Source organism: Bombina bombina, chromosome 3, assembly GCF_027579735.1.
Source record: "Bombina bombina isolate aBomBom1 chromosome 3, aBomBom1.pri, whole genome shotgun sequence".
Classification (NCBI taxonomy): domain Eukaryota; kingdom Metazoa; phylum Chordata; class Amphibia; order Anura; family Bombinatoridae; genus Bombina; species Bombina bombina.
In genome coordinates, this window is record NC_069501.1 from 782,136,426 (window position 1) to 782,208,514 (window position 72,089).

General features: G+C 37.7%; 1 protein-coding gene across 1 annotated transcript; it reads left to right on the forward strand.

Annotated features, from left to right (window-relative positions):
• Positions 1-4,826: 4,826 nt before the first annotated feature.
• On the forward strand, positions 4,827-58,742 carry GPR45 (G protein-coupled receptor 45). Its single transcript, XM_053704891.1, has 2 exons — positions 4,827-4,865; positions 57,476-58,742. Exon 2 carries the CDS (start codon positions 57,586-57,588, stop codon positions 58,705-58,707), a length of 1,122 nt encoding a protein of 373 aa, XP_053560866.1. The 5' UTR covers positions 4,827-4,865; positions 57,476-57,585; the 3' UTR covers positions 58,708-58,742.
• The last annotated feature ends 13,347 nt before the right edge of the window (positions 58,743-72,089 follow it).

The following is a 72,089-nucleotide window of genomic DNA, read 5'->3' on the forward strand; positions in this document are numbered from 1 at the left end:
TAAAATTGAAAAGATTTTATTTTACAAAAAACAATATATTGTATGCATGTGTATACAATTTAAAAACTGTATTCCTATTTAGCTACAGTATTAAGTAATATACTGTTGCTGGGTGCTCTGATGAAGTATTGGGGGCCATAAAACAATTATTTTATCTGCATGTGCTTTGGGTTTAGTTGCCCTTTTATTACAATGGAGTTCTCAAACAAGCAGATTAAGAATGTTTTAACATGACTTATTATGGCCTAGACACTTCCTGCTTTATATCACATATTTATCATAAGTGTATGAAACTGTTTGATTTAGACCACTGGTTATCAAACCTGTCCTCAGGCCTACCTAACAGGCCACATTTAAAGGATATAGGAACTAGAGCACAGGTTATTATTATTATTATCAGGTATTTGTAGAGCGCCAACAGGTTCTGCAGCGCTATGAACATAGGTGGTATGTAGAAAACAATTACAGGGATCAAATGGGTAGAGGGTCCTGCTGAGAGTTGCAATGTTGCAGTCAGCTCCCATGAAGGTGGACTACAAACAGCTGGACTCATAAGTTTACATGCTATGGTGTCCAAGGGGATAGCAGTAGAGATAGAAAGGTTAGTGTAGGTTGTATGCATCCCTGAATAGTAGAGTCTTCAGGGAGCACTTGAAGCTTTTAAAAATAGGGGAGAGTCTTGTGGAGCGAGGCAGAGAGTTCCATAAGATGGGGAGCCATTCTGGAGAAACCTTGTAAATGGGAATGTGAGAAGGTAACAAGAGAGGAGGAGAATAGGAGATCATGAGCGGAGCGAAGGGGTCGGGAGGGCGAGTATCTTGAGACAAGGTCTGAGATGTAGACCATTGAGGGATTTGTGTGTCAGAGTGAGAATTTTGTGTTTAATCCTGGAGGCAAGAGGAAGCCAGTGAAGGGATTGGCAGACAGGTGCGGCAGATGAAGAGCGACGTGTAAGGATGATGAGCCTGGCAGAGGCATTCATTATGGATTGTAAAGGAGCTAGGCGGCAGCTAGGGAGACCAAAGAGGATGGAGTTGCAGTAGTCGAGGCGGGAAAGGAGGAAACAGTGGATTAAAATTTTAGTTGTGTCTTGTGTTTTTAGGTGGAAGTGGCAGGCTTTAACTAAGGACTGAATGTGAGGAGTGAAAGAAAGATCTGAGTCAAGTGTGACCCCAAGACATCGGGCATGTGAGGTTGGGGTAATGATGGAGTTATCAACAGTTATAGAGAAATGGGAGGTGGAGATTATGGAAGAAGGGTGGAAAATAAGGAGCTCAGTTTTGTATGGATTTAGCTTGAGGTAGTGAGAGGACACCCAAGATGAGATATGAGAGAGACAGTGACACGGGTTAGCAAGGAAGGAGATAGTTCTGGTGCAGAGAGGTAGATTTGGGTATCGTCAGCATACAAATGATAGTGAAACCCGTGGGACTTTATTAAGGAACCTAATGAGGAACATGTAGATTGAGAGGAGAAGGGGACCGAGGACAGAGCCTTGCGGTACCCCAACAGATAGAGGTAACTGGGCAGAGAATGCCCCAGAGAAGGCTACACTAAATGTACGTTTAGACAGATAGGAAGAGAACCAAGAGAGAGCTGTGTCACAGATGCCGAAGGATTGGAGGGTATGGAGCAAAAGAGGGTGGTCGACAGTATCAAAGGCTGCAGACAGATCAAGGAGGATAAGTAAAGAGAAGTGGCCTTTGGATTTTGCTGTAAGTAGGTTGTAGATTGGATCAGCCAATAGGATTGAACTTCAATCCTATTGGTTGATTGCATCAGCCAATAGGATTTTTTCTACCTTAATTCTGATTGGCTGATTCTATCAGCCAATCGGAATTGAAGGGACGCCATCTTGGATGATGTCACTTAAAGGTACTGTCATTTAGTGTTAGTCATCGGATGGAAGAGGATGCTCTGCGTCGGATGGCTTGAAGATGGACCTGCTCCGGATGGATGAAGATAGAAAGATGCCGCTTGGGTGAAGACTTCTGGCTGTCTGGAGGTCCTCTTCTGCCCGGATTGGATGAAGACTTCTGGCCGTCTGGAGGATTGGGGGGATTGGGTGGGTTTTAGAGTAGGGTTGGGTGTGTGGGTGGTGGGTTTTAATGTTGGGGGGGTATGTTACAGGTAAAAGAGCTGATTACTTTGGGGCAATGCCCCACAAAAGGCCCTTTTAAGGGCTATTTGTAATCTAGTATAGGGTAGGGATTTTTTTTTATTTTGGGGGGCTTTTTTATTTTATTAGGGGGATTAGATTAGGTGTAATTAGTTTTAAAAAATTGTAATTATTTTATTATTATAATTAATTGAGGTTTTTTTTCGTACTTTAGTTTATTTAATTTAATTGTAATTAATTGTAGTTAGTTTAGGTAATTTATTTAATGATAGTGTAGTGTTAGGTGTAATTGTAACTTAGGTTAGGGTTTATTTTACAGGTAAAGTTGTACTTATTTTAACTAGGAAGTTATTAAATAGTTAATAACTATTTAATAACTATTGTACCTAGTTAAAATAAATACAAACTTACCTGTAAAATAAAAATAAATCCTAAAATGGCTACAATGTAACTATTAGTTATATTGTAGCTACTTTAGGGTTTATTTTATAGGTAAGTATTTAGTTTTAAATAGGTATTATTTAGTTAATAATAGTAATTTTATTAGATGTATTTAAATTATATTTAAGTTAGGGGGGTGTTAGGGTTAGACTTAGATTTTGGGGTTAATAAATTTAATATAGTTGCGGTGACGTTGGGGCGGCAGATTAGGGGTTAATAAATGTAGGTAGGTGTCGGCAATGTTAGGGATGGCAGATTAGGGGTTAATAAAATTTAACTAATGTTTGCGAGGCGGGAGTGCGGCGGTTTAGGGGTTAATATATGTATTGAAGTGGAGGCAATGTCCGGTCGGCATATGAGGGGTTAAAAAATGTATTTAAGTGTTTGCGATGTGGGGGGGCCTCGGTTTAGGGGTTAATAGGTAGTTTATGGGTGTTAGTGTACTTTTTAGCACTTTAGTTAAGAGTTTTAAGTTACGGCGTTAGCCCATAAAACTCTTAACTACTGACTTTTAAATGCGGTAGGAGTCTTGACAGGAGAGGGTCTACCGCTACCTTTTTCCAAGATTCCAAGACTCGTAATACCGGCGTTAGGCAAATCTCAATAGAAAGATAGGATACGCAATTGACATAATACCAGCAGGCGTTAAAAAGCAGCGTTGGGATCTCTCAATGCTGCTTTTTAAGGCTAACGCAAGACTCGTAATCTAGGTGATAGTTATTATACCTGCTTTTACCCAAAGTAATCCTGAAAACCTGACCTGTTGGGGAGGCTTGAGGATACGTTTGAAAACCAGTGATTTAGATTAACACTTCAAACATGGTACTGGTATGAGGGACATTATTTTATACTATTTATTCCTGATTTTCTTATATATATTTTCCTTCTTCCAGCATAGGCAGAGCCAAGAAGCCAAGAACAAGAAAGTGATTGACTTGCAAATTATTTGTCACTTTTAAAACTTGTGGGAGAGGGTTGGAATCCTCCCCATTAGTCTAAGTATCCTTAGGTTTATTAACATTATGGGACAAGGGGGTTAAGAGGTTACTGAGCTTAGAGGTTAATTAGAGAGGACAGAGTTTACTGTGGCTGGGGGTTGTGCTGCGGTTTCTTGTTGGATAAATAGTGAATTTAAGGTAACTTAGCTCTATGAGTGGATGTCCGTTAGGCTTCTGTTCTTGCTGGATATTAGTAGTACCTATGTTATACAGGTATCAGTATTTACTCAATGCAGTAGTAGCATTGTATCTGTTCAGGCTGCAGCTGGTGTTACTGCTGTGCAGAGGGTCAAGGCAAATCTACAAGTGTGTGTATTTCTTTTAGCTCACAAATGCTTTGCAACTGGATTGTGATTCAGGGCATTGAATGTTATTTTGGCACAAAAAAAATATCTGTTTGTTAGTGTTAAAAAGACGTAAAAAATTTCTCTTTAATATGTTCTTAAATGTAATTTTTACCTGCAGGGTGTAATAAATTATTTGGAAACTTTGCTATTTGAACTAGCTGATATTGCATGTTTAAACCACCACCTGTACTGAGATACCATGAGCATGTGGGGATGAGCAGGTCTGCTCTTCTTGCAGGCTTGGGCCAATTAAATGGGCATGTCCTTGAGAACAATAAACAATAGTTTTAATGAGCTAAACCAACCATCTCAAATACAAGACTAAACATTAAGGAATCATTTCCATACAATTAATATTCTGCAGAAGATATAACCAATTATTAGAAACATATTAAGAGGAAGCAAATTTTATAGTACAGCTTTACTTTAATACCAGAAGGGATGACCATATCTAGCAAATTAGTTACAGATTTATTTATTGTTTTAATTCAGTTTGCAAATTAAATATTGTTTGTTGATGAGCTAGTAAACTCACATCTGAATTAGAAAAAAACGTTACTTAAATAACTGCAAAAGAATATTTTTTAACAATGAATTATTATTTAAAACGTTTTATACTGGATACAGGTCAGGGTTACCTTGGGTGAGAGCAGGTAAAATAACGGTTTACTAATCAGCCGATTATTTCACCTGTGCTCCAGTTCAGATATCCTCAAAATCTGGTCTATTAGGAAAGCCTAAGGACAGGTTTGCAAACCAGTGCTTTAGAGAATAGATTTAGTTTCAGTTTGTTCATTGTGAGCAGCAACTGTGCTGTTCCACCTTAAATAAACAAAGGGGAGACAGTCTGTGAGAGAGGCAGGGGAGGAGACAACAGATGTATGCTGGTAAATGGTAGAGAGGATCTGATGGGGAAACACAATTTGTTACTACACCAAGGCAGTGAGGTTGAACCCTGGGGTGAGTATGCAGCAGGTTACGTTTACCAGTGCCCCCTATATATATACTGATCCTGGAGATAGAAGGATCAGGGTCTGCTGCATCCAAGCAGAAAGATGCTGCAGTGACATTTCCTATATAGACATGGAGGAGATGGAGCTTAGCTAACCCAGGGCTCTGGGGATGCACAGCCAGAATTACTAGGTGCATTAGCCAGTAATAACACGTGTTTGTGCATATCCTGCTGGTGGTGGGAAGAATGTATATACACAGAGAGATGTGCATATTTAATATATATATATATATATATATATATATATATATATATATATACTCCAAAGAAATAACTTGCACCCGGGTGCAAGTTTTTTCTTTGGAGTGTGTTTGGAGACTCTGCACCAGCCATTGTTACCTTACGGGGAGTGCTAAGGTTGTGTAAAATATATATATATAAAATATGCCTAGGCACATGTATATGTCAAATACAGCTTTAATAGACAGATTTGATTCTGACTCTCTACTTCGTCTGTTTATTTTTTTTCAAATGCTTGTATTGAAATCAGATCCATATTTTGTATTGTTTGTATTTTGTATTTTGTGTTGTTTTTCAAATATAATCATTTTGGCTTTTTGAGAAATTTTAGTCATGCCAATGGCTTAAAACACTGAACAGATGTACTTTGAATTTAAATATATTATATGGGTAGTATATTTTCTAATATAGTATTACAATTGTTGTATTTACTATTTTGTAATATTGATGTTTGATATTGTACTTACTGGCAAAGTCATAGTTGTTTTATTAATTATGGTATAATTTTATCCATGTGCTCTTTTTTACATATTAAAAGGACATGGAACCCAAAAGAAATATTTTATGGTTCGGATAGAGCATACAATTTTAAACAACTTTCCAATTTTACTTCTAATATCTAATGTGCTTTGTTCCCTTTCTATACTTTGTTGAAAGGTATACCTAGGTAGGGGCAGGAGCTGTGAGCTAGCTGCTGATTGGTGGCTGCACATATATACCTCTTATCTTTGGCTTACCAATGTGTTTAGTTAGCTCCCAGTAGTGCAATGCTGCTCCTTCAATAAAGAATACCAAGAAGAGAATGAAGCAAAATTCATAATAGAAGCCCCTGTGAGTGACAGAAAGTGAACGTGAGGGGGCTTTGACCTAGGGGAGGAAGAGGCCCCTTCTGGTTTGTGTGGTTGGTAAAGGAAGGGGTGGGTGTAAGATGAGCGGGAAGATGCAGGAAGTCACTTGTGGAAAACATTGTGGTGACAGCAGCTCCCACCTACCCTTTTGTTTATGGTTTTTTCTCCTTTTATTTTGTGGTATGTCGCAGCATGCGGGGGTGCTAGTTCTCGGGTAGTGAGGAAGGAATATGGCCAAGTGAATTTGGGGGATTTGAACAGTTGCCTCTCCATGGGGTGAGTGCGCAATTGTGTTCCTATAGGGGCAAGGGGTTCCCTATTGGGTGGAGTGAGTTTTATAACGGGCTCATCAAGTATTTAGTTGAGTCCTGATGGTGTAACGGCCATGATGCTAATTAACAAGGGAACTAGCACCGCTTGGGGGTGGTGCAATCTGGTGATAATGTTAATATTGTTAAGGAAAGTTATTTAAGAATTTTGGGTTTTATGTTTATGTTGAATGGTATTTATTAAAGCTTAAAAGACTTTGTGTTATTTAATAAAGGAGCTGCGGCCAATTTTATACCAAGATCATGTATCCTGTGTTTTATTTAGGGATGGAAAGGTGGTTGTGGGTTGGTATAGGTTGGGGGGGGCAGAACTTGACAACTTAAAAGGTAAAGAAGTAAATTGAAAAGTTGTTTAAAATTGTATTTTCACGAAAGAAAAAGTTTGGGTTTTATGTCCCTTTAATTTTGATACATTTACGTGTGTTAATGGGTATTCAAATGTAATTGATTGAGAGATGTAGTAAATGTTTCTAGTATTTGTGATATAAAGTTTGAAATTTGTCAGTTTTGTCCTGTGCTGCTAAAATATGTTTAAGTCAAAATCTAAGTGCAGTAGATTTAGTTTTTCCCCCATGATAAACTGGTAAGTTATGATTACTGATTAGTATTTTTAATATGATATTAATTGTAGGTAATAAGTTTTATAGATTAAAACTGGTTACAGTTTCTTTATAATTGTATTTTTTTTATACAGCAGTGAGTTGGAATAATAACAACAAATAGTTCATCATATGTGTGTATACTTATGTTCACATTGGGGAAAAAAGATTTTTGTGTTTGGTATTCTTGAAAAGTTCTCTGTATTTTTTAAATAAAAAAAGGGAAGAAAATATACAGAAAGTATATTGTGGAGTATGTCTTTTAAAGCAATGATAGGCAAAAAATAAAAACTCTTTATCCAAAATGCTCACCTTCTTTTACCTCATCGATATGAGATATATGTAGAGCCCAGGGGAGGATGTACAAAATCCCTAATGAATCATAGGGCATGTCACTCACTGTCACTACCAGTCCCAGACCAGAATACAGGTCAGAGGTAAATACTGCGGCAGTGCTGGACTTTATAATAGTGAGAGAAAGATAGGGAGTGAAGGATGGGGAGTCAGGCAGGGAGGGATAAGTCCCCTAGTGTCAGAGCTCCTTACCTGCAGTGCAGAGCAGACTTGGTGAAGGCTGAACTTGCCCCTGGGGCTTGAGAGACCAGAAGTAGGCAGTACTGGGGCTGGGAGTGGCAGGCTGGATCAGCTAGTAGCTCCTGCAATGTTCCCTTGCGAGTCTGCCGCCCAGAGTTCCCTCTTCTAAGTAGTTCCCGCCCACAGATTGTCAGAGAGAGTGCTTCTCTTACACTAAAACTTTCTCAAGACATGCCCCTCCCATGAGGCAGATATGATAGCTGTCTCATCTGGGGGCTTTTTCATAATTTTGTCATGTCTCATTAAATCTCCCTCCTCCCATTATTAGATACACCCTATTTAAAGCCAATAGAACCACTACCAAGTGGTTCAGCTTAAGCCTTACTTTTGTTTGGTAGAGAGTTATTATTATTCTCTCTTTGTGCTTAATAACTTTGTACATTGTATTGCTTATTACGGAATTGCTCCTTACCGGATCAACCACACCTGTGTGCTCAGCTACTTTACTTTGCCTGACCTATGAACCATTGTTCATAGCGTATCAGTTATCTGTTATTTCTGCAGCAACATGGATGATTCAGCTGTTCAGACCTGCATGCTGCTACCATTACAGTGTACTATGGATTGTTGTCTTTCTGCTTTGCCCCAGGAACTTACCGTAACATCATAGTTTGGAACTCTATAACCGCAAGTATCTTATGCTTCTGTATATGCCTTTGAACATTACTTACCTATATACCTAGCTCTGTGTGACTTTGCTACAGTAGTTACTAATATTGTTTCATCTTACACTTTACATTTACATAACAAAGTTTACTAACGGTTCTCCTGCATAATCATTGTGACTGCTACAACTTGCTTACGTAGTTTAACCATATGCTCTCTGCTGTTCATCTAAGAAGTATTAGGTTAACTTATAACTTATCTTGAACCTCAGTCTAAATTGTTACGCTCCATCCAGCACCATCTAAGCAGTTGAAGAGAAACTGAGTTCATATTATTTGAATAGGAAAATTACAAAAATAAAAAACTCACAAAAACAGAAGTGTCCTTTCAGTGGCTGATACTAACAATGTATATTACTTGTTAAAAAATGGGCCAGTTTCTTCATAATATTATTGTTAATTTAGATACATCCTACTCTTAGCTTCCAGTTAAATTTTTGTGTTTTAGAAAAGTGTTTGCTAGGCAAAACCTGGGAAGACTACACTGACAACTGTTTACCATATTTGTGTTTTGCTTCATTACCTTCTACCTTACCCACAAACCTCTTTTGTACACAACGGGTACTTGTATGATGATGTTGGCGCTCAGCTCCACACTTAAAGTGAAAGTAAATCCTAGCGTGTTACAAATGCTAGGATTGACTTTTGAAACAAATAAAGGGGACTTTCATTCATGAAGTATAAGATATTTCATGTAGAAAGCACCTTTTATTTGTTTTAACTGATCGCTGTTCTTAGCTGCTACAGCAGCCCACGACTAAAAAATTTTTTTGCTAAGAGGTGACGTTTTCACCTCTTAGCCAATAGCCATGCAGTAAATCCGGCTCCCATGGGTGCCAAGCTGAATTTACAGCAAGGCTATTGGCTAAGAGGTGAAAACGTCACCTCTTAGCAAAAAAATTTTTTAGCCGTGGGCTGCTATAGCAGCTAAAACCGGCGATCGGTTAAAACAAAGGAGCTTTCTACATGCAGTATCTTATACTTAGTTTATTGTGTGGGACGGTGTCAAATGCTTTGCTGAAATCATATGTAGATTTCAGCAAAGCATTTGACACCGTCCCACACAATAAACTAATTCACAAACTGTATCTCCTTGGTCTAGACTCAAAAATTGTGAACTGGGTGGAATGCTGGCTTAAGGACAGAAAAAAAGTGTCTTAGTAAGTTAATTCAGCAGAGGGGGCTGTTACTAGTGGTGTTCCTCAGGGGTCAGTTCTGGGGCCTGTTTTGTTTAACATGTTATCTGTGACATCAGCTAAGGGCTACAGGGGAAAGTATGTCTGTTTGCAGATGATACAAAAATTTGTAACAGAGTGGATGGTCCGGGGGGGGTAGACAAAATGAGAAGTGATATACAACAATTGGAGGATTGGACAAATGACTGGGATCTAAAGTTTAACACGGCAAAGTGTAAAATAATGCATTTAGGGAAGAAAAATCCAAATGTTAATTACAGACTCAATGACACTTTACTGACTGTTACAGATGAGGAACAGGACTTGGGAATTATTATTTCAGATGATTTAAAACTTAGTAAACAATGTAGTAATGCAGCGAGTAAGGCTAGCAGAATGCTTGGATGTATTGGTAGAGGTATTTGCAGCAGAAATAGTAAGGTTCTTATGCCACTTTATAGATCATTAGTTAGGGTGTGCAGTTCTGGAGGCCATATCTTCAGAAGGATATTAACAAACTTGAATCTGTGCAAAGGAGGGCTATAAAAATGGTACATGGTCTAAAAAATAAAACTTACCGGGATAGGCTCAATGACCTAAATATGTATAGCTTAGAGGAGAGAAGGGAAAGAGGTGATATGATAGCAACTTTCAAGTACGTTAAAGGACTTAGTAAAACTGAGGCTGTGGGTATTATACATAAAATGGAAAATTCAAGAACAAGGGGTCATGATTTCAAGCTGAAGGGTAGTAGATTCAGGAGTAATTTGAGGAAGCACTTCTTTACATAAAGAGTGATTGATTTATGGAATAAACTTCCTCAAGAGGAAGTAATGACAAACACTGTGGGGGACTTTAAAAATGCCTGGGACAAGCATAAGGCTATCCTATGAACTAGATAAGTTTATACTGTTAGGTAATATCGGGCAGACTTGCTGGGCCTATGGCTCTTATCTGCCGTCAATATCTATGTTTCTACTTCATGAATGAAAGTCCCCTTTATTTGTTTCAATAGTCAATCCTAGCGTTTGTAAAACGCTAGGATTTACTTTCACTTTAAATAGGCTTCCCATCTGCAATAGAAACTAAAACGGGCAGATAAATACAACTTTCTAAAAATTTACAATTGAAGGGACATTATAAAAAATTTCTATGAAGAAGCAGCATTTACACATTTTGGCAATAATTTCTGCCTGAAAAATGTGAAGTAAGCAGTTACAATTTAAATTTAAGAGATGACTGCAGTATTGGTTTTGTACTTTCTACTACACTGGCGGTTAAACACAACTGCCTCTGCTTTACTGGAAGTGAGGGACACACCTCTGTGTCATGAAATCCCTGATTTATCCAGTATATAATTAAGGGCTCAACAAAGTCAAAATGAAACCTTCAGGATTCCGAAAGAACATGCAACTTAACACCTTTCCAATTCACTTCCATTATCAAATTGCGTGCAGTCTTTTTTCTTTTTTTTTTTATATTCACACCTTCTGAAGCACACGCTACCGAGCATGTGCAAGAGTTACCACTGCAGTGTATACATGTTTGCATTTTGTGATTGGCTGATGACTGTCACATGACAGAGGGGAGGAAATGTAAACACATTTTTGCATGTTTGAAAAGAGCATATGCTTTGTTTTGCTAAGTGGCCTCAATAAATACTATTAAATACAGTAGATACCGTAGAATTGCATAATAATAAAGACAATGCATTAGTAATTACTTCAATTTCAGTTGAATAGTATATACCATTTTGTTTCATCCTGTATCATGTAACAGCTATCAGCTAATCACAAAGCATATATGTGCATATAAAAAGATTGTGCACACAATGGAAGCAATTGCTAATGTTTTCTTTAAAATCCTATACTCTATCTAAAACCTGATTAGTTTAATTTTGATTTTAATATCCATTTAATGGGTAAACAGATTTATATATAAATATCTATAATTTTTCTTCAGGCTACAGAATGACAGCAAATTTGAATAAAAAGCAATCTTCTTAAATCCTTGGATGAGAGCTGATTAGATGTTATTGTTATCACTGTATTTCTGAGGGAAAAAAACAAACATAAAAAAACAGGGTAATGTGTGTGGGAATGTGTTTGTTTTCATTATCCAAATAGATGCATAGGTGGGTGGTCCTTTTTAATTTTTGGACACAGTCTAATGCCATTTGATTACTTTGGGAACTATTAAGTCATAAACATCCATTCAAGTAATTTAATTGGCCCTTAAATCAGTGAAGGCTGACTTCCTAACACAGGGAGGCTGCTGCACATCAATATTTTAGAAGCCTTAAAGGGACACTCAGGTTTTATTAAATTTTCATGATTCAGATACAGAATGTAATTTTAAACAACTTTCCAATTTACTTCCATTAAAAAAAGTGTGCACAGTCTTTTATATTTACACTTTTTTGAGTCACCAGCTCTTACTGAGCATGTGCAAGAACTCTATACGTATATGCATTTGTGATTGGCTGATTGCTATCACATGGTACAGGGGGAGTGGAAATATACATAACTTTGAAATGTGTTAAAAAAGAATCTACTACTCATTTGAAATTCAGAGTAAAAGCTAATGCATTGTCTTGTTATCTTGCATTTGTTGATTATGCAAATCTGCTGTGTTTACTGGTCCTTTAAAAGGACAGTCTACACTAAAATTGTTATTTAGAAAAAAAAAAAAGCTAGATAACCCCTTTACTACTCATTCCCCAGCTTTGCACAACCAACATTGTTATATTAATATACTTTATAACTTAAACCTCTAAATTTCTGCCAATTTCTAAGCCACTACCGACAGCCTCTTGTCACATGCTTTTTTATTAGCTTTTCACAACTAGACACTGCTAATTCAAGCATACCATATAGATAACAACATTGTGCTCACTCTCATGGAGTTGTGCAGGTCATAGCACTAATTAGCCCTGAGATAAGGGGGCTGTCTGCAGAGGCTTAGATACAAAGTAATCACAGAGGTAGAATTATATTATTATAACCATGCTGGCTGTGCACAACTGGGGAATGGGTAATAAAGGGATAATCAATCTTTTTAAACAATAATATATTGGAGTAGACTGTCCCTTTTAAAGGACATAAAAGTGCAAAAAGAAAATGCTGTAATGTGTTGGCACATTTTTATTATTTCAACATTGCTTGCATATAATTGTGTTTATCCCCTGCAAAGAGATTTTGTGCCTGAGACTGCTTAAGCATGCTTTTCAACAAAGAATACCAAGATAATGAAGTACATTTGATACTATAAGTAAATTAAAAGTCTCTTAAAATTTCATTCTCCATCTGAACTATGAAATTTAAATTTTGACTTTCATGTCCCTTTAAGGGCCATGTATAAATGTTTGACTATTAAACACACAAATAATATGTTTAATAAAACGTCCAGTAACATAGGACCAGACAACTTTTCTTCCCTCCAGAGGGCTTTTTTTGAGTTGTGGCCACCCCAAAGCACACATTGTTAGCTCTGTATTTTCCTGGGGCCATAAAAATGTCACACATTTTGTGTTCTGCTTTTTTTTTCTTCTGTGGGCCACAATAACTTGTGAAGAGGGCCACATGTGTCCTACGGCTGACAAGTTGACCATCCCAGCCTCACATTATAAAATCCAAATATGTTTTTGTCCGTGACAATTGAAGTATAAATATTCAACACTGCCAACGCTAGTCCTCAAGGCCGATGAACAGGCTAGGATTTAAAGGGGCATTCAATTTGTTGCTGTTTTGTTTTTAACACATGCATAGTATAAATATCAGCAATTAAGTATTGCATTGAATGAGTCCTTCATACAAAACAAATGTTTTAAAATGATTTAAAACTGGGTAATTGTGGTAGCAAATTCAGACCAGTCAAAAGATTATCCCCTTAAAAAAACTCTTAAAGTTCCATTAAACATTTTGAGTTATGTGCAGATTATAAAAGGGTCAACTGAGGTGTGTAAAAAAAAAAAAAAAAGCTTATTCTCTAAAATCTGCAAAATTACTTACACTTTAGTGTTGCCAAGTGTAGCCTGCTCCACCCCCTTCTCAGTGTCCTAGTCCAAACCTTGTGCTATCATATAACATAGTGTGCATGTGAGGATAATTACTTATGCAAGCAAGGCGGGGTTGATGAGGGACAGCAGATACTGCTATTTTTTTGTTGCCAAGAGGCTTGCTCATTTCCATGGGGATAATGTCCCATGTTTTGTGAAAGCTTCAGCATTATACTGTGCACTGCTTTAGTCAGGTGCCATGTGACTCTGCCCCCTACCAGGCACGTGCATTCTGCAGAAGCTATGGCCTTGATAGCACCTTCCATATATGGAAATGCCCAGGGTGGAGCTTGCTGCAAATAAAACTATGCTTGAATTAAAGGGGTTAATGGGGGTTAAAAAAAACATTTTGCAGGTAAACTTTGGCTGCATTATATATTTTGAAACTTATGTTAGTTCATACTGTTTTATGACCCTTTAAATATGTGTACCCAGTCATGGTCACGGGTAGGGTTAATATCAAGGTGGGCTGGTTATCAGTTAAGAATGGTTTCATATTTAAGCTCAAGTCAGCCAAGGTTAGTGTTAGAGGACATGGAAGTCAAAATTAAATATTTATAATATAGCATGCAATTAAAAAACAACTTTCAATGTTCCTAGATTATTGAAATAACTTCTTAGGTTATGCTTTGTTGAAACATGCCCCAGTTCCATGAGGGTATATTGAAGTAAGCTCTGAAATATGCATTTGAGTTAACGGGACATTATACCCTAGATTTTTCTTTGCATACATGTTTTGTAGATGATCCATTTATATAGCCCAATAAGTTTTTTTTGTTTTTTTTAATGTATAGTTTTGCTTATTTTTAAATAACGTGCTGATTTTCAGACTCCTAAGCCCTGACGTTTTAGAAATAGACTGTTTTCTACCTTCTCCAAGTAAGTTTATAAAAAGGATTTATACTGGATTTTCAGATCAATATCTGTAGATATTATTCTTTATAGTAGTTTCTATTACATGCATTATATAAAAATTGGTGTATACTACGTGGCAGCAGTGTGTGTAACAACCTGTAGAGGGAGCTTTATATTGAAGTAATATCAGCCACTCTATTGTAAAACTCCATGGTAAAAATAAGCTTGTGTTGTATAGCTAAAAGCACAGTTTAATAAAGAATACTGAACACAAACTGAGAGTGCATCCCTCTTTGGCTAGGAGACATCCAAATAGTAAGTGAAAACCTAGCTGTGGGAGTTCCCTTGCGCAGCAAACCCTGCAGGTTAATTGTATAAATTTGCTACACAAACTGACACATGATCTCTCCTGAACCTATTTGGGTATGCCCTTAATCAGGAAGACCATGCAGAAAAAATAAATTGTATTTATTTTTTTAATTGGTCTCTCTAACAAAATCATGAACACTTAATTTTCCATGTCCCATTCAAAGTAGTTTAACTGAGTTACAGGTTAGAAAGCATTTTTTTTTTTTGGGGGGGGGGGGTTCAAGTCTGCCATGTTTAAAGTTAATTGTAGTATGGCTATGTAACAGTGCAAAAGCTCATTTATTTAGTATTTTTCATATTGAGCTTCAGACTGCCTTAATGGAGGAGTAAGGCAGCAATAGTGGAAAAGGGTATAGCAACCATCTGCATATAGTAGCAATAGGTCTAGCATACTGTCCTTACTACAGTAATGCAGCTCCCATGGAAAATAATATATGTCCTTATATCTTGGTAACATTAACTACAAGATCAGCATATTGTGACAATATATATCATCCCTGCTGCTGCATACGGCTTAACATACATCTATCACAAAGTTAATAAATGTGTATGTTAAAAGTGTATTAGCAAACCTTGGAGATAACTGCTCTGCAAGTTTTGTTTCCATAAATTATTATGAAGTGTTTGTCCTTAGCAACCTCATCCATTCATAGTCTTGTGTAATAATTCTCTAATTAAATCCTTAAGACAAGAGTGAAATCGGTATTCAAGACTCTATGCAGAAATAAATATATGAATATAGATTAATTATACGTATCAACCCAAAAAAAAGTTAAAATGCGTTATGCTCGGTTCTGTAAAATGTACTTCCTGTTAACATGCGGATTGATCTATTATAATGTTTGTTTTGTTTATTTGCTGGCCTTCAACTTATTCCATTACCTGTTATAATTATTTTATATTTATAGAGAAGTTAGTGGCGTTAAACCAGTGGAAGGAGGAGAAGAAAAAAAATAATTGACTTTTCAGCTTTGTAAAATAACAGTAATAATTATTAGTAATCAAAAGAGAGGCTGATTCTACATGTTCCTAAATAACAAGGATAAAATAATTAAAGAACCATTAAATACAACAGAATTGCATCATCATCAAAAAAGTACATAATTAAAAGACTTTTAAATAAGCAACAGGCTTTTTTCTAACAATTTCAAAATGTCCATTAATTGCGTAGCACTATATCATGTAACGGCCATCAACCAATCACAGACTCATCTACATATACACTGAGAACCCTTGCACATGCTTAGTAGGAGCTGGCACCTCAAAAAGTGTGCATATAAAAAAAATGCAAAATTTGATAATGGAGGTAAATTAGAAAGTCTTTTAAAACTACATGCTCTATCTGAAATTGAATCATGAACGTTTAATTTTGACAAATTTTTAACAAAACATGCAATTTCTCAGTTATAATATATTTAGCCATGTAGGAATGATGTGTATTTTTTATCATGTATGCCTGTGAGATTGCTGTCCTTACAGAAGCAGTTTTGTTCCTGCATCATCACAGACTTGTACCTCAGTGGAAACCCTTTTTTTGAATACATAACAGCTTGAAAGGAAATTTAACAAATGTATCTAGCAATGCCATAGACTGGTTGCATTTTTTTATTGTCTTAGAAATAACACCTGGCCTACATTCACTCAAGTTTAAACAGACATTGAATTTAAAATTGAACAATTTTTTTATTCAGATAGAGCATACAATTTAAAGGGATAATTTAGTCAAAATTAAACTTTCATGATTCAGATAGAGCATGCAATTTTAAACAACTTTCTAATTTACTCCTATTATCAAATTGTCTTCGTTCTCTTGGAATCTTTATTTGAAAAAGCAAGAATGTAAGCTTAGGAGCCGGACCATTAATGGTTCAGCTCCCTCGGTAGGAAGTCTTGTCAGTATAGTGAGGCCATTAGAAACACAAATTTTATCTTGAGAAATGTTTTTGTTGCTTGTAGAGTTTTTTTTTTTTAATGTGAAACAGAGACTCCTACATTACAATACAAGGTAAAAAAAAAATTCTAAAGATATGTGTAATGGATATCGGCCCGTTGTGTGATTTCTCTCCATGCCGGCGAGGTTATGAATATAAGGCCCTTTGTGTGATTTCTCTCCATGCCGGCAAGGTTATGAATATCAGGCCCTTTGTGTGATTTCTCTCCATGCCGGCGAGGTTATGAATATAAGGTCCTTTGTGTGATTTCTCTCCATGCCGGCGAGGTTATGAATATCAGGCCCTTTGTGTGATTTCTCTCCATGCCGGCGAGGTTATGAATATCAGGTCCTTTGTGTGATTTCTCTCCATGCCGGCGAGGTTATGAATATCAGGCCCTTTGTGTGATTTCTCTCCATGCCGGCGAGGTTATGAATATCAGGCCCTTTGTGTGATTTCTCTCCATGCCGGCGAGGTTATGAATATCAGGCACTTTGTGTGATTTCTCTCCATGTCCGCGAGGTAATGAATATCAGGCACTTTGTGTGATTTCTCTCCATGCTGGCGAGGTTATGAATATCAGGCACTTTGTGTGATTTCTCTCCATGCCGGCGAGGTAATGAATATCAGGCCCAGATTGAGAAAGAGATACATTTAATTATAGAAGTAAATTAGGTAGTTCTTTTTGTGCTCCATCTAAATTTTGAAAGTTTAATGTTGACTTTCGTGTCTCTTTAAATAAATTTCCAGTGAGAAGACTTTTTACAATTCCTATGTTATCCTAAAGTGTTTTACAGTTCTCCAGCTTTATTAACTAGATTAACATAGAAATCAAACTTATGAGAGAGTTCTAGGTCACTAAATCCTCTTAAATATTTTCCTAATTAGTATGAATGTTACTTTTTTTTTTTTTAAGATCTAGATAGCTCTGGGTTTAATGTAGGGAGATATAACTTTTTCTTTTTAGAGATATCCTTGTATTTGTTAAACACCATTAGTTGGAAGCTAACTCAATGCTGTTTAATTGATTATATCAGTGTATGTCCTATAAAGTTCTAATAATCTAATTTAATAAAAATATATTTTTGTATTGGCTACCAGCTTTAAAGGGACATGAAACAGTGTTTATTTGATAGTTCAGATAAACCTTTAAAAAATAAACTTTCCGATTTACTTCAGTTATCAATTTGTCTTCATTCTATTGGTATCCTTTGTGAAAGATCAGCAATGCACTACTAGGAGCTAGCAGAGCACATTCAGTGAGCTAGTGACAAGAATGCATATATGTGCAACTACCAATCAACAGCTAGTTTCTAGCAGCGCATTGCAGCTCATGAGCCTAAGTACCTAGATAAGCAAATTAGATAACAGAACTAAACTGGAAAGTTGTTTAAAATGGCGAAGCTTTATTTTCACGTTTGTCTCAAAATGTTCTTTTCACTTGATTTTCCCTTTAGGATGTTATTACATAATAAAATATGTGTGTGTATATATATATATAAAATTATCCCACAAAAGTAAGTACGCTGAAGAAATGACACTTTGCTACAATGTAAAGTAGTGAGTGTACAGCCTGTATAACAGTGTAAATTTGCTGTCATTAATGTCTAAACCGTTGGCAACAAAAGCGAGTACATCCCTAAGTGGAAATGTCAAAATTGGGTCCAATTAGCCATTTTCCCTCCCCGGTGTCATGTGACTCGTTAGTGTTACAAGGTCTCAGGTGTGAATGGGGATCAGGTGTGTTAAATGTGGTGTTATCGCTCTCATACTGATCACTGGAAGTTCAACATGGCACCTCATGGCAAATAACTCTGAGGATCTGAAAAAAAAATGTTGCTCTACATAAAGATGGCCTAGGCTATAAGAAGATTGCCAAGACCCTGAAACTGAGCTGCAGCACAGTGGGCAAGACCATACAGTTGTTCCACAGGACAGGTTCCACTCAGAACAGGCCTCGCCATGGTTGACCAAAGAAGTTGAGTGCACATGCTCAACATCATATCCAGAGGTTGTCTTTGGGAAATAGATGTATGAGTGCTGCCAGCATTGCTGCAGAGGTTGAAGGGGTGGGGGGTCAGCCTGTCAGTGCTCAGACCATACGCTGCACACTGCATCAAATTGGTCTCCATGGCTGTCATCCCAGAAGGTAGCCTCTTCTAAAGATGATGCACAAGAAAGTCTGCAAACAGTTTGCTGAAGACAAGCAGACTAAGGATATGGATTACTGGAACCATGTCCTGTGGTTCGATGAGACCAAGATAAATTTATTTGGTTCAGATGGTGTCAAGCATGTGTGGCGGTAACCGGGTGAGGAGTACAAAGACAAGTGTGTCTTGCCTACAGTCAAGCATGGTGGTGGGAGTGTCATGGTCTAGGCAAGCATTAGTGCTACCAGCATTGGGGAGCTACAGTTCATTGAGGGAACCATGAATGCCAACATGTACTGTGACATACTGAAGCAGAGTATTATCCCCTCCCTTCGGAGACTGGGCCACAGGGCAATATTCCAACATGATAACAACCCCAAACACACCTCCAAGATGACCACTGCCTTGCTAAAGAAGCTGAGGGTAAAGGTGATGGACTGGCCAAGCATGTCTCCAGACCTAAACCCTATTGAGCATCTGTAGGGCATCCTCAAACGGAACATAGGAGAGTGCAAGGTCTTTAACGTCATCCACTAGCTCCGTGATGTCATCATGGAGGAGTGGAATAGGACTCCAGTGGCAACCTGTGAAGCTCTGGTGAACTCCATCCCCAAGAGGGTTAAGGCAGTTCTGGAAAATAATGGTGGCCACACAAAATATTGACACTTTGGGCTGAATTTGGACATTTCCACTTAGGGGTGTACTTACTTTTTTTGCCAACGGTTTAGACATTAATGGCTGTGTGTTAAGTTATTTTAAGGGGACAGCAAATTTGCACTGTTACACAGGCTGTACACTCAATACTTTACATTGCAGCAAAGTGTAATTTCTTCAGTGTTGTCACATGAAAAAATATAATAATTGTGAGAGTATGTATGTATGTATCCATTACAAAATGGTTAATGATATGTTGACAAAGAAAGATTTAATATCTTGTTCTTTAATTTGTAAATGGTTAAAAAATAGGTTGCTTAAAGCAGGTAAACAAATAGGTGCATCTATTTTCTACTATGATTAGGGCTAATGCAGGCAAAACATTGTATTCATGTAAAGCATAATTTTTTTTTGTTGTTTTTTGCTTTCTTTTTGTTAAAATGATTTCCTGTATATCACCTGTATAAACTGAAAACTATAATGATTCAACTTACAAAAAAAAATTGTTATAACTGATTTTATATTTTTAAGATATTATTCTCACAGTCATAGATTACAAGTTTTGCGTTCATGTTTTAATACTGAAAAAATGGCAATTTCAGCATTTAAAACAGCAACACAGCAATTACGAGTCTTGTCAGTATAGCTGTACCCAGGGCCGCCATCAGGGGGTGACCGGGGTGACTCCTGTCAGGGGCCCAATGGGCCAGGAGGGCCCTATGAGGCAAGAACTAAAAAAAAAAAAAAAAAAATTTTGGCAGCCACCAGTGGGTACTACAGCAGAGTGCTAATTGAGCATGGGAAATGTTATTACAAGGAGTAAAGCATTAGCATTTGAGAGGATTTCTGAGTGTGCACTAAACCACTATGCACAGTGTGAGACAGACTTGGCACTTTGTTTGTACAGTGTGTGCCTGAGTCAGACAGCTGATCACTTTCATTTGCAGAGGAGGTAGGACTTACTTTTTTTTTATTTCTTTGTGCAATTTCGGATTGTAACTTCAGTGTGGTAGTAGTTGTATGGTGGGGCCAGGGGTCCATAAAAACACATTATTTTTTTTAGCAGCAGTGTATTTATGATTATTTGACAATGCTGTAGAAATTATAAATTTAAAACCATGCAGAAATGTTTCCTCCTCAATACACAAATGGTAGGTGCCCTTTTGGCAGATATGTATGTATCTATCTATCTATCTATCTATCTATCTATCTATATATATATATATATATATATATATATATATATAGTTTTATTTATATATATATTAATTTATTACATTCCAGTTTACTGCCCCTTTATGCAAGGACTTTCCAGATGCAAGGAGGCATTTTATCTAAGATTTTTACATCTGCATAAAATGTTATACTCTCAAACTAAGATTGCTCAGTGTCTGAAATGAGACAGGTTAAATTAAAACTGTTCAGTTTACACTACAGCTGACTTAATTTTGAAATAAATACCAACAACACTATATTAAACCTATTAATCCCTAATCTGCTGCTCCCGACATCGCCGCCACTAATAAAATTTATTAACCCCTATTCCACCGCTGCCTGACATTGTCGCCACTATACTGAGGTTATTAATCTGCCGCTCCGGACACCGCCGCAACCTACATTATAGCTATGAACCCCTAATCTGCTGCCCCTAACATTGCCGACACCTATATAATATTCATTAACCCCTAATCTGTCCCCCCCCCCAACGTCGCCGCCACCTACCTACACTTATTAACCCCTAATCTGCCGATAGGACCTCGCTGCCACTATAATAAATGTATTAACCCCTAAACCGCCGCACTCCCGCCTCGCAAACACTATAATAAATTGTATTAACCCCTAGTCTGCCCTCCCTAACATCGCCGCCACCTACCTACAATTATTAACCCCTAATCTCCCGCCCTCAACGTCTCCGCTACTATAATAAAGTTATTAACCCCTAAACCTAAGTCTAACCCTAACACCCCCCTAACAAATATAATTTAAATTAATCTAAATAAATTTACTATAATTAAATAAATTATTCCTATTTAAAACTAAATACTTACCTATAAAATAAACCCTAATATAGCTACAATATAACTAATAGTTACATTGTAGCTATTTTAGGATTTATATTTATTTTACAGGCAACTTTGTATTTATTTTAACTAGGTACAATAGCTATTAAATAGTTAATAACTATTTAATAGTTACCTGGTTAAAATAAGTAAAAATTACCTGTAAAATAAATCCTAACCTAAGTTACAAATACACCTAACACTACACTATCATTAAACTAATTAAATAAATTACCTACAATTAGCTAAACTAAAATACAATTAAATAAACTAATCTATAATACAAAAACAAACACTAAATTACAGAAAATAAAAAAATACAAGAAGTTTAAACTAATTACACCTAATCTAAGCCCCCTAATAAAATAGCCCCCCAAAATAATAAAATGCCCTACCCTATTCTAAATTATAAAGTAATTGGCTCTTTGCCAGCCCTTAAAAGGGCTTTTTGCGGGGCATTGCCCCAAAGTAATCAGCTCTTTTACCTGTAAAAAAAATACAACCCCCCCAACATTAAAACCCACCACCCACATACCCCTACTCTAACCCACCCAAAGCCCCCTTAAATAAACCTAACACTAACCCCCTGAAGATCTCCCTACCTTGAGTCGTCTTCACCCGAGCCGAATTCATCCAAGTGGAGCAAGAAGAGGTCCTCCATCCGGTAGAAATCTTCATCCAAGCGGGGCAAGAAGAGGTCCTCCATCCGGTAGAAGTCCATCTTCATCCAGACGGCTCCATATTCATCCATTGAGGGACCGGCATCTTCTTTATCCAGGCGGAGGTCCAACAATCCGACGTGAAGGTCCTCGTCATGCGATCATCCACCGCATACTGAGGATTCAAATGCAAGGTACCCCTTTTATACTGGGGGGTACCATTGCATTCCTATTGGCTGAAAAATTTAAATCAGCCAATATGAATTAGAGCTGCTAAAATCCTATTGGCTAATTTGAACAGCCAATAAGATTTTAGCAGCTCTTATTCCTATTGGCTGATTTGACCTCTGCCTCCACGCATTGACCGCTCCACCTGCACAGGGATAAAGAAGATGCCGGTCCCTCGATGGATGAAGATGGAGCCGCTGGGATGAAGATCGTTCAAGCCGGACTTCAGCAACTGTGAGTACCTAAAGAGGGGTTAGTGGGTTTTTTTTTTTAGATTTGGGCTATTGGGGCAATTTTAAAAGAGCTGAATGCCCTTTTAAGGGCAATGCCCATACTAATGCCCTTTTCAGGGCAATGGGTAGATTAGATTTTTTTTTTTTGTGGGTTTGAGAGAGGTAGGGGTTTGTTTTTTGTAGAAAAAAAAAGCTGATTTCTTTAAGGCAATGCCCTACAAAAGGCCCTTTTAAGGGCTATTGGTGGTTTATTATAGATTAGGGTTTTTTTTTAAATAGGTTATTAAAATAGGAATAATTTTTTTTATTTTGGATAATTAGTTTGTTATTTTGTGTAATATGGTTTTTTTTTCCTTTTTGGGGTGTTTTTTTTTTTTTTTTTTTTAGAATAGTAATTTTTTTTATTTTTAATGGGCAGCAAAAGAGCTGAATGGGCACTTGCCATACAAATGCCCTTTTCAGGGCAATGGGTAGATTAGGTTTAACTTTATTTTTATATTGTGGGTTTGGACGCTTGAGGTTTGTATACTGTTAGGGGGTGTTTGTTTTTCTTTTTTAGAAAAAGAGCTGATTTCTTTAGGGAAATGCCCTACAAAAGGTCCTTTTAAGGGCCCTTGGTAGTTTATTATAGATTAGGTTTTATTTTTATTTTTTAAACAGGATATTAGATTAGGAATAATTGATTGTTTTGGTTAATTTCATTTGTTATTTTGTGTAATGGTAGGTTGTTTTTTGTTTGTTTTGTTTTTTGTAATTTTAGTGTTTTTTAAATTTTTTTTTTTTTTTTTTTTTGTAATGTTAGGTGTAAGGCAGCTTAGGTTTTACTTCTATTTTAGCTTTTTACTTCTATCTCACAGGTAAGTTTGTATATAGTTTTAAATAGGTATTATTTAGTTAATAATTGTAACTTTAATTTAGGTCTCTTTTAATTATGTTAAAGTTAGGGGGTGTTAGGTTTAGGGTTACGGTTAGAGTTAGGTTTAGGGTTAGGTTTAGGGGTTAATAGGGTTTAATTTAGGTTGTTGTGATGTGGGAGCTGGCGGTTTAGGGTTTAATAGGTTTATTTAGTGGAAGTGATGTGGGAGGCCAGAGGTTTAGGGGTTAATAGCTTTATTTAGTGGTGGCGATGTCAGTGAGCGGTGGAATAGAGGTTAATATCTTTATTATAATATGGGCGATGTTGGGGTGCAGGGGAATAGGGGCTTATAACTTTAGTATAGTGGCAGCGATATCAGGAGTGACAGATTAGGGGTTAATAGATTTATTTTGGTGACAGCGATGTCGGGGCAGAAGATTAGGGCTTAATAGATTTATTTAGGTGTCGGCGATGTCGGGGGCAGAAGATTAGGGGTGTTTAGACTTTGGGTTTATGTCAAGGTGTTAGGTTTAAACATAACTTTTTTTTTCCCCCATAGACATCAATGGGGTTCGCGTTATGGAGCTTTTAATTCTGCGATCGCAGGTGTTAGAAAAAAAACCTATAGAAGGGAACATATAAGATTGCTTAAAAAGCTCCTCTATTAAACTCAGCAGAACCTATATATGTGTTAACACATTAGAGCCAGTACGCCTCCAACCTGTTAAAATTCCAGCACAGAGGGATAAAACCTAAACTGCTTATAGTATTTTAAGCCTTAGGTAAAAGGGTCCCTTACACCCTCAGCTTCCCAGGAGACAGATAATAATAAGGGCTCAGAATGACCTCAAAGAGAGCAGCTAAACAGGATAAAAATGGGAAATCCAAGTCAACTCATGTTTCAAAGGTTGATTCCTTTTTTAAAGCCACCGAATCTTCCTCACTGAACCAATCAATAGAACGGGCCTCACCTAATACTTCTATAAGTTCTCCCGAATTAATTATACCCCCTTTAACGAAAGCTGATCTGCAAAGTCTACCTACAAAAGCAGATATTCAAACTCTGCTGGAGGAACTCAATCAAATGAAATTATGCATTAAAAATGAATTCAGTGCAATCAAAAAAGACATAGGGGAGATAGGGAGCAGAGTAGCCCAACTGGAGGAAGACAAAGAAGTATGGGTTAACCATATAGATACCATGTCTCTTCAGATCCATCAGCAAGGTGAAGCTATAACATCCCTACAAAATCAGCTAGAGGATATGGAGAATAGGCAGAGGAGGTCTAACCTAAGGATCAGGGGAATACCAGAAGACATACCCCCAGTAAACCTTGAAAAATTCCTGCTAAAATTCTTCACTACCCTAACAGGGATGGAAAATTACTCAGATAAGACTTTAGAAAGGTGCCATAGAGCTTTAAAGCCCAGATATAATAAGGGTGAACCTCCCAGAGACGTAATAATTAAATTTGCACATTTTAAAGACAAAGAGGCCATTTTACAAGCGACAAGACAACATCAAAATATTACGCTCGAAGGCCATCACATTCAAATTTTCACTGATATCAGCCCAAGGACTTTACAAAAAAGAAAAGAGCTCAGATTTCTCACCTTGCACCTTAAAGATCTAAAAATTCCCTATAGATGGGGATTCCCCTTTGGCCTAAGAGCCACAGTGGATGGGAAGTCTGCGACCCTAAAATCGCTACAAGACCTCAAAACTTTCTGTGACACTTTAGGAATCAGTATTCCTGTATCAGACAGTTCCAACAACCAAGAGAGAGGGGAGATTATCAATCCATCCAATATAAGTGTAACACAGAGACTAAGGGGCCCACAATGGATAAAAGTCCCAGTTAGGAGAAAGCAGCTGGAAAAGCCTAATACTCAGGAAGGGTTAATTCTTAATAACTGTATAGGGACATCTCCAAACTCTAACATGTGATGACAGAAAGAGACAAGCTTGCTACCAATTGTTTTGAATAACCATACTATGTATCCCCCCCCCTGGGTTCTAACTTAGGGGGGGGGTTGGGGTTTTTTTTTTTTTTTTTTCTCTTTCTTTTCACCTAGGTTTCACTGGAACTGAGTGTATAAATATACTATAGAATGCACCTAATTAAGTGTCTGAAAGTGCCCCTCCACCCCCTTCTCCCTGCGAGGGGGGAGGTAGGAGGGGCACTAGGGCACTTGCACAAAAAAAAAGGAAAAAACTTATTTTTTTTCTTTTTTTTTTTTTTTTTTTCATAAAAATGTCACGTTAGTAAATCACAATTACATCAGGGGGGAGTTTTGTCAGGAGAAGGGATAAATGCGGTGTTCAATGTTTTTTTTTCTATATATGTTTTTTTGTAGGTTCCCCCCCCTCTCCTCGCCCCTCGGAGGCGGGGATAGGGAGGAGCATCAGAGTATGAACACAAAATTTTGTTTTATAGAAATTTTCTCTCTTGTTTATTAGAAATAGGTTTATTGGGGGTATGTTTAAAATGGTTACATATGGATAGCACAATAATGCAAAGTAACTTTATTTCCCCCCCCCCTTTTTTTTTTTTTTTTTTTTTTTTCACGTTAATTATAAACGATTAATATATTGCACACAATTTCGTATTTAAAGATGCCCCCCCTCCACCTTTTCCCCTAGAGGTGGGGTGGGGAGGGGCATTATGGTATTTGCACAAAGGGAGAAGGAAAAGAAAAGAGAAAATTTTTTTTTTTTTTTTTCTTTTCACATTATATCTTTAAGAAACACGGTTTTAAGGGGTATTTTTATAGGCTGATATTTAGTTCACAATTTTAAAACTTGGGTGCTTTGTTAGGTGATGTATAAAAGCGAGATAGATTGTAAATTTTTTTTTTTTTTTTTTTTTTTAGGTCCTCTTCCCCCCCTTGGTTTCTTGGAGGTGGGGAGGGGTACTAAGGCACCGACACAAAAAACCCTGTCTAAAAGAAATCACTTACACGGGTTAAGGGACTTGTATCTTTGCCCAGATGTAGATATGTTAGTGGTATGTTTAAAATGGTCACTCACGGGTAGCACAACGTTATTAAGCAATTTTTATATTATCTCCCCCCCCTTTTCCCTTTTTTTTTTTTTTTTTTTTTTTTTTTTTTTCTTCTCCTTTCACTTAGGTTTCACGTTAATTTTATGAGTTATATATTGCACATAGTTTTGTATTTAAAGATGGCCTTCCTCCACCTTTTTCCTCGTAGGGGGGGTGGGGAGGGGCACTATGGTATTTGCACAAAGTTGGGTGGTTTAAAAAAACTATTTTCTGTACTTTGCACTTTTTTTTTTTTTTTTTTTTTTTTTAAGGAACACGGTTTTAAGGAGCATTTTTATGGGGCGGAATTTAGTTCATAATTTTATAATCTGGGTGCTACATTGCTATAAAAGTGAAGTGGAATTTTTTTTTTTTTTTTTTTTTTTTTTTTGACTAACATAGTATATTGGTTGAGTTGAGATAGTGGTATATCTGGTTATTCAAGAAAATTATATTTACCCGGATTAGTTATAATAAGAAATTTGGTAGGGAGTCGCCAGGCTGGCCCTCTTGTATGAAAGGGCAGGGATCAGTAGGCTCTAATTAATAGGGGGTATCATAGGGACATAGAACATTTTTAATTAGGAATATTTTTTGCATATTTGCCAAAAGGGGAAAACCCATCTGTCGGTTTAATTTTCCCCAACATCTTGTTTTGGATAGGTTATGATTGGATCATGTATGGATGTGTGTGTTCCCCCTTCCCCCCCCCCCCCCCCCTTTTTTTTTTTTTTTTTTTTTCCTTCTCTTCCTGCCCTGCCCCTGCCTCCCCGGCACCCCTCTTTTTCAGCTTTTTTTATACGCATTCCTTTTTTGGACTTGTGCATTGGTTTAAAGAATGAAGTTAGATAAAAGAAAGATTCGCCTATTATCTCAAAATGCTAAGGGACTGAATAGCCCGCAGAAACGTAATAAAGCCCTTCACAGCTTTCTTAAAGAAAAGGGAGACATCATTTTTGTACAAGAATCCCATTTTAATAGAAATAAAGTACCCAATTTTTCAAATAACTATTATCCCACTATATATCAGAGCTCCAACAACTTAAAGAAAAATGGAGTCTGTATATTATTTCATAGAGACTCCCCATTTCAACTTACCCAGATGGATAAGGATGAAGAAGGGAGATTTATTTGTTTGGTGGGTTTACTGTACAATAGACCAGTTACATTAGTAAACATTTATGCCCCAAATAGAGGGCAGAAACTATTCTTTAAGAAGATACACAATCGGATATTAGATGTACAAAAAGGCACCTTAATTATGGGGGGTGATTTTAATATTCCAATGGAGCCCAGGGAGGATTGCTCTAAATTTAAAAGTAATATTTCTAAACATATTATTAACTCAGTTAAGTCAAATCTTTTTTCTCTGTCATTAATAGATGTATGGAGGACACTTCATCCATCTATCAGAGACTATACTTATTACTCCCCACCCCAAAAATCTTATACACGCATAGACTACTTTTGGATTGACCAAAACAGTTATATATTAGTCCAAGAGGCCAAAATACATAATATCACCTGGTCAGACCATTCTCTCGTATCTATGCAGCTATGTTGGCCCCAAAAACCAATAGTTCCTTACCAATGGCGTTTAGATGATAACCTTTTAAAAGACCTTCAAATAAGACAGTCCATTTTAAAATCCATAGAATCCTATTTCGAAAATAATACCATAGAAGATACCTCTCCTAGTACGTGGTGGGTCGCTCATAAAGCGGTATTAAGGGGTGAATTCATAAAATACAAATCTAGATTAAATAGACAAAACAGAGAACAATACGCACGCCTATTAGAGTCACTCTCCAGGGCGGAATATAAACATAAGAGGGAACCAAATAATAAACAATTAACAGACTCTCTTAAAAAAGAACGGGAAAATCTGAATGGCTTCCTGGAGAAGGGAGTGCAACATAGAGCGTTACAGCTTAAAAAGGTATTTTTTAACGGTGGTAATAAAGCCGGTAGACTATTAGCTCGAGCGTTAAAAAAAAGAACACTACAAACATATGTGTCTAAAATAATAGACAGGACGGGGACCCTTAAGGTAGGGAGCCAGGACATCGCTAATGTGTTTCAGAGCTATTATCAACAACTATATAATCTGAATACACAAAAAGAAGATACAAATTTTTTATCAGATAAAGCTAAATATATTAATGAAACAAAGATTCCTACTATAACGGACTCTCAAAAAAAAATGTTGGATGAACCCTTCTCCCTACAGGAGATTATACAGACCATCAAAACATTCGCTTTAGGGAAAAGTCCAGGAATAGATGGATTTACCTCTATTTATTATAAAACATTTAGTGAGATTCTGGCCCCAAAACTTTTACTATACTTTAATTCAACGAGTGCAGAACCTCTCTTAGCAAAAGAAATGCTTGAAGCAAAGATTATAGTCTTACATAAACCAGGTAAAGATCCCAAAATACCAGCAAGTTACAGACCTATTTCTTTATTGAATAATGACGTTAAAATTTATGCCAAACTCATAGCGAACAGAATTAATAAAATATTACCGGAAATTATAAATATAGATCAAGTAGGTTTCGTACCACGCAGAGAAGCAAGAGACAATACCATCAAGGCTCTATATTTAATAAAGTATGTTAAAATACATAAGATCCCGGCGGTCATGCTTTCACTAGACGCAGAAAAGGCTTTTGACCGGCTAGACTGGTCTTTTTTACGTTTAACACTTAGTAAATTTGGTTTTGGGGAAAAAATTATACAACGTATATTCCATCTTTATGCATTACCATCGGCTAAAATAAAAATTAATGGAGTACTTTCAGAGTCCTTTAAGATTACAAATGGAACGAGACAGGGCTGTCCCCTGTCCCCGTTATTATTCGTCCTTTCTATGGAGATTTTAGCTGCAAAAATCCGCTCAGATGTAAATATTACTGGCATAAAAATAGGGGTTCAAGAATTTAAGATATCATTATACGCGGATGACGTGTTACTCACAATATCAGACCCTGTCAGGTCTATTAAAAAATTAGACCAGACACTGCAGGAATTTGGAAGCTATTCAAATTTTCTTATTAATAAGAATAAATCGGAAGCACTTAAACTTGTAATTTCACCAAGAGATTACCACGATTGTAAGGCAGGCAGTACATATGCCTGGAAAGATTCTTCCTTAAAATATCTAGGGGTTCAACTGTCAGCTGACGACACACGCCTTTTTGCGGAAAACTACTCAATGTTAGCTGCTAAAATCCAATCAGATCTCAGCGCATGGAGATCCAAAATGATATCATGGCTAGGTCGTATACACACTGTTAAAATGAATATCCTCCCACGTATTTTATATTTGTTCCAGACTATTCCCATTAATATCCCCTATACTTATTGTCTCAATCTCCAGAAAACTATAAATTCTTTTATTTGGAACCAAACTAAACCAAGAATTAGAGCTTCTATACTTTACAAGTCAAGATCAGAAGGGGGGCTAGGGGTACCAAATATTAGAAACTATCATAGAGCAATTACTCTACAAAGGATTTTAGATTGGCATATAAATTACAAGAATAAAGCGTGGGTACAGTTAGAAAATAACATTATATCATTTCAACCAATGAATAAATTAATATGGTCATCAATTAAAGGTAGACCTTTAAAAATTATGCAGTTTCCGATGATTAAGCATATTTTCTTAACTTGGGGGAAAATTATAACAGAGCATCCTTATATTTCATCTACTCCTTCACCTCTCCTCCCGATTACTAATAACGTGGAGTTTCAGGGTGGGCATATAGCTAGTCATTCTAGCCCACTGAACTTAATTCAATCTACACCGATATGCCAATTTATAGATAATGGGAAACTCAAACCCCAACAGGAGCTGCTGAACTTAGCCAATGGCACTTTCGGCAATTGGTTAAAGTATTTACAACTACAAAACTTCGTAGCACTTCATTCAGAGAAAGAAAAATTGGTCAGACAACTGACCAATTTTGAAAAAATATGCTATAAGGAAACTCCAATTAGGAGAACTGTTTCATACAGTTATAAACTTCTTAATAATTCAACAGATTTTATAAAACTTAGTTATATGCAAAAATGGGAATTAGAGACAGGACGACAAATAGAAGATTCAGATTGGCGGTCTATATGCATTAATGTAGCTAGATCCTCCTCATCCTCTAATATCCAGGAATTAAATTACAAGATACTCACCAGATGGTACCTAACGCCAGCCAGACTACATAGCATATATCCTAATGCTTCCAACCATTGCTGGAGAGGATGTGGTGGAGTGGGTAGTATGCAACATATATGGTGGGATTGTCCCAGGGTAAAAAGCATGTGGGAATTAATTACAGGATATATTCAGAAGTTGAGTGGGAAGGAAGACTTAGAGTTGGATATATACACAGCTCTATTAAACAAACCCATCAAAGGCTTATGCAAAACAAGAGCCAAATTAATAATGTATGTACTAAATGGATTTAAATCTTTACTGGCCAGAAATTGGAAAAAAACAAATGTCCCGGATGAGGAAATGCTAAACACTAGAATTAACGAGGTATTGTTGTTGGAAGAATACACATATCTTAGATCGAATAGAGAAGAGGTCTTTCAGGTGATACGTTCCCATTGGGAAGAATTCAAACATATAAATCAAATCTAAGGGGTTAGGACAGTAGGGTGTGGTGTATGGGGGGACAGGGCAGGGGGGATAGGAGGTTTTTAGGTAACCTCCCCCTTTTTTTTTTTTTTTTTTTTTTTTCCTCTCTTTTTTTCCCCTCCATATTGTCAATGTCGGGTGACTGTGTACTGGATGGTGGTAGTAAGTGCTCTTTTGTCAGGAAATTTGTGTAAATTTTTTACAGAGACGATAGGCTTTCAAAAGGGAACGTATACTGGAGTAATTCCAGTCTCCTTAAGCTTCTCTATAGATCTTTTGTATTAACATTAAGCGATTGTTTTTTTGTTTTTTTGTTGTTGTTACTTATGTTTCTTTATCTATTGTATTTTGTCTGAACATAAAATAAAATTTAATAAAAAAAAAAAAAAAAAAAAGAAAAAAAACCTAACACTTTCTCCCCATTGATGTCTATGGGGAAAGTGTGCACGAGCATTTCAAAGCAGCGCTTGTATTTTTTGTGGTATGGAGCTCAATGCAACCATATCGCACGCACAAGGCGGCTTTTTCAAAACTCGTAATAGCATCGCTACGGGGGGGTGAAAATAACGCAACTTTTGTTGCGTTCGTTTCGCACCCTCTATAGCGCAAAACTCGTAATCTAGGTGAGTGTGAAATGATGAACCAGGAGGTCTGGACCTGTTCATGCCACTTTAAGGAAGTACTAGGGGATAGTTACAGCTTTACAGAACATTCATAAAAACCCTACGGTGTCCCAGATTACTCTTACTGTGACTAAACCAACATGTGATTATGGTTTTCCAGCAGCTATAGATGTTTGATTAAAGCATCTTAAAGTAATCAAGAGCTCAGCAAAGCCTTCAAGCAAATGATTGCTTCATCAAATAAATATGAGAATTTTTTTAAATAAAAAAAAAGTATGAAAACTGTGTTGAATTATATTAGATATAGATGGCAGGTACATGATTGTCAGATGATGAAAAAAGGTTCACGTGCCTTGATGTTAAAGTGCACGGTTTATTTTAATGTAACAGTGCACAGTTTATTTTAGTATATAGTTTATTTAAATGTTGCTGTGTATGGTTTATTTAAATGTTGCAGTGTATAGTTTATTTTGATGTTGCAGTGTATAGTTTATTTTAATGTTGCAGTGTATAGTTTATTTTAATGTTACAGTGCACAGTTTATTTTAGTATATAGTTTATTTAAATGCTGCTGTGCATGGTTTATTTAAATGTTGCAGTGTATGGTTTATTTTAGTGTATAGTTTATTTTAATGTTATAGTGTATAGTTTTATTTGAGAGTATAGTTTATTTAAATGTTGCAGTGTATGGTTTATTTTAGTGTATAGTTTATTTTAATGTTACTGTGTATAGTTTTATTTTAGAGTATAGTTTATTTAAATGTTGTAGTGTATGGTTTATTTAAATGTTGTAGTGTATGGTTTATTTAAAAGTTGCTGTGCATGGTTTATTTAAATGTTGCAGTGTATAGTTTATTTAAATGTTGCCGTGTATAGTTTATTTTAATGTTACAGTGCACAGTTTATTTTAGTATATAGCTTATTTAAATGTTGCCGTGTATAGTTTATTTTAATGTTGCAGTGTATAGTTTATTTTAATGTTACAGTGTATAGTTTTATTTTAGTGTATAGTTTATTTAAATGTTGTAGTGTATGGTTTATTTAAATGTTTCAGTGTATGGTTTATTTTAGTGTATAGTTTATTTTAATGTTACAGTGTATAGTTTTATTTTAGTGTATAGTTTATTTAAATGTTGTAGGTTATGGTTTATTTAAATCAGGCATGTCCAAAGTCAGGTCCGCGGGCCAATTGTGGCACACGTGCCGGACTGATAAGGCCCCACAGATAAGTTGCCCAAATATAGATCTTACGGCCCCCCCAGTGAGTCCCCGAACACTGTTCAGGACTCCTGGGATCTCTCGCCGCGGGACTTGATGTCATCAGCCGGCACAGGGAGAAGGAAAGCACAAATCTCGCGAGATCTCGGACGTTGCGAGATTTGGGCTTTCCTTCTCCCTGCACCTTCACACACAGCCACAAGGGCGACCATTAAGGGCTATTGAAGAAGAAGAAAAAACTTCTGCCTACCAAACACCTTGACAAGGAGTAGTAACTGCACAGACAACACACTGACAGGCAGGCAGGGATAACTGGATAAGAGCCGGTTTCAAGAGATTTGAACATTGGCTAAAAAAATGCTGAGCTTGTTTGGCTCAACATATTTGTGTGAGAAGACATTCTCTGTTATGAACTTTAACAAGAACCGCGTGAGGACAAGACTAAGTGACTCTCACCTGTGTGACATTTTGCGCATCAAGTTTTTTTTTTCATTTGAGATAAATACATTGTAAAATCTCAGTTAATGTCAGTCTAAATCAGTTATAAATATATTTGAACACATGTGAACTTGGTGTTATGTTCCTGTTCTTAAAAGCTTAAAACTTAAAAGTTGACAGACAACCTTTATTACTTTGTGTAATGTACTTCCAATGTTCCTGACATATTTCAGCTTCCTGTTTTTTTATATTAAAGGCAGAGTGATTTAACACCTTTTTAGATTTGTCATCCAAGTCACAAAATGAAAAGTATTCCGTTTTCAATAAACTTTGCATAAAATAGTTATTTGCATTTAATTTAAATGGTTTAAAAAATGTCAGGCAAAATGGTCGGCCCTCGCACATGTTCACTTCATCAAATCTGGCACTCTTCGAAAAAAGTTTGGACACCCCTGATTTAAATGCTGTAGTGTATGGTTTATTTAAATGTTGCTGTGTATGGTTTATTTAAATGTTGTAGTGTATGGTTTATTTAAATGTTGTAGTGTATGGTTTGTTTAAATGTTGCAGTGTATTGTTTATTTTAGTGTATAGTTTGTTTTAATGTTACAGTGTATAGTTTTATTTTTGTGTATAGTTTATTTAAATGTAGGTTATGGTTTATTTAAATGTTGTAGTGTATGGTTTATTTAAATGTTGCTGTGTATGGTTAATTTAAATGTTGTAGTGTATGGTTTATTTAAATGTTGCTGTGTATGGTTTATTTAAATGCTGTAGTGTATGGTTTATTTAAATGTTGCAGTGTATGGTTAATTTAAATGTTGTAGTGTATGGTTTATTTAAATGTTGCTGTGTATGGTTTATTTAAATGTTGTAGTGTATGGTTTATTTAAATGTAGTGTATGGTTTGTTTAAATGTTGCAGTGTATTGTTTATTTTAGTGTATAGTTTGTTTTAATGTTACAGTGTATAGTTTTATTTTAGTGTATAGTTTATTTAAATGTAGGTTATGGTTTATTTAAATGTTGCTGTGTATGGTTAATTTAAATGTTGCAGTGTATGGTTTATTTTAATGTTACAGTGCACAATTTATTTTAATGTTACAGTGCACAGTTTATTTAAAGGGACAGTCTAGTCAAAATTAAACTTTCATGATTCAGATAGGGCATGCAATTTTAAACAACTTTCCAATTTACTTCTATTATCTAATTTGCTCAATTCTTTAGATATCCTTTGTTGAAGAAATAGCAATGCACATGTGTGAGCCAATCACACAAGGCCTCTAGGTGCAGCAACCAATCAGCAGCTACTGATCATATCTAGATATGCTTTTCAGCAAGTGATATCAAGAGAATGAAGCAAATTAGATAATAGAAGTAAATTAGAAAGTTGTTTAAAATGACATGCTCTTTCTAAATCACAAAAGAAAAAAAAAATGGCTTTCATGTCCCTTTAAATGTTGCTGTGTATGGTTTATTTTAGTGTATAGTTTATTTTAATGTTACAGTGTATAGTTTTATTTCAGTGTATAGTTTAGTTTATTTAAATGTTGCTGTGTATGGTTTATTTAAATGTTGCTGCGTATGGTTTATTTAAATGTTGCTGAATATGGTTTATTTAAATGTTGCTGTGTATGGTTTATTATAAAACAATTTAAGATTAAAAAAAAAAAAAAAAAATTCTCAATAAAACCAAAATCTATTTAACAAACATGGGGGGAAAACAAATGAAAGGATTGTGGAGCTGGTTTACACATCTGATAATCAAGCTGCGCATTTCCACAGTGAATTGTAGTTTGTTTTTTTCTGAAATACACCAGAAGTGGCTTGAAATTTCCACCAGTCTTCTAGGCTTGTAATTTTGAGTCCCTGACTAGTATATGATAGTGATATTCATCCATACCTGAATGTATGTACACAAATATATCGACTAACAAAGGCCCATCTTTCTCAATTCCTTTTTGCGTCACATGGCTTTTTGCAGGGTTTTCAGATTCAAAGTCATTCTAGTCCATTCTGCTTATATTTGTATCTTGATATTGCAAAGTGCAAATGTGGCCAGATGTGATTTGTTTCCTGGAGTTTCTGCAGGTAGGTGACCACGAGAAGCAATTAGTAGTTTATTAAGAGCTGATACCACAAGAGCACCAGAAAATAGAATACATAAGACACTGTCCACAAACTCTCAATTTGCTGTAGCACAGCTTATATAGATCCCCAATACTCGCCCATAGACCGTTATATAAAATAATTACCAAGTGAAAAGTGCACCATGTAATTTGAAATACCAATATCCTTTTAATGTTCACAACTAAAATACATTTTTAATGTGATAATATCACAGTGCGTCTACTATATGTATTTTATTGTATACACATTTTGAAGTGTTACACTTTGACATTACAACATGGGTAGATCATCTCACAACTTATTTATGTCTTTGGGGCCTAATAATCATAGTGCGAGTGGACATGATCCGATATTGCGGATCATGGCTGCTGCACATCGATAAATGCCGACAGCATGTGCTGTTGGCATTTATCATTGCGCCAGCTGTTCTGGTGAACTGCTGGTGTAATGCCGCCCCCTGCAGATTTGCCGCTAGCAGGGGGTGTCAATCAACCCGATCTTATTCGATTAGGTTGATTTCTGTCCGCTGCCTCAGAGCAGGCGGACAGGTTATGGAGTGCCACGCCAGAAACACGGGGCATCAAGCACCATACGGAGCTTGATAAATATGCCCCTTTATGTCATTAAGGAGCCACACAATATTCATCTCATTCCTTTCATCATCCCAAAGATGCAAATTCTTTACTGGTTTACCAATCATCCTCACCCATCAATTTTACACTAATAGGCTAATCCAACTCTTAAGAACCAACTCAAAGCCCCCAATATTAAACTGTTTAATTGTATGATAGAAATGAGAGCAGGGCAAGACACTCCTTGTAACAGCTGAAAGTGAAGCGCCATTTAAGCCCAGATCCAACCAACCATAACATTCCACCCCAAACCAATATAAGCCTCTGGCTGTGCACAACAAGTATACATATATACCTTTTTAATGTTGTAATATTTTTGCAAGGGATTTCATGACCTTTTTATTATAAACTGTTTATATTGAGTGGGCACTTTTGAGAAAGTTATAAACAATATTTGGTATCTTATTAACTTTTAACCAGGCCATTATGTTACATAAATTTCCTGAAATGATCTGTAAAAATGTTTTGCAATTCATGTACCAAGGCAATGGATCATTTAGGATTGTGTTATGTGTTTTGCCCAAGATTCCAAAGTGTGAATTTGAGAACTATCAACCTAACTTCACTGTATGTTAACTTACAGGACGACTACTTCTTGAGGTTGGTCTATCTTAGATTATGTTGAATTATACCTTCCAGTTCAGAGCACCATTCCCTCTAAGGTTTGTGTGTGTGAGAGAGAACACATATTATACACATCTAAATATTTTGTGCGCACCACCCGGCAGGCTGCAGGAGGTTTGTATATATTTTTATTTGTTTTAAATTCATTTTTAAAAATGCACTGTATGAATTTTAACAGTCCAATGGTTTCTGTAGAGGGAAAGAATAGGTGGGCGGAGGTGCTCGCCATACGCTGTCACCACTAAAGATGCTAGTACCTGGTTGTAGGGAAGTGCCTAGGAGGATTTTTTATATATTTAGTTGAACAGAATGTTCTGAAGAAACTTTTGAAAGCACACAAGTTACATTACTATATATATAGAAAAATTATTCTTCCATTATTTTCTTCTTTTTTTTCACAGCTAGCGTTGCCACCTGTCCAGGACTGACCAGGACATTTAGGGTTTCAAACTGTGTGTTAGGGTTTCCTGCTTATTCAGACCCAGACATGCAAATATCTGGGTTCAGATGGTACTCACATTTTACTGCTTACTTCAGTGTGTAAAACTATCAGCTAATGCCCAACCAGTGAAAAGACCCGCTATTATAGGTAATTTATCTGGATGGGAAATAGCTTATACTGTGTAATCCATTATCCGATTGGTTGTGCATCTGGTGACCTCACAGAGACACGGACCAATGAGATCATGCATTAACGGCCGAAGGCAGGTACGCTCCAGAGAGTTCTGTTCTAATCATGGCCTTGGGTGCCGCAACCACCACTGGGAACCTAACCATGGGTCCCACCCCCCCACAACGTGCTTTTAAAGGTTCTCAGACAGAATGTGTGTGCGACGGATAATAATCTGACAGATAAATGTCCATCGGATAACAGTCCGTTCTATCCGAGAACCTTTAAAAGCACGTTGTTGGGGGTGGGACCCATGGTTAGGTTCCCAAAGGTGGTTGCGGCACCCGCGGCTATGATTAGAACAGAACTCTCTGGAGCGTATCTGCCCTCGGGCATTAATGCATGATCTGATTGGCTTGTGTCTCCATGAGGTCACTGGATGCACAACCAATCGGATAATGCATAGGGTTTGTCGCTACCGCCTAGTGTAATCCATGTAGTTGGCCTATCCCACAGTGAATGAAGCCTTGAAAAGTGGCAGAATGGCACACTGGTGCGATTACTTCTCTGTGGTACATGTCTGACTGACAGGACAACTTGCTAGAGTATTGCTGTGAGCTTTCAAGAAATAGATATTGTACTATCATCGGTTCCTGTAAATACTGAATTTACTGGCAGTGTCATGTAATTCTATTTGGCTGCTGAAAATGAAACCTCCACATTGGAACATGTTGTAGCTCAATAATTGGTTAATAATTACCAGCCATATTAATGACATGCTAATAATATTCTGTGCATTTAGACACTATTGTTTTAACTTTTATTATTGAAATTATTTAATTTATTTGGGTTTATTTACCAGAAAGTAATATTTTTGTATTATGAAATAGATATAATTGCTCATATGAAATTTCAGCATTGGAATATCTCTGTAGATAAGTACAGTCAGCCCTCCCCACCCCACAATTTTACTTTTTTACAAATAATTTTCTGTTTGCATTCTACACAGTGGTTGCTTAGATCCTACAAAAGCCTACAAAGTATTATTTTATACTTAAAGGTACATCAAACCCAAATTTTTTCTGTCATGATTCAGATGGACAATACAATTTTAAACAACTTTCTAATTTACTTCTATTATCTAATCTGTTTCATTCTCTTGGTATCATTTGTTGAAGGAGCAGCTATGCACTAATGGGGCCCAATCCGATATGCAGCGTCGCCCGCAAAAGCCGGCGACGCCAAATGTTGCGCTGATTTGGTATCCTATATATAGCGTAACATAGAAGTTACGCTTGTATATTTCTACCTTCGCCCGTAGTTTTCCCCCCATAGACTGACATACAAAACACGCACAGTTTGGTATCCAATATACAGCGTAAGGACTTACGTGGCGAAAATGGAGAAATCTTACTCCATTTTCACCTCGCCACAAAATGCAGGCGTAGCAAGCCTTACGCTGAGTATTGGAGCACCGTAACTCCCTAAAATGCCTACAAAATAAAACCTAACACCTAACGCATGCGCAATGTCTATCTACCTGTCAACCGCAATCCTCCACTGCAATATCTAATAAAGTGTTTAACCCCTAAACCGCCGCTCCCGGACCCCGCCGCCACCTATATTAAATGTATTACCCCCTAATCTGACCCCCCTACACCGCCGCCACCTATATTAAATATATTACCCCCTAATCTGATCCCCCTACACCGCCGCCACCTATATTAAATATATTAACCCCTAATCTGATCCCCCTACACCGCCGCCACCTATATTAAATGTATTACCCCCTAATCTGATCCCCCTACACAGCCGCCACCTATATTAAATATATTAACCCCTAATCTGATCCCCCCTACACCGCCGCCACCTATATTAAATGTATTACCCCCTAATCTGATCCCCCTACACCGCCGCCACCTATATTAAATATATTAACCCCTAAACCTAAGTCTAACCCTAACACCCCCTAACTTAATTATTATTTAAATAAATATAAATAATATTAATATTATTAACTAAATTATTCCTATTTAAAACTGAATACTTACCTATAAAATAAACCCTAAGATAGCTACAATGTAATTAATAATTATATTGTAGCTATTTTAGGATTTATATTTATTTTACAGTTAACTTTGTATTTATTTTAACTAGGTACAATAGCTATTAAATAGTTAATAACTATTTAATAGCTACCTAGTTAAAATAATTACAAAATTACCTGTAAAATAAATCCTAACCTAAGTTACAAATACACCTAACACTACACTATCAATAAATTAATTAAATAAACTACAATTATCTAAACTAAAATACAATTAACCCCTTAATGACCGAGGACGTGCAGGGTACGTCCTCAAAAAAAAGGCAGTTAACGCCTGAGGACGTACCCTGCACGTCCTCGGTGTGGAAAGCAGCTGGAAGCGATCCTGCTCGCTTCCAACTGCTTTCCGGTTATTGCAGTGATGCCTCGATATGGAGGCATCCTGCAATAACCATGTATGGCCATCCGATGCACTCTGTGGCCCTCTCTGCACCGGACATCGATGGCCGGTATCGTTGGTGGGTGGGAGCCGACGTGGGAGGCGGGTGGCGGCCATCGATGGGCCCAGTGATGTGGAGGGGGGCGGGATCGTGGGCGGGGATGACCGGGGGCACGCACGTGCACGATAGGGAGGGGGCGTGCGCGTGCACAGGAGGGAGCGGGTGGGAACCGCTACACTACAGAAAATATGCACCATAGGATTTGCTAATCAGGGTTCTAAAACCTAATAATAATAAAAATAAAAAGCAAAATCAGGGGGTGTGAAAAATAAAAAAAACATTTTTTTCTGCAAATTGGGTACTAAAAAAAACTTTAAAAAAAACAAAGATTCCCTTTATTTTTGTACTGGCAGACATTCTGCCAGTACTTAAGATGGCGGGGACAATTGTGGGGTGGGGGAGGGAAGGGAGCTGTTTGGGAGGGATCAGGGGGTGTGATGTGTCAGGTGGGAGGCTGATCTCTACACTAAAGCTAAAATTAACCCTGCAAGCTCCCTACAAGCTACCTAATTAACCCCTTCACTGCTAGACATAATACACGTGTGATGCGCAGCGGCATTTAGCGGCCTTCTAATTACCAAAAAGCAACGCCAAAGTCATATATGTCTGCTATTTCTGAACAAAGGGGATCCCAGAGAAGCATTTACAACCATTTGTGACATAATTGCTCAAGCTGCTTGTAAATGATTTCAGTGAGAAACCTAAAATTGTGAAAAATGTTACGTTTTTTTTTTATTTGATCGCATCTGGTGGTGAAATGGTGGCATGAAATATACCAAAATGGGCCTAGATCAATACTTTGGGTTGTCTACTACACTACACTAAAGCTAAAATTAACTCTAGAAGCTCCCTACATGCTCCCTAATTAACCCCTTCACTTCTGGGCATAATACACGTGTGGTGCGCAGTGGCATTTAGCGTCCTTCTAATTACCAAAAAGCAACAACAAAAGCCATACATGTCTGCTATTTCTGAACAAAGGGGATCCCAGAGAATAATTTACAACCATTTATGCCATAATTGCACAAGTTGTTTGTAAATAATTTCAGTGAGAAACCTAAAGTTTGTGAAAAAAATTGTGAAAAAGTGAACGATTTTCTTTATTTGATTGCATTTGGCGGTGAAATGGTGGCATGAAATATACCAAAATGGGCCTAGATCAATACTTTGGGGTGTCTTCTAAAAAAAATATAGACATGTTAAGGGATATTCAGGGATTCCTGAAAGATATCAGTGTTCCAATGTAACTAGCGCTAATTTTGAAAAAAAAGGGGTTTGGAAATAGCAAAGTGCTACTTGTATTTATGGCCCTATAACTTGCAAAAAAAGCAAAGAACCTGTAAACATTGGGTATTTCTAAACTCAGGACAAAATTTAGAAACTATTTAGCATGGGTGTTTTTTGGTGGTTGTAGATGTGTAACAGATTTTGGGGGTCAAAGTTAAAAAAAAGTGTGTTTTTTTCCATTTTTTCCTCATATTATATAATTTTTTTTATAGTAAATTATAAGATATGATGAAAATAATGGTATCTTTAGAATGTCCACTTAATGGCGAGAAAAACGGTATATAATATGTGTGGGTACAGTAAATGAGTAAGAGGAAAATTACAGCTAAACACAAACACCACAGAAATGTAAAAATAGCCTTGGTCCCAAACGGACAGAAAATGGAAAAGTGCTGCGGTCATTAAGGGGTTAAAGGGACACTGAACCCAATTTTTTTTTTTCTTTCATGATTCGGATAGAGCATGTCATTTTAAGTAACTTTCCAATTTACTTCTATTATCAATTTTTCTTCATTCTCTTGCTATCTTTATTTGAAAAAGAAGGCATCTCAGTTAATGAGCCAGCATTTTTTTGGGTTCAGACCCATGGACAGCACTTGTTTATTGATGCTGTCCAATCAGCAAGGACAAACCAGGTTGTTTACCAAAAATGGGCCGGCATCTAAACTTACATTCTTGCTTTTCAAATAAACACACCAAGAGAATGAAGAAAATTTGATAATAGGAGTAAATTAGAAAGTTGCTTAGAATTGCAGGCTCTGTGAATCACGAAAGAAAAATTTTGAGTTCAGTGTCCCTTTAAATAAACTAAACTATATTACAAAAACCAACAAACACTAAATTACAAAAAATAAAAAAATATTACAAGAATTTTAATCTAATTACACCTAATCTAAGCCCCATAATAAAACAAAAAAGCCCCCCAAAATAATAAAATTTCCCTACCCTAAACTAAATTACAAAAGTAATCAGCTCTATTACCAGTCCTTAAAAGGGCCTTTTGCAGGGCATTGCCCCAAAGTAATAAGCTCTTTTACATGTAAAAAAAGAACAATTCCCCCCCCCCCCACATTACAACCCACCACCTACACACCCCTACTCTAAAACCCACCCCATCCCCCTTTTAAAAAAACCTAAGTCTAACCCCCAAGTGGTCCTTACCTGTCCTGAAGACCGGCGGAGAAGGTCCTGTTCCAGGAGGTGAAGTCTTCTTCCAAGCGGCGACCTCTTCTTCTTCCAGGAACCAGCCGGCGCGGAGCGGAGGAGTTGAAGACCGATGACTCTGGAACTGAAGAACGGCCACGCTGGAACTGAAGATCGGCGACGCTTGAACTGAAGACCGCGGAGCCATGGAGCGTGGAGGATCCTCTTCATATGATCTCCGCCGTACACTCAATAGGAATTCAAGGTACGCGATTAAAAATGGCGTCCCTTGAATTCCTATTGGCTGATTTAAGCCTTCAAATTCAAATCAGCCAATCGGATGAGAGCTACTGTAATTTTATTGGCTGATATGAATAGCCAATAGAATTACAGTAGCTCTTATTCTATTGGCTATTCAAATCAGCCAATAGAATTACAGTAGCTCTCATCCGATTGGCTGATTTGAATTTGAAGGCTCAAATCAGCCAATAGGAATTCAAGAGACGCCATTTTTAATCGCGTACCTTGAATTCCTATTCAGTGTACGGCGGAGATCGTATGAAGAGGATCCTCCATGCTCCATGGCTCCGTGGTCTTCAGTTCCAGCGTGGCCGGTCTTCAGTTCCAGAGTCGACAGTCTTCAGCTCCGCAGTCATCGGTCTTCAACTCCTCCGCTCCGCGCCGGCTGTTTCCTGGAAGAAGAGGTCGCCGCTTGGAAGAAGACTTCACCGCCTGGAACAGGACCTTCTCCGCCGGTCTTCAGGACAGGTAAGGACCACTTGGGGGTTAGACTTAGGTTTTTTCAAGGGGGGATCGGGTAGGTTTTAGAGTAGGGTTGTGTGGGTGGTGGGTTGTAATGTGGGGGGGGGGTTGTTCTTTTTTTTTACAGGTAAAAGAGCTTATTACTTTGGGGCAATGCCCCGCAAAAGGCCCTTTTAAGGGCTGGTAATAGAGCTGATTACTTTTGTAATTTAGTTTAGGGTAGGGAAATTTTATTATTTTGGGGGGCTTAGATTAGGTGTAATTAGATTAAAATTCTTGTAATATTTTTTTATTTTTTGTAATTTAGTGTGTGTGTTTTTTTATAATATAGTTTATTTAAATGTATTTTAGTTTAGATAATTGTAGTTTATTTAATTAATTTATTGATAGTGTAGTGTTAGGTGTATTTGTAACTTAGGTTAGGATTTATTTTACAGGTAATTTTGTAATTATTTTAACTAGGTAGCTATTAAATAGTTATTAACTATTTAATAGCTATTGTACCTAGTTAAAATAAATACAAAGTTACCTGTAAAATAAATATAAATCCTAAAATAGCTACAATATAATTATTAATTATACTGTAGCTATTTTAGGGTTTATTTTATAGGTAAGTATTTAGTTTTAAATAGGAATACTTTAGTTAATAATATTATTATTATTTAGATTTATTTAAAGAATAATTAAGTTAGGGGGTGTTAGGGTTAGACTTAGGTTTGGGGTTAATATATTTAATGTAGCTGGCGGCGGTGTAGGGGGATCAGATTAGGTGTTAATACATATAATGTAGGTGGCGGCAGGGTCTGTGAGCGGCGATTTAGGGGTTAAAAACTTTATTTAGTGGCGGTGGGGTCCGGGAGCGGCGGTTTAGGGGTTAATACATTTATTATTAGGAGGCAGATTAGACAGTTATGGGAGATTTGATATTTTAGTAAGTTTTTTTAGGCGCAGACAGTTTCTAAAGTGCCGTAAGTCACTGGCAACTCCAGAAATTTGTACTTACGCTTATTTCTGGACATCGCTAGTTTGTCCAACTTACAGCACTTTAGCAACTGCCGGCGGGGTATATTGGATACCCCAATGTGCGAGGTGAAACTACGGGCGGCGCGGGTTCCCTCGCTTGCGCCGAAAAGTACGCCGTATATCGGATCGCGCCCCCGGTTTCTAACTGGAAACATGGGTGAGCCAATCAAATTCAATATATATATGCAGCCACCAATCAACAGCTAGAACCTAGTTTCTCTGCTGCTCATGAACTTGCCTAGATAAACCTTTCAGCAAATGATAACAAGAGAAGGAAGCAAATTAAATAATAGACGTAAATTGGAAAGTTGTTTAAAATTGTATATTTTTTGGGTTTCATGTCCCTTTAACTACAGAGATGTTATAAAATATTTAAGTCCATTTTAATGACAAACTGTGCAAATGATGTTCAGTGTGATCACTGATTAGACACTTTTTTGTTTAATTTTTTATTTGGTTGCATGAGTGAGGCTTTGCTGAAATTATTTATTAGGGTTTTTGACTGGAAAACATTATTTGTGCATTATGAAGTTAATATGGCTGCTGAAATGAAAATTTCAGTACTGGAATATCTCTTTGTTTTACTTTATCTTTACCAAGATTTTCCAATTTGTAACATTTATTCTGAAAGGTACATTAATAATAATAATAATAATAATAATAATATTTTATATTTTAAACTGGTGAGTGTGATTACATATAGGGGAGTAAGTATAGGTGTCACAACTGAGATTTGGCCAGGAATTCTAGCAAGCCTGTGCCTATCCAGCCTTACAGAATCTCTGTATCTCACACACTTTTCTGCAGTTTACATGTAACAAGAAATAAATGAAGATTGAATAATGTGTGATATATGTTTATACTTAAAGGGACATGAAACCCAATTTATTTTTTTTCTTTCATGGTTCTGATAGAGCATGTGATTTTAAACAACTTTCCAATTTACTTCTATAATTTAATTTGTTTTGTTCCCTTGCTATTCTTTGTTGAAAAGTATACCTAGGTAGGCTCAGGAGCTGTTGATTTGTGGCTGCACATATATGCCTCATGTTGTTAGTTCCAAGCTAGCTCCCAGTAATGCATTGCTGCTTCTTCAACAAAGGATACCAAAAGAATGAAACTTATTAGATAAAAGAAGTAAATTAAAAAGTTGTTTACATTTTTTTTAATCTCTCGTACTCATGAGAGAAATGTTTTGGTTCCATGTCCCTTTAACTGAATGTCTTTCATATTTGCTGCGCTGTGCACAGCGCAAGAGTGTTCTGGTTTGGCCTGAAGGAAATAGACACCCTCACTCTATCCTTCACTCCTGTTCTGTTCTTTTCCACCATCTAATCTCTTTTCTGTAATTATCTTCATCCAGTTCTCTCACTATCTTTGGGGGGGGAGGGGTTTCTGGTGATCTGATGGGTTTTTCACTGCCCTGCATCTTTCTCTTCTTACAGGTAAAATGCATTTCTCTAAACTATACCTACAGTCGCATCTTGGAGGGCTCGTACACAAGAGCTTATACAACTAGAAGAATATTATTACTTCAAAAATAACAAACTGAATTTTTATCACGATGTTAAATTCTATTGGGAAACCATAAATCCACTCAGACAGTAGTACTAAATCCTCCTCCCTCTCCCCTTTCTCCCCCCCCCCCCCTCCCTGCTCTTTAAATTCTGTACCAGCATAGCAACACTACTATTTCTTTTTATCTATCCACCTATCCTTTCGCTTCCTTTATTTTTGTTTTTTATGTTCTATCTTTCTGATTATTTTATGTTACTATATTTTGTCTCAGTCATGATGCCTCAAAAATTATTGTATACAGTATAGTATAGATGTTCTTTTTCCTGTTATTAATGAAAATATTCAATAAAAATTATATTTCTCCAACATTGGTGTGTCCGGTCCACGGCGTCATCCTTACTTGTGGGATATTCTCTTCCCCAACAGGAAATGGCAAAGAGTCCCAGCAAAGCTGGTCACATGATCCCTCCTAGGCTCCGCCCACCCTAGTCATTCTCTTTGCCGTTGCACAGGCAACATCTCCACGGAGATGGTTAAGAGTTTTTTGGTGTTTAAATGTAGTTTTATTCTTCTATCAAGTGTTTGTTATTTTAAAATAGTGCTGGTATGTACTATTTACTCTGAAACAGAAAAGGATGAAGATTTCTGTTTGTAAGAGGAAGATGATTTTAGCAGACAGTAACTAAAATCGATTGCTGTTTCCACACAGGACTGTTGAGATGAAGTAACTTCAGTTGGGGGAAACAGTTAGCAGTCTTTTCTGCTTAAGGTATGACTAGCCATATTTCTAACAAGACCATGTAATGCTGGAAGGCTTTCATTTCCCCTCATGGGGACCGGTAAGCCATTTTCTTAGTTAATCATAAAAGAATAAAGGGCTTCAAAAAGGGCTTAAAAACTGGTAGACATTTTTCTGGGCTAAAACAATTGCTTTACTAGGCATATTATGCAGATTCTAACTAATTATTGGTATTATAATCTTGGGGAACGTTTAGAAAAACGGCAGGCACTGTGTTGGACACCTTTTTCAGATGGGGGCCTTTCTAGTTATAGACAGAGCCTCATTCTGGGACTGTATAGGGGTTAAATGTAAAAACGGCTCCGGTTCCGTTAATTTAAGGGTTAAAGCTCTGAAATTTGGTGTGCAATACTTTAAATGATTTAAGACACTGTGGTGAAATTTTGGTGAATTTTGAACAATTCCTTCATACTTTTTCACATATTCAGTAATAAAGTGTTTTCAGTTTGAAATTTAAAGTGACAGTAACGGTTTTATTTTAAAACGTTTTTTTTGTGCTTTGTTGACAAGTTTAAGCCTGTTTAACATGTCTGTACCATCAGATAAGCTATGTTCTATATGTATGAAAGCCAATGTGTCTCCCCATTTAAATTTATGTGATAATTGTGCCATAGTGTCCAAACAAAGTAAGGACAGTAATGCAACAGATCATGATATTGCCCAAGATGATTCCTCAAATGAGGGGAGTAAACATGATACTACATCATCCCCTACTGTGTCTACACCAGTTATGCCCACACAGGAGGCCCCTAGTACATCTAGTGCGCCAATACTTATTACCATGCAACAATTAACGGCTGTAATGGATAACTCCATAGCAAATCTTTTATCCAAAATGCCTACTTATCAGAGAAAGCGCGATTGCTCTGTTTTAAACACTGAAGAGCAAGAGGATGCTGATGATAACTGTTCTGACATACCCTCACACCAATCTCAAGGGGCCATGAGGGAGGTTTTGTCTGATGGAGAAATTTCAGATTCAGGAAAAATTTCTCATCAAGCTGAACCTGATGTTGTGACATTTAAATTTAAATTAGAACATCTCCGCGCACTGCTTAAGGAGGTGTTATCTACTCTGGATGATTGTGACAATTTGGTCATTCCAGAGAAATTATGTAAGATGGACAAGTTCCTAGAGGTTCCGGTGCCCCCCGACGCTTTTCCTATACCCAAGCGGGTGGCGGACATAGTAAATAAAGAGTGGGAAAGGCCCGGCATACCTTTTGTTCCCCCCCCCCTATATTTAAGAAATTATTTCCTATAGTCGACCCCAGAAAGGACTTATGGCAGACAGTCCCCAAGGTCGAGGGGGCGGTTTCTACTCTAAACAAACGCACTACTATTCCTATCGAAGATAGTTGTGCTTTCAAAGATCCTATGGATAAGAAATTAGAGGGTTTGCTTAAAAAGATTTGTACAGCAAGGTTACCTTCTACAACCAATTTCATGCATTGTTCCTGTCACTACGGCAGCGTGTTTCTGGTTCGAGGAACTAGAAAAATCGCTCAGTAAAGAATCTTCGTATGAGGAGGTTATGGACAGAGTTCAAGCACTTAAATTGGCTAACTCTTTTGTTTTAGATGCCGCTTTGCAATTAGCTAGATTAGCGGTGAAAAATTCAGGGTTTGCTGTCGTGGCGCGCAGAGTGCTTTGGCTAAAGTCTTGGTCAGCGGATGTGTCTTCCAAGACAAAATTGCTTAACATTCCTTTCAAAGGTAAAACATTATTTGGACCTGATTTGAAAGAGATTATTTCAGACATCACTGGGGGAAAGGGCCACGCCCTCCCACAGGATAGGTCTTTTAAGGCTAAAAATAAGCCTAATTTTCGTCCCTTTCGCAGAAACGGACCAGTCTCTAATTCTGTATCCTCTAAGCAAGAGGGTAATACTTCACAACCCAAACCAGCCTGGAAACCAATGCAAGGCTGGAACAAGGGTAAGCAGGCCAAGAAGCCTACCACTGCTACCAAAACAGCATGAAGGGATAGCCCCCGATCCGGGACCGGATCTAGTGGGGGGCAGACTTTCTCTCTTTGCTCAGGCTTGGGCAAGAGATGTTCAGGATCCTTGGGCGCTAGAAATAGTTTCTCAAGGTTATCTCCTGGAATTCAAGGAACTACCCCCAAGGGGAAGGTTCCACAGGTCTCAATTATCTTCAAACCAAATAAAGAGACAGGCATTCTTACATCGTGTAGAAGACCTGTTAAAGATGGGAGTGATACATCCAGTTCCAATAAGAGAACAAGGAATGGGATTTTATTCCAATCTGTTCATAGTTCCCAAAAAAGAGGGAACATTCAGACCAATTTTGGATCTAAAGATCCTAAACAAATTTCTCAGGGTACCATCGTTCAAAATGGAAACTATTCGAACGATCCTACCTACTATCCAGGAAAATCAATTTATGACTACCGTGGATTTAAAGGATGCGTACCTACATATTCCTATCCACAAGGAACATCATCAGTTCCTAAGGTTCGCTTTTCTGGACAAGCATTACCAGTTTGTGGCACTTCCATTTGGATTAGCCACTGCTCCAAGGATTTTCACAAAGGTACTAGGGTCCCTTCTAGCGGTTCTAAGACCAAGGGGCATTGCAGTAGTACCTTACTTGGACGACATCCTGATTCAAGCGTCGTCCCTGTCAAAAGCAAAGGCTCATACGGACATCGTCCTAGCCTTTCTCAGATCTCACGGATGGAAGGTGAACAAAGAAAAAAGTTCTCTGTCCCCGTCAACAAGAGTTCCCTTCTTGGGAACAATAATAGATTCCTTAGAAATGAGGGTTTTTCTGACAGAGGTCAGAAAATCAAAACTTCTAAGCTCTTGTCAAGTACTTCATTCTGTTCCTCGTCCTTCCATAGCGCAGTGCATGGAAGTAATAGGATTGATGGTTGCAACAATGGACATAGTTCCTTTTGCACAAATTCATCTAAGACCATTACAACTGTGCATGCTCAGACAGTGGAATGGGGATTATACAGACTTGTCTCCGACGATTCAAGTAGATCAAAAGACCAGAGATTCACTCCGTTGGTGGCTGACCCTGGACAATCTGTCACAGGGAATGAGCTTCCGCAGACCAGAGTGGGTCATTGTCACGACCGACGCCAGCCTAGTGGGCTGGGGCGCGGTCTGGGAATCCCTGAAAGCTCAGGGTCTATGGTCTCGGGAAGAGTCTCTTCTCCCGATAAACATTCTGGAACTGAGAGCGATATTCAATGCTCTCAGAGCTTGGCCTCAACTAGCAAAGGCCAAATTCATAAGGTTTCAGTCAGACAACATGACGACCGTTGCATATATCAATCATCAGGGGGGAACAAGGACTTCCCTGGCGATGAAAGAAGTGACCAAGATAATTCAATGGGCGGAGGATCACTCCTGCCACTTGTCTGCGATCCACATCCCAGGAGTGGAAAATTGGGAAGCGGATTTTCTGAGTCGTCAGACATTCCATCCCGGGGAGTGGGAACTCCATCCGGAAATCTTTGCCTAAATAACTCAATTATGGGGCATTCCAGACATGGATCTGATGGCGTCTCGTCAGAACTTCAAGGTTCCTTGCTACGGGTCCAGATCCAGGGATCCCAAGGCGACCCTAGTAGATGCACTAGTAGCACCTTGGACCTTCAACCTAGCTTATGTATTCCCACCGTTTCCTCTCATCCCCAGGCTGGTAGCCAGGATCAATCAGGAGAGGGCCTCGGTGATCTTGATAGCTCCTGCGTGGCCACGCAGGACTTGGTATGCAGACCTGGTGAATATGTCATCGGCTCCACCATGGAAGCTACCTTTGAGACAGGACCTTCTTGTTCAGGGTCCATTCGAACATCCGAATCTGGTTTCCCTCCAACTGACGGCTTGGAGATTGAACGCTTGATTTTATCAAAGCGTGGGTTTTCAGATTCTGTAATAGATACTCTGATTCAGGCTAGAAAGCCTGTAACTAGAAAAATTTACCATAAAATATGGAAAAAATATATCTGTTGGTGTGAATCTAAAGGATTCCCATGGAACAAGATAAAAATTCCTAAGATTCTATCCTTTCTACAAGAAGGTTTGGAGAAAGGATTATCTGCAAGTTCTCTGAAGGGACAGATCTCTGCTTTATCTGTTTTACTTCACAAAAGACTGGCAGCTGTGCCAGATGTTCAAGCATTTGTTCAGGCTCTGGTTAGGATCAAGCCTGTTTACAGACCTTTGACTCCTCCCTGGAGTCTAAATCTAGTTCTTTCAGTTCTTCAAGGGGTTCCGTTTGAACCCTTACATTCCGTAGATATTAAGTTATTATCTTGGAAAGTTTTTTTTTTGGTTGCAATTTCTTCTGCTAGAAGAGTTTCAGAGTTATCTGCTCTGCAGTGTTCTCCGCCCTATCTGGTGTTCCATGCAGATAAGGTGGTTTTGCGTACTAAGCCTGGTTTTCTTCCAAAAGTTGTTTCCAACAAAAATATTAACCAGGAGATAGTTGTACCTTCTTTGTGTCCGAATCCAGTTTCAAAGAAGGAACGTTTGTTACACAATTTGGACGTAGTCCGTGCTCTAAAATTCTATTTAGAGGCTACTAAAGATTTCAGACAAACATCTTCCTTGTTTGTTGTTTATTCTGGTAAAAGGAGAGGTCAAAAAGCGACTTCTACCTCTCTTTCCTTTTGGCTTAAAAGCATTATCCGATTGGCTTATGAGACTGCCGGACGGCAGCCTCCTGAAAGAATCACAGCTCACTCCACTAGGGCTGTGGCTTCCACATGGGCCTTCAAGAACGAGGCTTCTGTTGACCAGATATGTAAGGCAGCGACTTGGTCTTCACTGCACACTTTTGCCAAATTTTACAAATTTGATACTTTTGCTTCTTCGGAGGCTATTTTTGGGAGAAAGGTTTTGCAAGCCGTGGTGCCTTCCATTTAGGTGACCTGATTTGCTCCCTCCCTTCATCCGTGTCCTAAAGCTTTGGTATTGGTTCCCACAAGTAAGGATGACGCCGTGGACCGGACACACCAATGTTGGAGAAAACAGAATTTATGCTTACCTGATAAATTACTTTCTCCAACGGTGTGTCCGGTCCACGGCCCGCCCTGGTTTTTTAATCAGGTCTGATGAATTATTTTCTCTAACTACAGTCACCACGGTATCATATGGTTTCTCCTATATATATTTCCTCCTGTCCGTCGGTCGAATGACTGGGGTGGGCGGAGCCTAGGAGGGATCATGTGACCAGCTTTGCTGGGACTCTTTGCCATTTCCTGTTGGGGAAGAGAATATCCCACAAGTAAGGATGACGCCGTGGACCGGACACACCGTTGGAGAAAGTAATTTATCAGGTAAGCATAAATTCTGTTTTTTAAAAAAATTGCATTTCTCTTTCAGAAGTGAGTGAGGTTTGAGGCTCCTGTTTGTCCTATAAACCAGTGATATTGATATAGTGTAAAACAAAAGGGAATTATATTACTTTGCATGTGTCTAGACCTCTTATCAAGTATTATTATTATTATTATTATTATTATTATTATCAGGTATTTGTAGAGCGCCAACAGATTCCGCAGTGCTGTAAACATAGTCAATATACAGGATAGCTTTTGCAGGGATCAAGTGGGTAGAGGGCCCTGCCGAGAGTTTCACTGTTGTAGTCGGCTCTTATGAAGGCGATCTACAAACAGCTGGGCTCATAAGCTTACATTCTAAGGAGTTCAAGGGGAAAGCAATGGAGTTAGGAAAGGTTAGTGTTGGTTGTAAGCATCCTTGAATAGTAGAGTTTTTAGGGAGCGCTTGAAGCTGTTAAAACTAGGGGAGATTCTTGTGGAGCGAGGCAGGGAGTTCCACAAGATGGGGGCCAGTCTAAGGAAAAGTCCTGTAATCGGGAATGTGAGGAAGTAACAAGAGAGGAGGAAATCCTGAGCTGATCTAAGGGGACGGGAGGGAGAGTATCTGGAGACAAGTTCTGAAATGTAGGGGGGAGCAGTGCAGTTGAGGGCTTTGTATGTCAGAGTGAGGATTTTGTGTTTAATCCTAGAGGCAAGAGGAAGCCAGTGGAGGTATTGGCAGAGAGGCGCAGCAGATCAAGATCGACGAGTAAGGAAGATGAGCCTGGCAGAGACATTCATAATGGATTGTAAAGGAGCTATGCGGCAGCTAGGTAGATCAGAGAGGACGGAGTTGCAGTAGTCGAGGCGGGAAAGAATGAGAGAGTGGATTAAAATCTTAGTTGTATCTTGTGTAAGGAAATGTCTAATTTTAGCGATGTTTTTAAGGTGGAAGCGGCAGGCTTTAGCCAAGGACTGAATGTGAGGAGTGAAGGAAAGATCTGAGTCAAGTGTGACCCCAAGACATTGGGCATGTGGGTAGGAGTAATGATGGAATTATCAACAGTTATAGAAATTTTGGGGGTGGAGACATTGGAAGAAGGGGGAAAAAATAAGGAGTTCAGTTTTGGAGAGATTTAGCTTAAAGTGTCAGTAAACCTCAAAAATAATGTTATATAATTCTGCACATAGTGCAGAATTATATAACATTATATTAGCCTTATCTTTATAAAACATAATATTCCCTTTGATTTTTTTAAAACATTGAGAGTTTTTCAGACCCGCTCTCTGTGCTCTTCTGAACGGGTCTGTTTTTTTCACACAGCGCATTGGGCCAGCTGTATAGTCAGAGAGAGCAGGAGCGAGCTGCACTTAGTATAATGGCGCGGTCGGGCTGTGACTATACAGCTGGCCCGATGCGCGGTCTGAAAAACAAAAGCTGTCATTGTTTTAAAAAAATCAAAGGGAAAATTATGTTTTATAAAGATAAGGCTAATATAATGTTATATAATTCTGCACTATGTGCAGAATTATATAACATTATTTTTGAGGTTTACTGTCCCTTTAAGGTGAGAAGACATCCAAGATGAGATATGAAAAAAGATAGTGACATGGGTTAGTAAGGAAGCAGGTAGGTCTGGTGCAGAGAGGTAGATTTGGGTGTCATTGGCATACAAATGATATTGAAACCCATGGGACTTTATTAAGGAACCTAATGATGACGTGTAGATTGAAAAGAGAAGGGGACCGAGGACAGAGCCTTGAGGTACCCCAACAGAAAGTGGTAACGGGGCAGAGGATGCTCCGGAGAAGGCTACACTAAATATACGGTTAGTTAGATAGGAAGAGAACCACGAAAGAGCTGTGTCGCAGATGCCGAAGGATTGGAGGGTTTGGAGCAGAAGAGGGTGGTCAACATTGTCAAAGGCTGCAGACAGGTCAAGGAGAATAAGCAGAGAGAAGTGGCCTTTGGATTTTGCTGTAAGTAGGTTGTTGCTAACCTTGACAATTGCTGTCTCTGTAGAGTGATGGGGACGAAATCCAGATTGCAGTGGATCAAGAAGAAAGTTTAGTGTAAGGAAATGGGATAGGCGTGTGTATACTAGCTTTTCTAGGAGCTTTGAGGCAAGAGGGAGTAGGGAAATAGGGCGGTAGTTGGATGGGGAGGTTGGATCGAGGGAAGGTTTTTTTGAGGATAGGTGTGACCAGTGAATGTTTTAGAGATGAGGGAAATATACCAGTGCTGAGGGAGAGGTTGAAAATGTGTGAGTATGGGGGTGAGGGTAGAAGAGAGCGAGGGGAGTAGCTGTGAGGGGATGGGGTCGAGGGGACAGGTTGTGAGGTGGGAAGACAGTATAAGGGCAGAAACTTCATCCTCGTTAACAGGGGGCAAAAGAGCTGCATTTTTTGATATTTGGGTTTTGGATGATTGTGAGCTTTTGAGGGGGTGGGAGATTGGTAGTATGTTGAGAGCTGAGTCAAGTAATGATGATATCCTCATTTTGTACATGTATGTTAGTGTTATATTACTCTGCTTATTCTCTATTTGACTCATAAATATATATTATATACAAGAATATTTTTTCACACAGCTTTCTCTTTACATCCCGTAATTTATTTACTAAATATATGGCTGCTTGCTTCAACCTTTTCTTAATTTTGGTAGCTTTGTACTTAGAGACATTTTTTTCATGATTTCAATAGAGAATACAATTTTAAACAACATTCCAATTTACTTCTATTATCTAATTTGCTTCAATCTTTAGATATCCTTTGTTGAAGAACTATCAATCAAACAAGCCATCTATGTGCAGCCACCAATCAGCAGCTACTGAGCCTATTTAGATTTGCTTTTTCACAAAGGATATAAAGAAAATTAGATAATAGAAGTAAATTGCAAAGTTGTTTAAAATTGCATGCTCTTTCTAAATTCTGAAAGAAAAAAATTGGGTTTCATGTCGCTTTTTAAATACATGAAGTGTGTTCATTTATGTATTAGTGACAGTGACATTCATTTTGCCAAGGCCAGTGGATGTATTTTTTTAAAGTTTCATTAGCTGTTTAAATATTGACAAAATAAGTTTAAAGTTTTAAATGTCTATAAAACAATGGGAGCTGCCATGTTGTAACTTAGGTTAGCTTCTCTGCTGTGGCCAAAATGACACTTATAAATAGGTCACTAGAGTATGCAGCCAATGGCTGTGTGGAATATAACAGTGTTCTGCAATTCAATTTTCTAACAGGAACTGAAAAGCTCACAATTTCAGAATGGAATTACAGGAAAAGGGGACAAAATGCAATATACAGTACTTTATTTTTTTATATACATTATTTAGAGTTTTATATATATATATATCTTGCTTTTATCTCTCTCTCTCTCTCTCTCTGTCCTTCATCTCTCTTTCTCCTTCATCTCTCTTTCTCCTTATCTCTCTTTCTCCTTCTCTCTCTCTCTCTCTCCTTCATCTCTCTTTCTCCATCTCTCTTTCTCCTTCATCTCTCTTTCTCCTTCATTTTTCTCTCTCTCTCTCTCTCTTTCTCCTTCATCTCTCTTTCTCCTTCATCTCTCTTTCTCCTTCATCTCTCTCTCTCTCTCTCTCTCTCTCTCTCTCTTTCTCCTTCATCTCTCTCTCTCTCTCTTTCTCCTTCATCTCTCTTTCTCCTTCATCTCTCTTTCTCCTTCATCTCTCTCTCTCTCTCTTTCTCCTTCATCTCTCTCTCTCTCTCTCTCTCTCTCTCTCTCTCTCTCTTTCATCTCTCTCTCTCTCTCTCTCTCTCTCTTTCTCCTTCATCTCTCTCTCATTCTCTCTCTCTTTCTCATTCTCTCTCTCTCTCTCTCTTTCATCTCTCTTTCTCCTTCATCTCTCTTTCTCCTTCATCTCTCTCTCTCTCTCTCTCTCTCTCTCTCTCTTTCTCCTTCATCTCTCTCTCTCCTTCATCTCTCTCTCTCTCTCTCTCTCTCTCCTTCATCTCTCTCTCTCTCTCTCTCTCTCTCCTTCATCTCTCTCTCTCTCTCTCTCTCTCTCTCCTTCATCACTCTCTCTCTCTCTCTCTCCTTCATCTCTCTCTCTCTCTCCTTTATCTCTCTCTCTCCTTCATCTCTCTCTCCTTCATCTCTCTCTCCTTCATCTCTCTCTCTCTCTCTCCTTCATCTCTCTCTCTCCTTTATCTCTCTCTCTCTCTCTCTCTCTCTCTCTCCTTTATCTCTCTCTCTCTCCTTCATCTCTCTCTCCTTCATCTCTCTCTCTCCTTCATCTCTCTCTCTCCTTCATCTCTCTCTCTCCTTCATCTCTTCACTTCTCTGTCCTCTCTTTCTCTCTTCCTTTACTCTTTTTTTCGCCTCTCTTTGGTTTCTGTCTTTACTCTCTTCATTTTGTTCTTTTTTCCTCTCTGTGGTTTCTCTGTCTTTTCTCTCTTCCTTTGTGCTATTTTCCTCTCTGTGGGTTCTCTGTCTTCTTTCTTCCTTTGCTCTTTTTTCCTCTCTGTGGTTTCTCTGTTTTTTTCCTCTTTTTTCTCTTTTTTCCTCTGTGGTTTCTCTGTTTTTTTTTCTCTCTTTCTTTGTGCTATTTTCCTCTCTGTGGGTTCTCTGTCTTCTCTCTTCCTTTGTGCTATTTTCCTCTCTGTGGTTTCTTTCTTCCTTTGCTCTTTTTTCCTCTCTGTGGTTTCTCTGTCTTTTCTCTCTTCCTTTGTGCTATTTTCCTCTCTGTGGTTTCTCTGTCTTCTTTCTTCCTTTGTGCTATTTTCCTCTCTGTGGTTTCTTTCTTCCTTTGCCCTTTTTCCTCTCTGTGGTTTCTCTGTTTTTTTCTCTCTTCCTTTGTGCTATTTTCCTCTCTGTGGTTTCTCTTCCTTTGTGCTATTTTCCTCTCTGTGGTTTCTCTGTCTTTTCTCTCTTCCTTTGTGCTATTTTCCTCTCTGGGGTTTCTCTTCCTTTGTGCTATTTTCCTCTCTGTGGTTTCTTTCTTCCTTTGCCCTTTTTCCTCTCTGTGGTTTCTCTGTGTTTTCTCTCTTCCTGCGCTCTTTTTTCCCCCTCTCTGGTTTCTCTGTGTTTTCTCTCTTCCTGCGCTCTTTTTTCCCCTCTCTGGTTTCTCTGTGTTTTCTCTCTTCCTGCACTCTTTTTTCCTCTCTCTTCTCTGTCCTCCCTTCTCTTTCTCTCCCACCCTCTGGTTTCTCTGTATTTTCTCTCTCTTCCTTCACTCTTCTTTCTCTTCATTCTATTTCTCCTGGTGTTTTGCTTTAATGTACCATAAAGTATATAGAAATAAAACTCCTAGATTTAAATATTTAATTAGAATACAAGATAGTAGACTATCTACACCTGCTCAAGGTATCTATTGCTGAGTTGTTTGCTACTTTTAGGATATTTCTAGGTGTGTTACTCAAGGTTAAAGTGCACACACTTGGCTAAAAATTGCACATGCTAAATTTGTTGCGCACAGTGCTCAAAAAAATTAGAGGGAACATTGGTTTTGAGTATAATGTGTAATTAATTGTAGCATAAGGATGTTTAATGTGTTACACTAGGTACTATTTGGTTTCATTTTATGATATAATTACCTGAAATGTACATTCAATAAAGAAATGTCTCTATTATTAAAACGCCTTTTGCTTTTTGATAGCAAAAGGTTTAATAAACATATTTAATTGCATGAAAAGTAAAGTAAAATGGAACAGTTTTTAAATTACATTTATTTCTATATTTTTAATGTTTCCTTATTAGAATCCAAAGTCAACATTTCTGAGAAATGAAGAACTGCCTGTGGTTTTCGTTGGGGAACACAAATATATGGGAACAATGCTGATAAGCTTCTCAACACCACCCTTGTAAAAATGGGTTGCAACAGAACTGCCCTAGACAGCTGTTCTTTGCCCAGTCTAAATGTGACAACCGTGCCACCAGACTCAACATTTGCTCCATTCCCAAACCCACTCAGGATATTCTTGGCAATAATATTAATAGTGATGATTGCTATTGCATTTTTGGGCAATGCCATTGTTTGCCTTATTGTATATCAGAAACCAGCCATGCGTTCTGCAATCAATCTACTCTTGGCAACACTGGCCTTTTCTGATATCATGTTGTCTCTCTTCTGCATGCCGTTCACTGCTGTCACAATTATCACTGGAAGCTGGCACTTTGGAAGTCAATTTTGCCAGATATCCGCCATGCTCTACTGGTTCTTTGTCTTAGAAGGTGTGGCTATTTTGCTTATTATCAGTGTTGATCGCTTTTTGATCATCGTGCAACGGCAAGACAAGCTCAACCCTCACCGTGCCAAGATAATGATTGCTACTTCATGGGTGTTGTCTTTTTGCATATCTTTTCCATCAGTTGTTGGTTGGACTTTGGTGGAGGTTCCCACACGTGCACCACAATGTGTTCTAGGGTATACTGAGTTTTCAGCTGATAGGGCTTATGCCGTTATGTTAGTTGTGGCAGTTTTCTTCATCCCTTTCTGTGTAATGCTATACTCTTACCTTTGTATCCTAAACACAGTGAGACGGAATGCTGTCAGGATACACAATCATGCAGATAGCCTGTGTCTGAGCCAGGTAAGCAAATTAGGGTTGATGGGACTTCAGAGGCCTCATCAGATGAACGTGGACATGAGTTTCAAAACAAGGGCCTTCACTACTATTTTGATCCTTTTCATTGGTTTCTCACTCTGTTGGCTTCCTCACTCTGTATTCAGTCTATTGTCAGTGTTTAGCAGGACATTTTACTACAGTAACTCTTTTTACATTATCAGCACATGTATCTTGTGGCTGAGTTACTTGAAGTCTGTGTTTAACCCAGTTATTTACTGTTGGAGGATCAAGAAATTCCGTGAAGCTTGCATGGAATTCATGCCTAAAACTTTTAAGATCCTTCCAAAAGTGCCAGGAAGAACACGAAGAAGAATACGACCCAGTACCATCTATGTTTGCGGTGAGCAACAGTCTGCTGTTTAGGAAACCATTTCAGGAGCAATTAAAAAGACAGAGTTATTTTTTATATGTTGCATCTGAAAGAAGATTCATCAGTTTCTTTTTTTGAAGGGAAGTGAAAATTAAGATTTCGTTATTCAGATAAAGCATATAATTTTATAGAACTTTACACATTGTGATATAATTATAATAATGTTTTGTAGATGAAAACTGAAAAAATAAAGAGAAATGTTTTAATTTGCATTTTGTTTACATTTTTTTGTACATCTGATAAACGAGGTATTACGGTAATTGAATCCTGTCAATCACACATAATTATTGTTCATTTTGTAAAAAAATATAAAATATTTGTTGCCGCACAATATCTTTGAGAACTTTGTATCATTACTTGTGTTTTAGCTATAAGTCCACTTAGAAAAGCGTCTCCAGTTTAACACACATTTCAAATTCCTGTTTATCATTTTAAATGGATTTACCAAAATGTGTTACCCAACTTCTTAACTACGCAACACAAAAAAAGAAACAAAAAAGAAAGAATTTAACTACTTTCTTATCAAAGTTTTTTTAATTTTAGTAAATCTAGGGGCTCGATTTATCAAGCCCCTACGACTGCAAGTTCTCACAAGAACTTGCTCGCCGTGATTTAACAAGCAGCGGTCACCAGACCGCTGCTTCCCTAAGCTCTAAGGTGGCGAAATTCAATCTCCTCGGTCGAGTCCGACCGAGGAGATTGACAGCTCCTGTCTGCACGTGATTGGCTTGTGCGGGCAGGGGGCGGGATTGCACGCGAGCGCAAAATTGCGCTTGTGTGCAATGGTGAATACCTGAGGGTAATTTCGCCCCGTCACAGGCTAGCTGAGGCGTACAGGGGCGCGTAGACGCGCCCCTGTACGCCTCAGCGTTAATAAATCTAGCCCTAGGTGTTGCTATGAGACAACTAAAAGGCTGCATAGAGGTTGTGGGTAGATCTGTGTAAAAAAAGGGACGTGGAAGCAATTTTTTTTTCATGATTCAGATAGAGCATACGATTTTACCAGTTTACTTCTATAATCCAATTTGCTTTGTTCTCTTAGTACCTTTTTGTTTAAAAGCATGCCTAGGTAGGCAGCAATGCACTACTGGGTGCTAGCTGATAATTGGTGGCTGTACATATATTCCCCTTGTCCCTGGCTCACCTGGTATGTTCAGCTAGCTTCTAGTAGTGCATTGCTGCTGCTTCAACAAAGGATACTAAGAGAATGAAGAAAATGTGATAAAATAAGTAATTTTGAAAGTTGTTTAAAACTGTATGCTCTATCTGAATCCTAAAATAAAATGTTTGAGTTTTTATGTCTCATTATATGCAGGTTTGTGCACGCATTAACTCACCAGAATTTTGACTTATACACAAAAGGCATCCAAAGTTGTTTAGGTTAGGTAATTTGTTTAATCTAGGTTCATCTGAAAGATGCCTACTACAGGGCTGTTAAATGGAAAGTATGGTCAGTTCAAAAGGACATTAAACACCTCTTGCTTTTGTGTAACAATTATATAAAAAGACTCTGCAAAATTTGATAATGTAAGTATATTGGAAAGTGTCTTAAAACTGCATGTTCTTTCTGAATCATGAAAGTTTATTTTGACTTGAGTGTTCCTTTAAAACTGTTAATATGTTTATTTTTATCTGTGTCGTTTTGTCACACTCATTTTTTTATTTATTCTTCTGTCTTTTCACTCACATATTTTGATGCATTTTGACACATGCCAGCCTTCGGTTCTGTGTGTGTCGGCGTAATAATGTTATTATTTTTAGGCGCCATTTTCTATTATATATGACGCAAGTTTGACACGCACCTCACCTTACAAGTGTGCTGTCTGGATGCAAGATGTACTTGTCTTGTATGACACAATGCCGATTGCCTCTTTTACAGTTCAGCCACTCTGGTTTAAAATAAAAAGGTTCCTAGCCACAAGTCCCTTTATTTCTTTTCTTTCTACCTTGTTTTAACCTTATAATTATGAAAAGCAAATTCTGTGCCACATCCAGGGGTGGACTGAGACCAACCAGGGCCCCCGGGAAAAAGTGTGACAGGGCCCTGACCTCTTTTTTTTTGGCTCCATCTACCCACCTCCTCTGCCCTTCCTCCACCCTATCGCCCCTCCCACCTCCTGTGCCCCTCCCATCTCATAGACCTCCCACCTCATAAGATACAAAATTGGAGACAAACTGATGACCCCTGCTTGAAGATTCTAAGCTTACACATACCCCCAAGGCAAATCTCTCACCATCTTTGGTAAGAGATCCGCCTTGGGGGTATAGACAGCTTTAGATGCTCCAAGCAGGGGGGTCATCTGTCTATCGGGTTTTTGTAATTCATGGCTACTCACCCGTAAGGGTCTAAAGGCACTTGTGTTTGTTTCCACAGTGCATCAGGCAGGCAGTGACTTTGCAATTCCCTTAAAGGGACAGTCAACACCAGAATTTTTGTTGTTTAAAAAGATAGATAATCCCTTTATTACCTATTCCCTAGTTTTGCATAACCAACACAGTTATAATAATACACTTTTTGCCTCTGTGATTACCTTGTGTCTAAGCATCTGCAGACTGACCCCTTATTTCAGTTCTTTTGACAGAATTGCATTTTAGCCAATCAGTGCTGACTCCTAGGTAACTTCACGTGTGTGAGCTCTATGTTCTCTGACACATGTGAACTAATTCCCTCTAGTGGTGAAAAAATGTCAAAAATCATTTTGATTAGAGGCGGCCTTTAAGGTTTTGAGCCCCTTACTAAACCATTCATCAAGGCTCCCATATACATATCTATGTATATGTTTGTTAATACTAATATTTTTATATGAAAAAAAATATAAAGGCTGTTTAATGTTTTTTAACATTAAACAGAGACATTGGCACAGAGGAGGGAGACAGGGGCACAGAGGAGGGAGACAGAGGCACAGAGGAGGGAGACAGGGGCACAGAGGAGGGAGACAGGGGCACAGAGGAGGGAGACAGGGGCACAGAGGAGGGAGACAGGGGCACAGAGGAGGGAGACAGGGGCACAGAGGAGGGAGACAGAGGCGCAGAGGGAGACGGGGATTCAGATAGACACAGAGAGGGAGACACAGGGGGAGACAGACACAGAGGGGGGAGAAAGATCTTGAGACAGAGTGGGGAATTCAGAGAGAGGGAGGGAGACAGAGGAGAGATACAGTGAGGGGGAAGAGAGAGCCAGAGAGGGGGGAGAGAGGGCTTTTCTGTCTATTATATGGTTATTATGTTGATGACATCTGGTGGTTTTACATTGTAATTACAGCTTAGTTCCTCTCAAGAATGAATCAGTAAGTGTCCTGGCTCTTGTTAATAAAGTTCTCAATTGTCAATGAAAAGTTTTTACTTTCAGTTTCACAGCAGCCATCTTAGCTTCAAGAAGCATGGAAATCAGCTCTTCATATTTGCCTCTAGATATAAATATGCCTGTAAGTTATTTATTGTTTGCTAAGAGTTCATTGTATATTTGAATTGCATTGCTATTTGCTGTAAGGTTTAAATGTAAGCTCTCTGTGTTAGAAACATGTATTATTGTATGTATTGCAAACACCATGTGTAAGTACATATTGTAATTTCAACTTTTCATATTGTATTGCAGTTTTACAAAATAACTATTCAGAAGTAAAATCAGTTTGGAATAAACACAAAGCTATTTCTGTCTGGTTTGTTAACTAGCTGTCTAGCTATCAGTTAGTGAGGACAGTACAGAGACAGAGGGGGATTCAAAGAGAGAAAGAGGGGGGATTCAGAGAGAGAAAGAGGGGGGATTCAGAGAGAGACAGAGGGGGGGGGGGAAGAGACAGAGGGGGAAAAGAGAGAGGAGGAAAAGAAAGAGCAAACATGATCTAAAGTTGCGGGTAAGGTTTCTTCTTTGCTTTTTAAAAAAAAAAAAAATATTTAACTAAATGCTCACACACAGATAACCTATTTAAATAATATGTTAAGAGGCTTGGAGGCCAAATAATGAGTTTTTCAACCATGAAAGTTATTATATATCATCCTATGTAAAGATTTCAAGTTTTTCTGTGCAACTGTAGGTAGTAAAATAAAATTTCACACCCATTTGTGTGCTTATTTGGTAGAGTATAACAGTATTTCCTAATTATTCTATGTTACATTTCCTTTTTTACAGAATGTGATCTGTGAGTGTGATCATATGATGGCCCGTTGTGTTTAGTGGTAACTAGCCGTACGCAGAGTGACAACTCTTTGCCTTTCTCCTACCCCCCTCGCTACACGCAGAGTGACAACTCTTTGCCTCTCTCCAGTCCTTCCCTCCTCGCCGCAGACTCTTTGCCTTGTTGTGCTACCTCTTGACTCCAGTCCAGGCTCCTACTCACACTTGCTAGCGCTGTGCTGCCCAAAAGGACACAAATTCCACATTGCACATGTCTGACTGCAGAGTGCAGAGTGCAGCTACTGAGAGTACTACTGATGAGCCGACACAGTGCTCACTGGCCCCAGATGTCCGACTTCACTGCACAAACATGAGAGCGCCCTGCCCCCATTCGCCAGGTAAAGTTCCAGGTGCAAGACAAAAATAAAACCTTTTAATAAAAAAAATTAAAAAAATCTTTATTCTGCTGCCCTTTAAGAAGCGGGGGCCATCGGGCCAGGGCCAATTTGCCCGACTTGTCAGTACGCCCCTGGCCACATCCCATCACAAAGCCCCATTTCAAAGCCTTTTTCTAGCTTCCTGGAAGTATTTTAGTAAACCCACAGTACCCCTACTTTTCCTGGCTATGCTAACTTGTGAGCACCCAGTAAACACAAAAAGACTTGTTGCCCCCACACCATGTGACCGGAAGGCACCAAACTACCAGAAGGTGCACCTGAATGATGTGGTGACTGCTTACAAGTTTTATCCCTGGAATATTCACATAACTGTTTTTAAAATCCCTTCCCCCAGATACACTTTTGTCTCTTAGGCTAGTTGTTTAGCCTTGTTTTTATAGACACTCCCATATAGCCATATAGGCCAAACCCTTTTTGAATTGAGCATGAAATTGTGAACCAAACTAGTCTCACTCTCTTCTCTTCCATCCTCCTGCTGGAGTTGGCTGATTTTGGACAAAGAGAGAAAACACACATTAGAGAATTTAGCTAAGAATTCCTGGGATAAAATCCTCTGTGGTTATTTTATTTAGTTAGCAGCAAATTGGGGTTGTGCTAGCTAGTTGTACTGTATTATTTTGTCTGTTTTGTTGTATATATGTGTATATATACTTATAAATATTCATCTTATTACAATTACATATTATGTGTAGTGTTTATTTCACTTAAATTAGTTGTAATGGTTTTAGTGGATTTTACCATAGAATTATATTTAATTAGTATTTAATTAAAACCCCATCAGATCCATTACCAACCACAAATGAGAGCTTTAAAACGATACAAAACAAAGAAGGGAGAATGGCAGTGGGATGGATCTGACCTCACCTCAAGGTGTAATCCACTAGGTCCTGTTATATTTTGTATTAGTGATTTTTCAAATTGTAAGTTTGGTTTAGAGTTTTTTTTCATAAAGGGTCTACCTTTTCTCAAGAGCTCTTTTAATGGGGATATTATTTAACTGTTTTCTTCATTTAACTTTATTATTAGTTTTTTGCAGTTATGGGAGGCATTTTAATTCTGTCCCTAAATCTGTATTTGAAGCTGGGTCATTTGAACATTTTACTACCAGTGTTAAATGCTTATATTGTTATTTGCCAAGATATTTCCTTCAGCAATCTTATGCCTTAAATGTATTAATGTTTTAATGCATTCTGACCATTACTAATGGTGTTCTGTTCTTGCTTCAAAAGGTATTATTGCTGCTTCTTTTTGTTTCATACAGGAAGAATATATTCCTTTTTTCTCCTGGAATTATGATCTTCATCCAAACAATAGTGCTTAAAAAATGTGGCCATGTCTCTTTCAACTAAGAGTTAAAGGTCAGTAAAATGTACCTTCTACTAGTTTTTAGCCTGCTAAGGTTAATGTTTCTACTTATGAGGCTGCTGTGTCCTCTGAGGGGGTGGGGGTCTTCCTTTTCAATCAAGAGGCTTTCTCTGATCATTTTACCAACATCCTTTTATTTCATTGTATGTTAAGAGTATTCATGTTTTTTTTAAGGGAATTTTTGCTTTCTTACTTAATTTAGAGGTTACATGATCCTAAAGTAGATGGGGATATACCAGTTAAATGCCATATACTGTTTAATCCCTTGGAGTGTTTTTTGTCCATGTTGCAGTTTCTGAGATTATATCCAGAAATTAGACTAAATCAGGCATTCCTTTTATTTCTTCTTAAAGGAACATAAAACTCATTTTTTTTTTCATGATTCAGAGAGAGCATGCAATTTTAATCAAATTTCCAATTTACTTCTGTTATCTAATTGTCTTTGTTTTCTTGTTATCCTTTGTTGAAAAGCTGGGATGTAAGCTCATTAGTGTGCATGTGTCCACAACACTATATGGCAGCTGTTTTGCAACAATGTTATACATTAGCAGGAGCACTAGATGGCAGCACTATTTCCTGTCATATAGTGCTTCAGGCATGTGCATGCTACCTACCTAGGTAATATCCCTTCAACAAAGAATAACATGAGAACGAAACAAATTTGATAATAGAAGTAAATTGCAAACTTTTTAAAAATTTGGGTTTACTGTCCCTTTAAGGTTTAAGAATTTGTATCCTTTTCAGGCTTCAATTGTTGAGGCCATTTTTACTCTGGCTATATGTTCTACATTCCTTTGGAAAATAGTTCTTCCTTTATAGTCCCTTTAGATAGGAAGTTTATTTCCTTCCTTAAGAGGGATTATTTGCAAACAAGTTATATTTTCAGTCCAGTGATATCTATTGCTGATGTGTCTGTTGTTTGATCTTTGTCTTTCTAGGCAGTTTTCTTTTGATTCTGCCAGTGACATTTTTTAAACCTCTTATGCAAAAGCTTACTCAGCATCAAAATTATATGGAACTAAATACAATGTAATGGTAAGATGTCTCTTTCAATCTTTATTTAATATAGATATTATTTTCATACTGTTACAGCCAAGTTTTTACTAATACAAAGAATATATACAATTGATGATTTTTGAGTAGTTGATTCCTGACTTTCTTTTGTACATTTTATAGCACTAGTCAGACCCTCCCCACGTTACTTACTTCTCTCTGTCATCACTCAAATGCATTATCACTCTCCCTCATCCGCCTAAAACTCCCTGTATCACCCTCTCTCACCCTTTCTCTCCCTCTATCTATTAGGGCCCCATTTATTATCGGCCAGGTAGTCAACTAGGAATCCTGTCCATGCGTGATTGTGACAATCGGACAGCATTGCTCAAGCACCTGTCCTTTGCTCTTGCATAACCAATCATGCAAGAGCCCACTCACCCTTGTCCAGGGGGGTTATCTATTCCTCCCCCTCAGAGGGGGGATGAGAAGTTAAGGAAAAATGGTCTGTGATGCTGCTTCTGCATTCTAACTTAAAGGGACATGAAACCCACATTTTTTCTTTCATGATTTAGAAAGAGAATGCAATTTTAAACATCTTTCTAATTTACTCCTATTATTTCATTTGTTTTATTATCTTGATATTCTTTGCTGAAAAGCATATCTAGATATGCTCAGTAGCTGCTGATTGGTTGCTGCACATAGAAGTCTCATGTGATTGGCTCACCCATGTGCATTGCTTTTTCTTCAACTAAGGATATCTAAAAATTGAAGCAAAATAAATAATAGAAGTAAATTGTAATATTGTTTAAATTTGTATGTTCTATCTGAATCATGAAAGATAGATTTTGGGTTTAGTGGCCCTTTAAATCCTAACATAATGTAGCACCCAGGGACAAGAAGTAAGTAGTGAGTTCCTCTCTATGTCCTAAATACTAAATAATAGAAGTAAATTAAAAAGTCTCTGAAAATTGCATGCCATATCAGCAATTTGTGGTACTATATATAATAATCTGATCTATAACAGTTTTTTTTTTAACATTTATTGTCCCTTTATTCAGCATTTTTTGTAAATTAAATCAAATTAAAGTCTGGAGAAAACTTAGGATGTGAAAGTTGCCTTGTCTATTCGTTACAGCATATTCTGATTTGTGGTGATCAAATCGTCATTATTTATGTGAATAGGATATGTACAGTTTAGAAATGATAAAGGTATGTGTAATAAGTTCTCTCACATTAATCATCCTGAAAGGAAAAAAAAAAACCTGAAATTAGCATAGGTGGCAAATGATCAGAATTTAGGAAAAAAGTAATCCCTATTAACCTATAGGGAAGGTGGGAAAAAGGGTCATACTGCCTAAAACCCCCCAGGTACAAGTCTATGTGTCGCAAGGAGGTAGTGCCTAATGCCAAAATAAAGTATTATAGAGAGGGGGAAAGGAGGACAGAAGCATTATTAGGGCACACTTGTAGGTCGTACTACTGTATAGTATCAATAGTAAGGTATGAAAAAGTGGAATTTGTAAAATTTAGATAACATAAAACATAACGTTTAATAACTATGTTAAAATAGTGTGGACCATGCCACCATTAAACTAATATGAAACGTGTATAAATTTTTTTTATAAAAACATAACTGAATTAAGAGAACACTGCTGTCTCTCCTACTCGGGAAAATACCTGTGAGTTCGATTTTATACAATTATGTTGGAATCATAAAGGGTGAAATGCTAAGCACAGATAGGATCCGTGTAACCAGAACCTGTCCCAACAAATTACCGGTCTATGTGAAACATCTGTCTCTGTGGCAGAAATAAATTAAGCACAATTAAGGTGAAATGAGAATACTATTCTACACCCTTATCTTATATTAACGTTTTATGCCACAGAGAGAGTGAAAAAACTGTTTGCAGTTTAGAGACCAGTAATATGCATTTAAATAATACTACCCAACTATAGTATACAGGTCTATATTAGCGTATATTTCGGTAGCATATCACAATAAACACGGTAGAGGCAAACCTCATAATTACCCTTATTAGGGTTAATAATTAACCATTAGTGCCACAAAATTCCCCTATGGGGTAGAGAAATTATAGCTAATAACAGTTGAAAGACCGGTGGATAGGTATTAAGCTAAATGCTGATTAAGGCCAACATCTATCTATCTAAACATTAAAGTAACTATTGTTAAATTGCTAAAGATCGAGGAGAGAAGCAGTGTGAATGCCTGACGCGCGTTTCGCATCTGCTTTATCAAAGGCGACCCGCAACTCCACCGGAGCTTCCTTAAAAAGGCCCTCTGGCCAATCAAATCAGGTCAGTTGGTGACATCAGTCTAACTTAGACCAATCGCGCTACTCGTTTTGCGATTGGATACAAGCAGTGGGTGTGTGTCTTCTGCACCAATAGCGTGTGTGCAACACAACATATGCATACACGCCTACCTGTCAGACACTTCTTTGTTTACGGAGAGGTTTTGCTGTATACATTGATACCAGAACTATACTTTAGATTACAGCTTCTTAAGTGGAATCCACTAAACGAAGGGCAATTTTGCAGAGTGTGTATTGAGAAGAGGGGGCTCAGTGTAATCTAACTCTAATCTCAAAAATATATATACACATGTCATGCCGCAAAGATTCTTGGTAGTTGTATAAATCAATACATGCTATGGATCATAGATTAATAAGACACATAGTTGTTCATTCCATTATAGTATATTAAATTCGAGACCACTATAACATAAAGACATCATATGTGTAATCCAATACCAGTTAAGGGAAAATGGCTTACTTCATCGTATAGCAAAATAAGATGATATCTAACCTAACAGTGGTCCAAAAAATGGTAAATAACTAGGAGAATATTTATGCTTAGATGGGAAGTTAGCAATTTAAAGGAAAATAAAAAGTGTCTTTTAAAGGGGTTATTGGTAATGATCACCGATTTCTTGTTTACAGATTTGTGCACAGAATCCATACGGTTCGAAATGCTACCTATATATGGGCTGACAAAACCTGAAATATTAATAAAGTGTAGGCTCGCTAATGAATTATGGCTATGCGAAATCCGTTGAGGAAAAACAACAACAAATGGGGGTCTCAGTGGTTCTTATCTTACTGAAATTTAAATACTTAGGTATACTAAGATATGGTGGCTTAGTCTTCCAGTATGGATAGTAAGATTTGATCTCTACTAATTCAGGAAAGCACTATATGTAATTAGTTCATTCCTACCAAAGGGATTCATACATTGAAGTCTGAAAATCCACTTTGTTTCAGCTCTCAGGAGGGCATTCTCAATATTTCCCCCCCTTATTCCAAGAGAAACTTTCTGTACTATCCAACTTTGTAGATCTGGTTTGCAATCATGTTTATCCAGAAAGTCAGCAAAGATGACCAGCAAGCCTCAAGGCGTAAAGATAAAGTTCTTTATTGGAAAACACACAAGTTAAAAAAGCATAAAAGCTAATTCCCTATATGACAAAAAAGAAGGTCCTACGCGTTTCGGCAGCCCCCCCCCCGGCCTTATTCATGGACTAACAATAAAGGTGTCAAAGCTCTTTATATACACCTGAGTCCTCAGGTGTGAAAAAACTTGTCAAGATTTTAAAGGGATATACCTGTCACATAAATACATTTACAATACATTTTATAATACAAATGGAGCAAAGTGAGAAGACATTAGGACAGTTCTATGTTATATATAATGCTCTCTTATCCGAAAGTACCAGTTAAACTTAGTGGCCATAATAATTGTTTATTATTATTTCTGCTGGATTCATATTAGGCAGCTCTATCTAATTAATTCTATATTATATTCACATTAGAATTTGTTACCACTATATTAGAACATTTAAAGTTACTAGAGGTCTTATTATGGCCACTAAGTTTAACTGGTACTTTCGGATAAGAGAGCATTATATATAACACAGAACTGTTAGTCTTTAATGTTAGGTATTTAATTAATCAATATTAATTCTTATTTCTTGTTCTAGCATTTTTTCCTAATGTCTTCTCACTTTGCTCCATTTGTATTATAAAATGTATTTTAAATGTATTTATGTGACAGGTATATCCCTTTAAAATCTTGACAAGTTTTTTCACACCTGAGGACTCAGGTGTATATAAAGAGCTTTGACACCTTTATTGTTAGTCCATGAATAAGGCAGGGGGGCTGCCGAAACGCGTAGGACCTTCTTTTTTGTCATATAGGGAATTAGCTTTTATGCTTTTTTAACTTGTGTGTTTTCCAATAAAGAACATTACCAGCATACCTCGGCGTAAGTTTGTGAGCAGTGTTCACTGATTTGCCCGGCAGTGAGAAGATTCGGATTGGCCGATTGAAAGTGCCGCTGTCAGCACAGGAAAAACTCACCCACGGCCGGAAGTTCCTCCGCTGGTATAGTGTTTGCTGGAGGCGTAGATCGAGACACGCTTGAAGAGGGAGCGGTGATACACAGGCCTGATAGAAAATGAAATTAGATTACACTAGCAAAATGATTTAAAAGTTTTGTTGTTTAAATTTACACTAATGTTAAGCAGATATGAGTGGTGGCTGGCACAGAGAATTAACCACAGTATATGCTGTGTGAGCCTGAGACACAGGCCTGATAGAAAATGAAATTAGATTACACTAGCAAAATTATTTAAAAGTTTTGTTGGTTAAATTTACACTAATGTTAAGCAGATATCAGTGGTGGAACTAATCACAGTATATGCTGTGAGCCTCACACACAGGCTAAAAGCCAGGCAAATGCAAATAAAATTACAAAAAAAAAAACAAAAAAAAAACAACTGAAGTTATAGGCCTAAAAAGGGCTTTTTGGGGTGCTGTCCTTACAGCAGAGATTAGATGAGTCCTTCAGGACTGTAGTGGACACTAAATACACTAGCCTAGCTATCTATTTCCCTATAATGTCAGCAGCAGCAGCAACACTAAACACTCTAAAATGGCTGCTGCCAAGGAGCTGGGAGGGTCTGTGAGGGAGTGTCTGCTGCTGATTGGCTCAAATGTGTCAGAAGGCTGTGAGATACAGGGTCAAAGTTTCCTCAATGATGACACATAGGGGCGGATCGAACATCGCATATGTTTGCCCGCAGCGGCGAACGCGAACAAGCTATGTTTGCCGGGAACTGTTCTCCGGCGAACAGTTTGCGACATCACTATTCACAAAGTGACTTCTTGTAATTTTATCCCTTATCGTAGGGGATCCTCATCCATCTGAAGGATATGGACATGTTTATTCAGAATTTCTTTTATCTCTCTATGTGCTTCATTGAAAGTACCAATGAAGCGTACTCTATTATCCTGGTTGGATCTAGGTTTAGGTTTTTAATAGGTCCAGCCTATCAGTGTGTAAGGCCCTATGGTACGCTTTCTTAAGGATACTATTAGGGTATCCTCTTGCTTTTAATCTCTGTTTCATGTCTCTAGCTTGTTTTTTTTAAAAACAGACAGGTCAGAGCAATTACGTCTCAACCTGAGGAATTCTCCAAAAGGAATTGCCTTTTTAGTTGATGGATGGTGTGGACTGTTGTAATTGAGTATAGAGTTGGTAGCGGATTCCTTCCTATAGAGGTCATAAGTTGGAAGAGAGCCCCTACGATAAGGGATAAAATTACAAGAAGTCACTTCGTAAAACATACTAACCGCAGGAAAGACGGTTTCAAAGGAACATATGCTTGTGGGACATGTAAATTTTGCCCATACATGCTAAATATGAAACAGATCGATATTTTTCCAGCTGGTACTATATATATATATATATATATATATATATATATATATATATATATATATATATATATATATATAATTTCTTTAACTGTAAAAGCAAAAACATTATATACTGCATAGAATGTAAGTGTAAGAAAAGATACGTTGGAATGTCGACATGTGAATTCAGAAAACATTTGGGGGAACACATTTTTAATATTAAAAATGCCAGAAAAGACCTAGAAAAGGATAAAAAAAAATTAACTACGGTAGCCAGACACTTTCTGGATAAACATGATTGCAAAGCAGATCTACAAAGTTGGATACTACAGAAAGTTTCTCTTGGAATAAGGGGGGGAAATATTGAGAATGCCCTCCTGAGAGCTGAAACAAAGTGGATTTTCAGACTTCAATGTATGAATCCCTTCGGTATGAATGATCTAATTACATATAGTGCTTTCCTGAATTAGTAGAGATCAAATCTTACTATCCATACTGGAAGACTAAGCCACCATATCTTAGTATACCTAAGTACTTAAATTTCGGTAAGATAAGAACCACTGAGACCCCCATTTGTTGTTGTTTTTCCTCAATGGATTTCGTATAGCCATAATTCATTAGCGAACCTACACTTTATTAATATTTCAGGTTTTGTCAGGTATCATTTTGAACCTTATAGATTCTGTGCACAAATCTGTAAACAAGAAATCGGTGATCGTTACCA

What these genes read in the sequence shown, in the direction of transcription:
- GPR45 (XM_053704891.1), top strand. Translation starts at nt 57,586, where the DNA reads ATGGGTTGCAACAGAACTGCCCTAGACAGCTGTTCTTTGCCCAGTCTA.